The sequence below is a fragment of the Anopheles gambiae genome, chromosome 3 (assembly GCF_943734735.2).
Source record: "Anopheles gambiae chromosome 3, idAnoGambNW_F1_1, whole genome shotgun sequence".
NCBI classification, from domain to species: domain Eukaryota; kingdom Metazoa; phylum Arthropoda; class Insecta; order Diptera; family Culicidae; genus Anopheles; species Anopheles gambiae.
Window position 1 is genome coordinate 52,188,740 of NC_064602.1, and position 72,089 is coordinate 52,260,828.

Consider the following 72,089-nt stretch of genomic DNA (forward strand, 5'->3'; position numbering starts at 1 on the left):
AATTTTCGGACGATAACTCATACACTCTCATAATTTGACAAGCAATATATGATTGTATGTGTGGTTCTTCCATTCGTAACACTTCGCTCTCCAAGCCAAGCGTTGAAGCAGGTTATGTGTATTTCTTTTTGTGTATTACGTTTAGTTTGCATCAGTTGTGTTCTTTCGTATCGTATCATTCATATAAATACCAACAATTTAAAAACTATTTAACCTCAAAATGTGTAACGCTAGACGTGCAATGAAGATAGCAAATATGCCATTGCACGCTGTTGTGGTTATGTGCCGAAAAAAGTCTGAATCTCGTACACTGTTTCGTTTGTCAAATCATGCACGAAATATCAATCGAAAAAACAGCCGAAAAGTGACATTTTCACTCGTTTGGGTATGTGCCGAAAAAAGTCTGAATCTCGTACACTATTTCGTTTGTCAAATCGTGCACGAAATATCAATCGAAAACACAGCCGAAAAGTGACTTTTTCACTCGCTTGGGATGTGGATGACATGCTCGCCAGCGTGGAGTCTGAAGAAGAAGCCATTAGACTAGCACGTGATGTTCGTTTTGTCCATTCACAGGGCGGGTTCGAGATCCGCAACTGGCTATCTAATTCCACACGGGTGAAGACGGTGATGAACGGGAATGATACCGAGAGCTTTGAAAGGCCAATCGAAATGGAAATGGCAACGGAAAAGGTGCTTGGTATGTGGTGGAACACGGAGACGGATACGTTCACCTTTAAAATCTCTGCACGATACGATCCACAATCATTGCTCGACGGAAGAGCACCCACGAAAAGGGAAATATTGCGCATCCTCATGTCAATATACGACTCCATGGGATTAATCGGCCATCTGTTAATGTATTTAAAGATACTACTGCAAGAAGTTTGGCGCGCTAAGGTAACATGGGACGAAGAAGTCACGGGCACTCTACTTGATAAGTGGCTTGTCTGGCTATCGGTATTACAGTATCGGACATTAAGATAGGACCCTTTTTTTTCAATGCACCGTGCACTTGTTTAGCATCGTTACTTGTGTTTGTGTGTGTGTATGTGTGTGTGAGTGTGTGTGTGTGTGTGTGTGTGTGTATGTGTGTGTGTGTAGTAGTAGAAAGAGAGTGTGCTTTTTAATGTGTATTTGCAAGTGCGCGGGTTTGTGTCTGAAAAACATAGCTTGCCATGATGTCATATTGCGTTGAAATTATTCTTATTATGTGTGTTATCATGTGAAACATTGTGCGTTTACACTTGGATAAAAACTAAAGTTTGCATCGACAGCAGCGCTTGTTCCTCGGACAAAAACGCAGGTGTGCTGTTTCATGAATGTGAATGCGACACCGGTGCGAAATGGACACGCGCACAATAGCAATGAACTCGGCATTCCCTCACAGGTGTTTCTCCAGTGCACGCCATTGAAAGGCCTTCGTGCATCTCTGCGTTGCACGTTGTGTGCGAATGGTAAACTTTGTGCGTGCATTGAGCTGGCGCGCAGTTATTCTTTTCAATGGGCGTTTTGTTTCATGAGCGCGGTGTGGTATCCTAGAGTACAGCTAAGAGAGTGTGAGGGAGTCAGTCAGTGTCGGACAACGAATAAAGCTGGATGTGCGTCCCTGTACAGGAGGAGAAAGCTTGTGGTTGGATTAGAAGATATCACATTGGCGATCCTGCCATGATATAATCAGAAGTGTATTGAGAGTGGTGTGATGGTGCAATTTTTCGGTTCATTTTATTTGTTTGTTTGTGAGTCGGGTTTAGCCTATGGCCACATTGAAATACGTTATCAAATTTGTCGGCTGAGTCGAGTTTAGCTCATGACCTGCGCGAGAACTACGGTAAAAAGTCTGTGCCGGGTTCGGCCCATGGCCAGCTAAGAAGCTCGTATTTTATTGAAATTAGTATATGTGTGAGTCGGGTTCGGCCCATGACCAATACAATGTAGTACTGACTGAGTATGCGTGAATACGAGAGTATGTGTGAGTCGGGTTCGGCCCATGACAAACGTGAAAGATCTTGTTTTATAAAATGTGTGAGTCGGATTCGGCCCATGGCAAACGTGAAAGATCTTGTTTTATAATATGTGTGAGTCGGGTTCGGCCCATGACCAATACAGGGTGGTACAAGATCAGCGAGTTGCGGGCAGAAAGGCATATGAGTCGGGTTTTGCCCATGACCAAAGATATTGTACAGTCTAAGTCGGGTCCGGCCCATGATTTGATTTTAAAATAAAATTATAATACAGGTTTGATATATAATGCATCGGACTCTACGAAATCATAGAAGCAAGATAAAGCTCTTAAGCGAGACAGGAAAATTGATCATATTTTTTCCTAGTTAACGGGTCACCCTGTGTTTGTTCGGCCTACAAACAATCACATATGTAAAAGCGAGAAGGCATGTTGGCTCGCATGAGTTGGGTTGTATGGCGCGACTAAGTAAAAGAAAACGCGGGCGCGTGGTGGTACGCTTGTGTGAGTGGAGCGTGCCAGAAGAAGCGTAAGTAAGAAACATCGGGCGAGCGTTGTACTAGTATTGTAATTGGTGTGGGTAACTAAATGACATCGGGACAGGGATCTTGATCCCATAGTGTGCGTGCATTCTCATATTGAGCCGTTATTCTTCGTTTGATCGCTGGCAAGAGTGGAGGTAGAAAGTAATTGTTCATTAGTGTCTTTACTGAAAAAAAGGATATAAAAGAATTCAGTAACGATGAGCAAAGGCTGGAAAATAAGTGATGTTGTGGAAAGTGGCAAATCGGTGGATGAAGTACCGAAAGGATCTAATGAGTGGCTGTCAGGCTCATGGCCATTGCGCCAGTTCGACGAGACAATTTCCACTAATAAGCGTAAGGCCGAGTGGATTCGTTTTCGCGACCAATTCGAGAGAATAGTGGCATGTAAAACACCAGTGGATGCGGAAACTAGAGTTGCGGGCTTTAAAATTTTTGCGGGAAGCTACCTGCTTAGTATAATTGAAATGCAGCAACGAAGCTTAGCTCCTAAAACGCAGGATGTTTACAAGGACACAATTATGGCTCTAAATGAATATTTCAATGATTTATGCGACTCATCAAAGGAACGTCTGAAGTTTCGGGAAATGAAAATGAAATCCAAGGAACCATTTGCGGACTGGGTGCTCCGTTTGGAAAGACAGGCAGCTTTGTGTGAGTTTGTTGGAGTACAGCACGAAGAAGAAATGATGCAGGCAGTGACAAGGCGTTCGATTCCGGATATAGCGGATAAATTATACGAAATAGCCAGTGTGTTTGGGAATAATTTGGAGCGAATTATTAGCCATGGCAAGCATTTGGATTTTATCCGAACAGAGGCTGAGGAGGGGAAGCTGGGCGAAATAGAAGAGTCGTCGAAAAACGCTGATTTGGACCAGCCACCATCTTGGAAACCTGTAAACGCTATACGCAAAGTGAAAGGTTCCATGCGTCGATATAAGCCGTATGAGACAAAATGGAGCAATGGTAGAGGAAATGGATCCCAACGTGACCGAATGGCCGGGAGAGAAGAGCATCAAAGCTGCTCAAAATGTGGTCGTGTTCACGCTTGGGGCCGCTGCAAGGCGTTCCTGGCAAAATGCTATGCTTGTGGAAAAAACGGCCATTTTGCGGAGTTTTGTTTTTCTACAAAATGGAAGACAGGAATAAAGGACATGAAACGCGAGGCTGAACGACTAAACCAGGTAGAAGTCGATGGTTAAGAATGATTTTTTTTTGTGCTTGTTTGGAAAAAAAAAACATAGTAAAAAAAAAAAAAAAATGTTTATATATATATACATATATATATGTGTATATATGTATATATGTATATGTATATATATATATATAATGAAATAAATAAATTCATAAAAAAGGGAATATAATAAAGGAATTCATATAACTGTACTCATGTTATATCATCTGGTTTTTTTTTTGTCCTTTTTGTTCTAATATTTTTTCCCCGTTTTTTTTGTCCCTCTCTAAATTTTAGCTTTTAACTGGTGATAAAACATTTTTGCGTGATCCTCGAGTTGTGGAATGCATTATCGGCTCAATTAATTTCAACTTTCTGGTAGATTCTGGAGCAACGGTAAATACACTTACTAAGGAAGGATGGGACAAAATTAAAAAAGAGTGCAGTTCGGTGATTCAAGAAGTGGTACTCCATCCAAAGGAAAATTTGAAAGGCTATGCTAGTAATCGGCCGTTGGATGTAATTTGTTCGTTCAAGGCATTTATCGGTGTACAGAACAGTAAGCTACGACAATTAGCAAAGTTTTTTGTGGTAAATGGGACAGAAGTGTCTCTACTCGGATTTCATACTGCTGTGCAGTTGAAATTGCTTAGAATAGGCCTTAAAGATAATCTAGGAAGAAATCTAGAGGAAGTATATTGGGCTGGAATTGAGCCTAACGGAGAAAAGTATAGGAAAAGTAATCAAGACTGGAATATGAGTACAGTGGATAAGGGTAACACCAATCGTTCGGATGAGTTTCCGAGAGTTCAAGGAGAGCCGGTCAAGTTCAGAGTAGATAGCTCGGTGATTCCAAAACAAATTATTAGATACAATGTGCCAATAGCATTTGAAAAAGCGGTTAATGAGAGGCTTGCGGAGATGGAGAATAAGAAGATCATTGAAAGGGCTGATGGCGTAAAAGATAAAATAACATTTGTTTCACCAATGGTGTTAGTACCGAAAGGTCCGAAAGATTTTCGGATGGTGATAGATTATCGGGAGGTAAACAAAGCAATTGTTCGAGATCCTTATCCAATGCCATCGCTCGAAAAAGTATGGGCAGAAATTCCTTACAACGGAGGCAAGTTATGTTTTACTAAACTCGACATAAAGGATGCATATTTTCATGTGGAACTTCATGAAGACGTCCGCCATTTGACTACGTTTATGACGGCAAATGGATTGATGAGATTTGCCAGGTTGCCTTTTGGATTGTCCTGTGCTCCTGAGATATTTCAAAGCGTCATGGAAAGATTGTTTTCCAAATGTAAAAATATTATAGTATACATGGATGATATACTTGTTTATGCTAGGACATTGGAGGAATTAAAGGGATATGTAGAGGAAGTGGAAAAAGTTGTTATGATGAATGGTTTAACCATTAATGAAAAGAAATCATTATATAACCAAGAAAGGGTGGATTTTCTAGGGTTTACCATTGATGGGAGGGGTATATTGCCCGCAAAACAGAAAATATCTGAAATATTAAGTTTCGAGAGACCGCGGGATGTATCGGAATTGCGAAGTTTCTTAGGTATGATTACTTTCATCAGCCCGTTCATAAGGGGATTTTCGCATAAAACGAAACCGCTAAGGGACTTACTCTCAAGAAATGTTAAGTTTGAGTGGAACCAAATTCAGCAGGAAGCGTTTGAAGAATTAAAATTGGCAGCGGAAAATGATCTGATTAAAAGAGGTTATTTTTCCGAAGTGGACAATACGATCCTTTATACAGACGCATCGCCTTGGGGATTAGGAGCTGTTTTAACTCAGGAGAAATTTCCAAATGGTGAAAGGAGAATTATAGCTTGCGCGTCCAAAAGCCTCACTGCGGTAGAAAGCAGATACCCACAGCTACACCGTGAGGCATTAGCAATTGTATGGGCGATGGAAAGGTTTGCTTATTACCTAGTTGGTCGAAAATTTACATTACGATCGGATAGCGAAGCATTAATGTTTATGATAAAAGGAAAACAACGAAAAGATATTGGAAAGCGGATAATGTCCAGAGCCGAAGGTTGGTTCTTGCGAATGGACCATTTTGATTATAAATTTGAACACGTATCGGGAAAAGAAAATATTGCTGACGCTGCCTCTAGAATGGGCGAAAAGAGAGATGATCCTCAATTTGGTTATCTAAAAGAACCTCAGGAATTGTGTTTGGTAGAAACGGAGGTTAATAGCATCAGTGAGGAGCTAGTTGCGATGACATCGTACGAAGTATGCGAAGAACAGCAAAAGGATAGGGAATTGCAGTTGGTAATGGAATGGCTGGATAAGAAAGAGAAATGGCCTGAAGAAATTCGTAAATTCCAACCTTTTCAGAGCGAATTGTATGTTATGGGAGGCTCATTGATGAAGCAAGAAAAACTAGTACTGCCTACGACGCTTCGCGAAAGAGCAGTAAGTTTGGCGCATCAAAGCCATCCGGGGATGTCTACGATGAAAAACTACCTGAGGCAAGGCTTATGGTGGCCTAATATGGATCGCGAAGTCGAAGTTTTCGTTAAAAGTTGCCCGGAATGCCAGCTGATTAAAACAGTTTGTAATACACCCCCTATAACGTTGACGGATATGCCTAAGAATGCATGGGATTACGTTTCCATGGACTTAGCATCCTCATCTGAGGCTTTACATTTTAAATTATTAGTGCTTACTGACAATTACTCGAGATTTTTAGTAGCGGTACCAATGGAAAAAACGGATACGGAAGCAATGAAAAAAGTAATTCGTAGAATTTTCAATACCTATTACATACCGAAAACACTAAAGGCGGACAATGGTCCGCCGTTTAACAGCGTGCAGTTCAGAGATTGGTTAAAAGGGGTGTGGGGAGTTAAACTAATTCATAGTACTCCATTAAACCCAACCGAAAATGGACTGGTGGAGAGAAGCATGCAGGGCATAAATAAGATTGCAGCAATAGCTAAATTGGGAAAGTTAAATTGGAAAGAAGCGCTAGCCGACTATGTTGCAGCGTATAATTCATGGCCGCACCATATAACTAAGATACCCCCCGCTGAACTAATGTTTGGCAGGGCAGTTAGAGGCGTGTTGCCCAATTTGAAAGTCGATTCAAGTCAAAAGATGGATGAAGAATTGCGGGATCGAGACAAGATAGCTAAGTTTGAGCGTAACGCAAAAGAGGATATTAAGCGCAATGCTAAGCACACGAGTATCAGAGAAGGAGACAAAGTGTTGGTCATGCAGCAAAAGAAAGATAAAGCGGACACTGTATACAAAAACAAGTTTTTTAGAGTAACGAGTCTTGCTGCTCCGGAGGGCGACAGTGAAAGATTTGGAAAATGGCAAGGAATATGAACGAAGCGTCAAACATTTAAAAAAATATATAGAAAGGAAAGAGAGTCAGAAAGGTAGTGTAGATGTGGAAGAGGAGGCAACGGGAGTTAAATGTCAGGATGACCTAGTGGATGATGTTTCATCAAATGAGCTTGAAACTAAGCAACAGCGGCCAGTTGAAGGATTGTGTGGTACGGCGGTACCGGAATTAGGATTCAGAAGAACGAGAGAGATTCGGCAACCGAATAGATTTAAGGATTATACCATGTAAGAAGAAAAAGCCCAATGTGGTCATTTGCATTCAATATATTAATATCTAATCGTAGTTATGGATAAAATACATTCTTGTAAGGGGAGGATGTGGTATCCTAGAGTACAGCTAAGAGAGTGTGAGGGAGTCAGTCAGTGTCGGACAACGAATAAAGCTGGATGTGCGTCCCTGTACAGGAGGAGAAAGCTTGTGGTTGGATTAGAAGATATCACACGCGGCAGTATTCTTTTCTCGATTTTGAAGGGAAGACGCTTACTCGCGTACTCGTTGATAGTTTTTATCCATGCGATGTTTTCGCTGCTCCAAAACGATGTAATTCATCGCGTATAGAAGTAGAACGCAGGCAGAGCACGGGATCAGCCGTGTCCAAGTTTTTAACCAGCGCGTTCTTGACGGTCCATGCAAGCAATGTTAGTAACAATGGGTCGAGGTAAACGTTGTACCGATCATCAGCGCCATATGTAAAAGCGAATGGCTGCTGCTGGCATTAAGCGCAAAAGGATCGAGTTCGTAATGGAACGATCGCGCACTTTTGTGGCAAACGCGCTTCGGACAACCGAAACGTGCTTAGACAACTGAAACGCGCTTGGACAACCGAAACGCGCAAGTCAACCGGACGTCCTCAGAAGACCACGGCGAAAGAAGACCGTAACATTGTTAATATATCGAAAACACACTGATCGCGAGGGCGGTGGTCCTGCTTATCACACCAAAAACCTAACCCAAAACACAAAAAAACTATTTACAAATCTATCCGAAACGACCTACTTGTGAAACAAACACACACATCAATACACATTCAAACATACATCCACACACGCACACACACATGCACACACACATGCACACACACATGCACACACACACACACACACACACACACACACACACACACACACACACACACACACACACACACACACACACACACACACAAACACACATACACACACATACACACACACACAAACACAAACACATACAAACCACACATAAACTTGGCCCAACGGGTGCACGGTGCGTTAAAAAACCAATGCCCTATCTTTCTGTCCGATACTGTACCTAGCATACATGCAGTTAACATCCCTAGATGTTACCGACAAGTCACAATGGATAAAGGCTCTAGCATAGAACTGCATGTTTTCTGTGATGCCAGCGAAAACGGGATGGCTGCTATAGCCTATTTTAGGTTTGAAGAAAATGGAATGATAGAGTGTGCGTTGGTGGGCTCGAAGACAAAGGTTGCCCCGTTAACATTTACGTCCATACCGCGGTTGGAGCTACAGGCTGCAGTATTAGGCGCACGCCTGGCAAACGCAATAATAGCCTCACATCGTCTACACATTGCGCGAGAAGTATTTTGGACCGACTCCAAGACTGTAATGTGCTGGATAAATGCAGACCATCGACGATATAGTCAATTTGTTGCGGTACGGGTAACCGAACTCGTCGAAACGACCAAAGCTGCTGATTGGAATTGGATATCCACCAAGGCCAATGTAGCTGATGAGGGTACGAAATGGCAGAAATGGCAGAATGGCACATAGTAGATGGTACCGTGGACCCGGCTTTCTGTGGAAACAATCCAGCGAGTGGCCGGATACGACGGTGCAGCTACGCGAAACGGAAGAAGAAGTGCGTCGCCATCTACTACACCACACGTTTAACGAACCGGTAGTAACATTCACTCGTTTTTCTAAGTAGAAGAGACTCCTAAGAGCGGTTGCGTACGTTTACCGCTTTATACACAACTCCCGCTCAGGAACATCCAGAGAAGCCAGGCGAACGGGAGCACTAACGCAAGAAGAATTGCAAGGTGCAGAACATGCAATTTACCGGCAAGTCCAACGTGATGAATATGCGGATGACATTCGATCGTTGAACGACCGCGAGCTGCAAAAACATCCATGGAGCCAGCCACTTAAAAAATCGAGCCCACTGTACAAATTAAGTCCGTTTGTCGATAAATACGGAGTTCTTCGAATAAAGGGAAGGATCGATCAATGCGTGTGGGTTGGCTATGACGCTAAAAGACCCATTATCATCCCAAGTTCACACTATGTGACCGATCTGTTGATCAGTTGGTACCACGAAAGATACCGACACGCGAATCACCAAACTGCAATAAACGAGATAAGGCTGAAGTACCATCTCTCGCGACTAAAAGCAGCTTACAGCCGAGTGAGACGCAACTGCCAGTACTGCAAGGTTCGTCGTGCTAAACCTCAGAATCCTGCGATGGGAAACCTCCCGTATCAACGATTGGCGGCCTATCAACAACCTTTCTCCTACACTGGCATTGACTATTTTGGACCAATGATAGTCGCGGTGGGCAGGAGAACCGAAAAACGGTGGGGAGTGATGTTCACTTGCCTCACCACCAGGGGCATACACATTGAGATTGCGAGCAGTCTATCTACTGACTCGTGCATATTTGCGATTCGCAACTTCGTCGCCAGGAAGGGCACGCCACTGGAGTTTGTGAGTGATCGGGGCACCAATTTCGTAGGCGCATCGCGTGAGCTTAAAGAAGCATCTGCACTAGTCGATTCGGACCGGCTGATGGCAGAATTCGTGCAACCAGGGACGAAATGGGTGTTCAACCCTCCAGCATCACCCCACTTTGGAGGGTCATGGGAAAGACTTATCCAGTCCGTAAAGAAGACGCTTTCGTCCTTTGATCTTCCCCATAACCCCACCGACGAGCTGCTCCGTGCTAGATTGAGACCGTTGACAGACGTACCGGTTGAAGACGAGGCTGATTCCCCATTAACGCCTAATCACTTTATTTTAGGTAGCTCGAATGGAAGCAAGCCACCGCTCCCGTTTGATGATTCCATCCCATCCGTACGTAGATCCTGGAAAGCAGCACAACAATTCGCAGATATATTCTGGAAAAGATGGGTGAACGAATACCTACCGACGCTGACAAGACGGACCAAGTGGTACCAGCCGACGAAACCATTGAAAGAGGGGGATCTGGTGTTGATTGCGGATGGAAACAACCCGAGAAACTGCTGGCCAAAGGGACGAATCGTCAAGGTGTGTCGTACGAGCGACCATCAGGTGCGGCGCGTGACGGTGCAAACGATGAGCGGATTGTTTGAGCGACCAGCTGTAAATATTGCGCTTTTGGATGTCGGCACAACGAAGGTAGGCCACTAAAGTAGCATACCGGTGGGGAGAATGTTACATTTGTAACCGTGCCGACGAACCGCGTGATTATACGAGTTAGGTAAACAAACGGCTGTCATACCAATTAGGTAAACAAACGGCTGTCAGGGTTGTGTTGGGGTTAGGATCTAGAGCGCCAAAGTGACAGTCGACATTCTCGAAGATCGGGGAAAAAGGGCAATGATCGCGATGTAGCGATGGCCCGACGGCCATCGCGGGAAAAAAGTTATAAGAGGAACGCGCGTAGGTCACGTTAGCTCTCTACGTTTTATACCGTGCAAGGAATACCGCGTTTTTTAAAACCCCGCTTAAAGCTTGTGAAGTTTTGTTAATAAACGAATTTTAAAATAGCACAAGTACAATCGCGTCGTTATTGAAACGGTATTTACGGTTGTCGAGGAGCCGACAAGTTGCGTTCGCAACAATAATCGTGTAATCTATCATTATCCCCGCTGCGCAAAGCGACGGAAGAAATCAAGGCGTTCGGAGAATTTTATCATGCCATCTTTTTCCCTCCAACGGCAAATTTGTCAAGCAGCTCGTCGAGCTACCCGTCCCTAGCTTCGCCTCATACCCCTCGCCTGAGCGCGCTGCCGAAGGTTTGGATGTGTTGGTGCGTCAGACGGCCAATCGCTGTCAGCCATCGTCCGTGCTTTTTCCCTCCATAGCGCTATCTCTTTCTCGCGTGTGGTCAATCCTCGCGAGCTGTTGTGGCGCCAAAAATGCCGTTAACAAACATTGCGGCGATGAAGTTGTATTTTCACAAATCAAACCAAAAAAGCGCAATAAGTTCAATTGCTGCAATGTAAAAATGACTACAGAATCGCTAGGTAATGCTGGAGGGTTTGGAACGCGCTGAACCCTAATTCGCATTGACACGTTCAGCCCGGCGCTGATTTTCATCAACTTTCCGTTCCACCAGCATCAAGAACGCAAGCTGATTGTGAAACCGGCATACTGGAAAGTCCACTGGCAGTCCCTGGGGCCTGCCATCGAACTGAACGTGCTAAGCATTAAGCAAAACACTAAGCTGTTGATTTCGTTTGTTGTGGATTACATAGATATGCTAAGCATCCTGCGCATGGTTGTGAGTGTGCGTGTGTATGCAAAACTGTATGCAAAACGCCAAATGTAATTTCTTCCGGAATGTTATGATCCATCGGTCAAAGAAAGGAAGGTGTGCATGATAGTGGCGGATTAGAGGAATCGGGGTCCCTAGGCGGAATGACGAGTTGAGGCGCCTCTAAATGGTAACTGATGACAGGGAGGAGGGGGTTGCATAACACAGCTGTTGGGAAATAGAACAGTATACTTATATTGCCGGCGGGGGGGCTTCGACCATGGGACCCCTACGATCATCGGTCACAGGCCCCACAATTATTGCCGTCATGAGGGGGGAGGGGGGAGGGGCAAATGATTCTCCAGCCATGGTGCCACAACGACCATCTTTCCGCGGGCCCTTGTCGCTAATACTCTTGTAAACATACATCATGTCCACTTGTAAACATACGCCATACTACATACTAGAGATCTTCGGCGACCGCCTAGTCCGCCTACCGGTAGATCCACCGCTGGTTCATGACGGTGTTTTTTTTTACTGTCGATGTGCATCCTTCCCCCTGCCTGCAGCGTATGCATCGGGCAGGAGACAGTGTGGCAATATGCAAGTTGTCCGCTGGATAGGAGCGGTCCCGCGGCAACGCCATCATTCCGCACATCTGCATGCCCGTCGTGGGTTCTAACCGCGTATGAACCGTCCGCCGTAGCAAGAGCTGACTATCCGGCTACGTGGCACTCAAGTCCTGAAAAGGCCGGTATGATCGCGTAGGCCATAATGACAATAATAATAATAAGAAGAAGACGAAGAAGAAGAAGAACTTAGCATAGCAGTCCACACTCGGGGAAGGACTGCCGACAATTGGCGTCATGATAACGGCTACAAACCAACAAGCCACCAGATTCTGGACGGACAGGTGCAGCACCATACGCGCACCGTAATAAACAAATCCAGAATCCTCTTTTGTATGGATTCAATTCAAAATGTTGTTTCCACTTGCGTCCGTTAGCTGAATTGCTGAAATAAATGTGCAACATATCACACGCACGTTTGCTTAGATCGTGTGTCTTTTTAATACCCCCAACAGCAGAGCCGATCGCAAAGATGCCAATGCTAATGGTTGTGTTGTCGCTCAGGTAGCGAGATCGAAAATGCATGGACTTTGTATCCGCAGCGGATGAAAATGTACGCATCAGAATAAAATAGTTTTGGGGTTTCCAAACGCACGCACACACACACACACACACACACACACACACACACACACACACACACACACACACACACACACACACACACACACACACACACACACACACACACACACACACACACACACACACACACACACACACACACACACACACACACACACACACACACACACACACACACAAACACACATACACACACACACACACACACACACACACACACACACACACACACACACACACACACACACACACACACACACACACACACAAACAAACGCGCGCACGCGAGAACGTACCTACGAAAGCGCGCATGCAAGCACGCACCCCCCACCAAACCCCCCCTCCCCTTCCGCTATTATCAGCTATCATATAGCGCATCTTCATCCAAAGCGCCGGGCGGGGTGGGAGATCGCGGCATGATAGAGTGAATGGTCACTTTCCCCGCGCTGTGTGTGTGCGTGTGTGTGTCGAGACCCGAAAACTCGAGACAGATTTCGGCACATTTAAAAAAAATATATTATATAGCCACTATACATTGTGCTACATGATGCTTAGAAGGTCGTTGAAGCATCAAACATGTTCAAATAAAAAAATATTAGATTAGTGTTAGACGTTCTCCTACGCTTGTTTTAAATAGGCTTCTTCACCCTCAACTGGCAGGGGCATCGAATGGTTTCATCAGCAGCGGCACGAAATAAAATAAACCATCAATACACCGATAACACTTTGAATCCCAATCCAGCTTCTCCCACAGCGTCTCAAGGTCACACACAAATTAATAAATGCTAACACCCACCAATAACAATACACAACCGCAATGCACATATGAGTATCAACGCATACACCGCTACAGCCAATCAGCTGGCGGCGGAAGGCACGGGCAGAAGCGCAAGTAAGGCAAGGCAGGGTGAGGGAGGGAGAAGAAGCGGACGAAAAAATGGGCGCCATTTTTTTTTTAATTTTTTTGACCGTTTTTTTTTGCTCCGCCGCCATAAATAGTTCGTCCATTTCGCCAGCAGATGGCGCTAAACTTGCTCGACCCAGCGCAGGAATCTCGCTGCGCAAATTCGAGCAGTTTCCAGCGCAGAAAATGTACCAAATTCTGCGCTGGCCAGTGCAGATTTGGCCTGGTCTCCCGCGCTGGACTTCAGCGATTCCCGCGCTGGGTCGAGCAAGTTTAGCGCCATCTGTTGGCGAAATGGACGAACTATTTATGGCGGCGGAGCAAAAAAAAAACGGTCAAAAAATTTAAAAAAATTGGCGCCCATTTTTTCGTCTGCTTCTTCTCCCACCCTCGCCCTGCCATGCCTTACTTGCGCTTCAGCCCGTGCCTTCGCCTTCCGCCGCCAGCTGATTGGCTGTTGCGGTGTATGCGTTGATACTCATATGTGTACAGGCGGTCCCCGAGATGCACGGTTGATGGGGACCGAAAACGGCTGCAAAATACCGCGTATCTCGAATTTCCGCGTAAGTCGAATCTCGTGATTTCCAGCTAAAATATCACTAATTTTCGTGTAATTTTGCAAGTAGGAGGCAGTTTTATTCACTTTATGAATTATTTGATATGATTCTGACTGAATATAACAGATTTAAACCTTTTGAAATAGTTTTTAACATTCGATCAAAACGGAAATTATTTGGCAATTTGCAATTGATGTGTCAAATCAATACAATTTGCTTAAAGTATTGTCAATTTTAGAAAACCGCGTATCTCCGAATCCGCGTATAAGAGGTACCGTGTATCTCGGGGACCGCCTGTATTGCGGTTGTGTGTTGTTATTGGTGGGTGTTAGCATTTATTAATTTGTGTGTGGCCTTGAGACGCTGTGGGAGAAGCTGGATTGGGATCCAAAGTGTTATCGGTGTATTGATGGTTTATTTTATTTCGTGCCGCTGCTGATGAGACCATTCGATGCCCCTGCCAATTGAGGGTGAAGATGCCTATTTAAAACAAGCGTAGGAGAACGTCTAACACTAATCTAATATTTTTTTATTTGAACATGTTTGATGTTTCAACAACCGTCTAAGGCACTGGTCTAATCTTGTTGCGTGCAACATTATTGCTGGCAAAATGTATGGATTTTGACAGCTAGCGCAACTTTGTTGCCGGCCAAAATCAAACCAATTTGATTTTTGTCTGGCAACATTTTCTATTTACCTTGGCCATGGTAATCGGGTGTATGAAATGACACAGCAGCAGTGTGCGTTTTGTTGACATCCGCTAAATTTGGATTTTAAGCATTTATAATACATTTTTTGGTGTATATTTTGTTTTTTCAACACTTCATTCAATAAGTGAATGATAAAAAATAAACTCTGAGCTGTTAATTGGCAATTTTTTACGCTAAACAATGTCAAAGCGAAATGTTGCCAGCAACATTCATAGACCACCTCAGCGACATGTTGCCGAGCAACAATGTTGCGCGCAACAAGATTAGACCGCTGCCTAAGCATTATGTAGCACAGTGTATAGTGGCAATAATTTTTTTTTTTCATTTGCCGAAATCTGTCTCGTGTTTTCGGGTCTCGATACACACACGCACACACACAGCGCGGGTTAAGTGACCGTTCACTCTATCATGTCGCGAATCCCCACCCCGCCCGGCGCTAGGGATGAGGATGCTACAAGAAAGCTGAACCAACCGTTCTACCGATAAGGTAGCCGTAATCGATCATGCGTGGAGGGGTGGGGGGGGTCTAGTGGGGGGGAGGGGGGGGGGAGTGCGTGCTTGCGCGACTTCGGGGGTGCGTGCTCGCGAGCGCGCTTTCGTGGGTGCGTGCTGGCGTGCGCGCTTTCATGCCAAAAGAATGCATGTGTGCGCGCGCGCGCGCGCGTACGTGTGTGTGTGTGTGTGTGTGTGTGTGTGTGTGTGTGTGTGTGTGTGTGTGTGTGTCTGTGTGTGTGAGTGTGTGTGTGTGTGTGTGTGTGTGTGCGAGTTTGCGCGCGCGTGTTTGTGTGTTTGTGTGTGTGCGTGCGTTTGGAAACTCCAAAACTATTTGATTCTGATGGGTACATTTTCATCCGCTGCGGCTACAAAGTCCATGCATTTTCGATCTCGCTACCTGAGAGACAACACAACCATTGGCATTGGCATCTTTGCGATCGGTTCTGCTGTTGGGGGTATTAAAAAGACACACGATCTAAGCAAACGTGCGTGTGATATATTGCACATTTATTTCTAATTCAGCTAGCGGACGCAAGTGGAAACAACACATTGAATTGAATTCATACATAAGAGGATTCTGGATTTGTTTATTACGGTGCGCGTATGGTGCTGCACCTGTCCGTCCAGACTCTGGTGGCTTGTTGGCTTAGAGTCGGTATCATGACGCCGATTGACCGGCAATGCCTTGGAATGGGTTCGGATCGGTAGGTTCATGTTTTGGTCGATTGCATTCCGTTGATTTGTCGCGCCGTAGCGGGACACCCGGCAGCAACAAAGTCTAGACAAACTCTTCCCCGGGTGTGCACTGTTATGATAAGTTCTTCTTCTTCTTGTTCTTCTTATTGGCGTAATAGCCTACGCGATCATGCCGGCCTTTTCAGGACTTGAGTACCACGTAGCCGGATAGTCACCTCTTGCTACGGCGGACGGTTCATACGCGATTAGAACCCACGACGGGCATGCAGATGTCTGGAATGATGGCGGTGCCGCGGGCCCGCTCCTATCCAGTGTGCAACTTGCATACTGCCACACTGTCTCCTGCCCGGTGCATACGCAGCAGGCAGGGGGAAGGATGCATCTCCGCAGTAAAAAAAAAACACCGTCATGAACCAGCGGTGGATCTAAAGGTAGGCGGACTAGGAGGTCACCGAAGATCTCTAGTCTGCAGTATGCCGTATGTCTACAAGTGGACAGATTATTAGCGACAAGGGAAAGATGGTCTTGAGGGCTCCGTGGCTGGAGAACCATTTGCACCTCCCCTCCCCCCATGGCGACAACAATGTTAGGGCCTGTGACCGATGATCGTAGGGGTCCCATGGCCACCCCCCCCCCCCCATCCGCCGGCAATTTAAGTATACCGTTCAATCTTCCAACAGCTGTGTGTCAGTACCCCCTCCTCAGGGGCCTCAATTCGTCTTTCCGCCTTTCATGAACAAAAGAAAGGAAGGCTTGACCGATGGATCATAACATTCCGGAAGAAATTACATTTGGCGACAGTTTTGCATACACACGCACACTCACAATCATGCGCAGGATGCTCTGCATATCTATGTAATCCACAACAGACGAAAGCAAAAGCTTAGTGTTAGAAACGTGTTGGAGCGAATTAGGGTTCTGCGCGTTGCACAGCAAACCCTCCATAGTGCGCTAGCGATTCCGTAATCATTTTTACATTGCGCTTTTTTGGTTTGATTTGTAAAAATGCAACTTCATCGCCGCAATGTGTATGAACGGTTTTTTAAGCGCCACAGCAACTCATGAGCATTGTCCACACGCGAGAAAGAGATAGCGCTATGGAGGGAAAAAGCACGGACGACGGCTGACAGCGATTGGCCGTCTGACGCACCAACACATCCAAACCTTCGACAGCGCGCTCAGGCGAGGGGTATGAGGCGGAGCCAGGGACGGGTAGCTCGACGAGCTGCTTGACAAATTTGCCGTTGGAGAGAAAAGGAAGGCATGATAAAATTCTCAGAACTCCAAGATTTCTTCCGTCGCTTTGCGCAGCGGGATCGCTGAAGTCCAGCGCGGGGAAAGGGCCAAAATCTGCGCTGGCCAGCGCAGATTTTGGTGCATTTTCTGCGCTGGAAACTGCTCGAATTTGCGCAGCGGGTCTTTATCATGGAAATAGAATGCAAATATAATCAAATTAAAGGAAACGTTATTGATGTGATCTATTCCCACACGACACCTTTTGAACGATAGTCGCTACCGAAATTTTGTATAAAGCGTAACCACATGTTTTTTTTATATGAAGTTTCCCTGAAGAAACGTCGTTCGAGGGGTTCATCCTAGAGATTAATCCTGGGTTAGGCGTTGTTGATTTCAAGCTTAGGGTGTTGAAGCAAAGGATTAACCTGTACGAAGGAAGGTGAAGGATGTAGGTTGTGGAGTAGTACGGTCAATGGGATATTCTCGAGGCGTAGGCTTGCAGTATAAATTGCAGTATACATTTTCATCCGCTGCGGCTACAAAGTCCATGCATTTTCGATCTCGCTACCTGAGAGACAACACAACCATTGGCATTGGCATCTTTGCGATCGGTTGTGCTGTTGGGGGTATTAAAAAGACACACGATCTAAGCAAACGTGCGTGTGATATATTGCACATTTATTTCTAATTCAGCTAGCGGACGCAAGTGAAAACAACACATTGAATTGAATTCATACATAAGAGGATTCTGGATTTGTTTATTACGGTGCGCGTATGGTGCTGCACCTGTCCGTCCAGACTCTGGTGGCTTGTTGGCTTAGAGTCGGTATCATGACGCCGATTGACCGGCAATGCCTTGGAATGGGTTCGGATCGGTAGGTTCATGTTTTGGTCGATTGCATTCCGTTGATTTGTCGCGCCGTAGCGGGACACCCGGCAGCAACAAAGTCTAGACAAACTCTTCCCCGGGTGTGCACTGTTATGATAAGTTCTTCTTCTTCTTGTTCTTCTTATTGGCGTAATAGCCTACGCGATCATGCCGGCCTTTTCAGGACTTGAGTACCACGTAGCCGGATAGTCACCTCTTGCTACGGCGGACGGTTCATACGCGATTAGAACCCACGACGGGCATGCAGATGTCTGGAATGATGGCGGTGCCGCGGGCCCGCTCCTATCCAGTGTGCAACTTGCATACTGCCACACTAACTCCTGCCCGGTGCATACGCAGCAGGCAGGGGGAAGGATGCATCTCCGCAGTAAAAAAAAAACACCGTCATGAACCAGCGGTGGATCTAAAGGTAGGCGGACTAGGAGGTCACCGAAGATCTCTAGTCTGCAGTATGCCGTATGTCTACAAGTGGACAGATTATTAGCGACAAGGGAAAGATGGTCTTGAGGGCTCCGTGGCTGGAGAACCATTTGCACCTCCCCTCCCCCCATGGCGACAACAATGTTAGGGCCTGTGACCGATGATCGTAGGGGTCCCATGGCCACCCCCCCCCCCCCCCATCCGCCGGCAATTTAAGTATACCGTTCAATCTTCCAACAGCTGTGTGTCAGTACCCCCTCCTCAGGGGCCTCAATTCGTCTTTCCGCCTTTCATGAACAAAAGAAAGGAAGGCTTGACCGATGGATCATAACATTCCGGAAGAAATTACATTTGGCGACAGTTTTGCATACACACGCACACTCACAATCATGCGCAGGATGCTCTGCATATCTATGTAATCCACAACAGACGAAAGCAAAAGCTTAGTGTTAGAAACGTGTTGGAGCGAATTAGGGTTCTGCGCGTTGCACAGCAAACCCTCCATAGTGCGCTAGCGATTCCGTAATCATTTTTACATTGCGCTTTTTTGGTTTGATTTGTAAAAATGCAACTTCATCGCCGCAATGTGTATGAACGGTTTTTTAAGCGCCACAGCAACTCATGAGCATTGTCCACACGCGAGAAAGAGATAGCGCTATGGAGGGAAAAAGCACGGACGACGGCTGACAGCGATTGGCCGTCTGACGCACCAACACATCCAAACCTTCGACAGCGCGCTCAGGCGAGGGGTATGAGGCGGAGCCAGGGACGGGTAGCTCGACGAGCTGCTCGACAAATTTGCCGTTGGAGAGAAAAGGAAGGCATGATAAAATTCTCAGAACTCCAAGATTTCTTCCGTCGCTTTGCGCAGCGGGATCGCTGAAGTCCAGCGCGGGGAAAGGGCCAAAATCTGCGCTGGCCAGCGCAGATTTTGGTGCATTTTCTGCGCTGGAAACTGCTCGAATTTGCGCAGCGGGTCTTTATCATGGAAATAGAATGCAAATATAATCAAATTAAAGGAAACGTTATTGATGTGATCTATTCCCACACGACACCTTTTGAACGATAGTCGCTACCGAAATTTTGTATAAAGCGTAACCACATGTTTTTTTTATATGAAGTTTCCCTGAAGAAACGTCGTTCGAGGGGTGCATCCTAGAGATTAATCCTGGGTTAGGTGTTGTTGAATTCAAGCTTAGGGTGTTGAAGCAAAGGATTAACCAGTATGAAGGAAGGTGAAGGATGTAGGTTGTGGAGCAGTACGGTCAATGGGATATTCTCGAGGCGTAGGCTTGCAGTATAAATTGGCTGGGGATTGTTTTTAAAAAGAACTGCTGTCCCACCGAGCAGGTGTTTGTAAGATGACTCTGATTTATCGTTGTTTGGCTGATGTAGGTTGTCCGGCATTGGTCACATAACACAGTGAGCTCGATGGTTCACGGATCAACTGGTCAATCTGTCGGATGATGGACGCAGACGAGTGGTAGGAGGCAGTCATGAACTGATGTTAGGTGCTAATGGAGCAGGACGTGCTCAGCAGTGATAGGAGATAAAACAAAGAGAGGGTGAATTTATAAAACTTTGCCACAATATGTAGTATTGATGGTTTGAGCAACATACAACTTGCATTATGCCTTGATTCTCCTATGCACCTGATTGTGCTCTGCGATGTTCGATGTCGATGGACCTTTCAGAATAGGCCAAAAATTTGGGGATGTTTTTCACCTGGAATCAGCTCACTCACTAGAATCACCTAGAGTCTTTCAGCTGCAGAAAAAAATTCGAGAAATTTATTATGCTTATTACATTTGTTACGTATTTTAAATTCTAATCTTCGTCATTCGTGAACAGCATAAGCTGATCAAAATAAAGCCGGCGTCATTTGACAGACAAATTGTAAACAATAGCCGGCATCGCGAATAAATGAACTGTTTTTAACAGTCGTTTAAAGTTCATTTTGGTTTAACTGAGTTCATTTGTTGTTCATTTCTGTTAAAATAAATGATCGTCAAAACAGTTAACGACTGCTCGATATCCCATATAGGCAAACACAGGGAAAAAATCGAGCAGTATAATTAAACGACGGTTAATTTGTATCGCATACGCTCTTGACAGTCGTTTGTTTAACGACGGCATAGGACCAGTCGTTAAAATTAACAAATGAACTCAATGCGTTCGCGATGCCAAATTCTAGCAATTTTTAGCGACTCGGGTTAAACTTTAACGACTGTTAATTTTAAACCATTTCTTTCGCGATGCCAGCTAATATAACCAACATGGTTCCAGCAAAAACGAAGTGTCTTAACCTCAGTAGAATATATAATAACCTTGATTGGCACCACCATCTTTGCGACTGGCGCTGCTGTTGGGGGTATAAAAAAAGACACACGATCGAGGCAAACGTGCGTGTGATATGTAGCACATTTCTATCCAATTCAGCTAGCGGATGCAAGTGGAAACAAAACTAGAATTGGCACATTTCTATCCAATTCAGCTAGCGGATGCAAGTGGAAACAAAACTAGAATTGAATTCATTTAAAAGAGGATTCTGGTTTTGTTTATTGTGGTGCGCGTATGGTGCTGCACCTGTCCGTCCAGAAACTGGCGGCTTGTTGGCTTGGAGTCGGTATGATGACGCCGAGCGACCGACATTGCCTTGGAATGGGTTCTCGCTAAGCTCATGTCCTTTGCTCAAGTGCATTCCGTGCATTTGTCGCACCACAGCGGTAGATCCAGCAGCAACAAAGTCAAGACAAACTCTTACCCCGGTACGGATGGCAGACGGCTCAGCATAATCTACAACATACGAAAGGAAAAGCATTATGTCACATAAAGTTATGCTTTATGCAATTTGGTTTAAGCTTTCCTGTGCGCTACTGCGAAATAGGGTTCTGCGTTGCACAGCAAACCCTCCAGAGTGAGCTACCGATTCCTTAGTCATTTTTACATTGCAGCGATTGAACTCATTGCGCTTTTTTGGTTTGATTTGTGAAAATTGATCTACATCGCCACAATGTTTGTTGACGGTTTTTGTTAAGCACCACAACAGCTCGCGAGCATTTACCACACGCGAAAAAGAGATAGCGCTATAGAGAGAAAAAGCACGGACGACGGATGAAAGCGATTGGCCGTCTGGCGCAGTAACAAATCCAAACCTTCGACAGCGTGCTCTGGCGAGGGGTAGGAGGCGGAGCAAGGGACGAGTAGCTCGACAAGCTGCTTGACAAATACGCCGTAGAAGGGAAAGGGAAAATGAGGAGGGAAAAAGAAGGAACGAGAAAATGCGCGAAAGGCAATGATTTCTTCCGTCGCTTTGCCCAGCGGGGAACCTTTGCCCGGCGGGGTGACCCGAACATCCAACAACTCTGCAATATACCGAATTCACCCCCAGTCACATTCTGATAGATTTCTGGACACACAGGTATTCAGGGAAACTAAATAGCAGACCGACTAGCTAACGCAGGACGTAATAATCCGGTCTGCTGCCATAACGCTCTTCCACGCCGTGACTTCATTCGCCTTAGAAAAACCATCATTGCCACCCCAAGTGCCACAAATCCACTAAACGACTCAAGCTCCCTACCTAAACGGAATATAGAAAGATTACTATTACTTATCCGGCGCTACAACCGCTTTGCGGTCTTGGCCTGCCTCAGGAGTGTCCGAAACCGCTCACGGTCTCGCGCCTTCGTCTGCCAGTCCGTTATCCCGGCCTTAATGGCGGACGCCTCCACGCCATCTTGCCACCTCAATTTGGGCCTACCACGCCTCCTCTGTCCTTGTGGACGGCCTAAAAAGACTTTACGGGCTGGGTCGTCCGTTTCCATGCGTATAACATGGCCAGCCCACCGGAGCCTGGCGAGCTTTATACGCTGTACGACAGTGAGGTCGTCGTACATCTTGTATAGCTCGTCATTATAGCGGCTCCTCCATTGTCCTTCCGCACATACGGGGCCAAGTATCCTTCTGAGCATCTTCCTCTCGAACGCGGCTAAGAGGGTTTCGTCAAATTTGGACAGTGTCCATGTCTCAGAGGCGTATGTGAGTACTGGTACTATATAGGTACTATATAGTCCCAGCTTCGTCCGTCGCGACAGGTTCTTTGAGGTGAACTGATTTTTCAGGCTGTAGAATGACCGGTTGGCAGCCAGCATCCTTGCGCGCAACTCAGCTTCCATGCTGTTGTCGTTGCTGACCTTTGACCCAAGATAGGTTAATTGTGGGACGACTTCAAAAGTGCGTTCACCTATCTGCACGTCACGCCTACGAAGATTCTGATTATTTGTTGGTGGGCCCGCTGATGTTGCCACCATCAGTTTTGTCTTTGCCTCATTTATCTGCAATTCGAGGCTCTCTGCCGCCTGCTCGATCCCTTGGTAGGCTTCTGCTACATAGGAGAGCCGCAGACCAATGATGTCTATATCATCAGGGTATGCCAGGATCTGGGTTGACTTATAGAAGATGGTTCCCGTAGTCTCCACCCTCGAGTCGCGGATGGCCCTCTCTAGCGCCAAGTTGAATAGGAGACAGGCAAGCCCGTCCCCCTGGCGCAGACCCTCGGTGGTAGCAAAAGGTCCTGAGAGTTTTCCATCCACCCTCACCTGGCATGTGACGTTGGTCATAGTCATTCTAACTAGCCTTATCAGTTAGGCCGAGATTCCAAATGAGCTCATAGCGTCGTACAGTTTTACCCTGGCTATGCTATCGTATGCGGCTTTGAAGTCTATGAAGAGATGGTATGTGTCGTTTCTGTATTCAGCCATCTTCTCCAAGATCTGCCGCATGGTGAAGATCTGATCAGTGGTTGATTTTCCGTTTCGGAATCCTCTTTGATAGTTTCCTACTATCTCTTCGACGTGCGGGACAAGGCGATCCTGGAGGATCAGGGAGAATATTTTATAGGCAGTATTCAACACCGTAATACCCCTGTAGTTGTTGCAGTCCAACCTGTCTCCCTTCTTGTATACGGGGTAGATGATGCCGAGATTCCAATCACAAGGCATCGATTCGCTATCCCACACCTCAGTAACAATTTGATGAATCTCGTTTTCTAGTCGTGCACCTCCATTCTTGACCAGTTCAGCTGCAATTCCGTCGGTTCCGGGTGCCTTGTTATTTTTCAGCCGACGGATAGCCTTTCGTGTTTCTTCTATGCTAGGTGGCAGTAGCATGACACTATCTGCTAGTGGCGCTTCTAGCTGTTCGTTAAACTGGTCGTTGAGTAATTCATCAAAGTACTGAGCCCACCGCGAGAGGACCTCTGGCTGGTTACTAACCAGATCTCCATCCTTGTTGCGACAGCAGGTTACCTTAGGTACAACGTTGTTTCGGTGACCTGCTATCGCTTGGTAAAACTTTCGTGTCGGTCCGTACGCCTCTCTGGTTTGCTCGAGTTTCCGCATGTTTTGCTCTTCCAAAGCATGCTTCTTGGAGCGGTGAACTCGTTTCTCTTCGCGTCTGAGCCGTGAATATTCCTCTGCGCATGCCCGCGTTCTATGCCGTTGCTGCATTGCTCGGTATGCAGTATTCTTACGTTCGGTCACTAGTCTGCATTCATCGTCGAACCAGCCAGATTTGGTGTTGCCACGACGTGGTGGTAGTATATTTCTTGCACAGTTTATTATTTTTGTTTTTAGAGCGTTCCACCTCTCGCTCGTAGTTTCATATCTGTTTTCTGGTAGTAGAGACTCGTCTAAAGCGGCTTTGAATTCCTGTTGGACTGTAATGTCCCTTAGAGAGTCCGTGTTGAGCCGAGGCTGCGTGTTTTCTCCGCCCCCATTGGCGCGGGGGCGGGCGATTCTACAACGTATCACTAAGCCAACCAAGTAGTGATCGGAATCGATATTGGCTCCTCGATAAGTTCTGACGTTTAACAGGCTCGACTGTCGTCGGTGGCTTATTAACACGTGGTCGATCTGGTTGAAGGATTCGCCATCCGGGTGCGCCCACGTCATTTTGTGGATGTCCCTCCGCGCAAATTTGGTACTTCCTACAACCAGATTGTTCGCTGCGGCGAACTGGACCAATCTACTACCATTATCGTTACTGTGCTCATGCAGACTGTGACAGCCAGTGTATTGGCGGTACATTGGCTCCCTACCGACTTTTCCGTTGAAGTCCCCCAGGATGATTTTGAGGTCATGCCTGGGGCACGCATCTATAGTTCTAGCGAGGCGGCCGTAAAAAAGGTCCTTCTCCTCTTCCTCTTTATCTTCGGTAGGGGCGTGAACGTTTATGAGGCTTATATTAAAGAATTTGCCTCGCATGCGCAGGGTGCATAGCCTATCGTTTATAGCCTTGAAATCTATGATTACGGATTTCAGCCGGGGACCTACGGCGAAACCCGTTCCGAGCACGTGGTGGCGGTCGTGGCAGCTGTAGTAAATGTCGTAGCATTGCTTACCACGCCTGTTGTGCACACCGTTCCCTAGCCACCGAATCTCTTGTAGAGCTACGAGGTCCATGCTCAGTGTGGCTAGGGCGTCATCAAGTTGTTTCAAGGCTCCGGCTTTGCTAAGAGTGCGTACGTTCCATGAGCCCATTTTTATCGTTGTCCGGGGGCATTGCGTTGGGTCGGTATCGTTAAGTCCGTTTCGTATCCTTCTGATGCTTTCTGTAGTCAGTTGTTACGTTAGACTGGGTGACTGGCCCTGCGCCCACGTGGCCGTTTTATTTTGCGTCGGGTTGCCCCCCCGACGTTCAGGCACCCAGTTTCCCGGGATACCCACCCCCCTCCTGGTTCGCCATATGCCACCATCCGCCCAAGGGGTTGGATCTAGCCCGTGTACCCAAGCTAGGATATATGGAGGCACATGTTACCACTCTGCACGACGAGGACGTGTCGGAATAGGAGTTGGATGGGAGAGCCTATGTTATCCCTCGGAGGGCTTCGGATCCCATCCCATTACATCCCATTACATTCCAATCATGACCTATATAACCTTCTAACTTTCCGAGCAAAAATCTATATGAATGGTCGTGTGGTCAGTCAGTGTTGTGTTTGATACTTTTACTTTTGTTAAACACTTATAACGTACGTAATAAATAAAACACACAATTAACACAATCACAAGTGCGGTGGCCGCGCACCAGCAGCACCGAACGTCCCTGCCGAGAGCTCCTGCTCGTTCGGCCTTCGTACACACTAGTGATGCGCGTTGCGTTCCGAACCTGCCAGGTGCGATCCGTTCCAGCATGCAAGCACCCGGACCGCGATCCTTACTTTTAACCCAAGTAGGTTCAAACTGAACCTGTTACTCCCACCGTTCTTTGCGATCCGACCTGAACCGACTGTTATCAACGATCTTATCGATCCGATCTGAACCGGCTGCTCTCAGCGTTCTCGGCTATCTGTGCTGGGCCGGTTGCTCTCTGTGCTTATTGCGATCCGGCCTAGAACGCATGACATTCTACTCTCTTTGTATTGATGAGCCGGTTTGCCGGTTCAATTTAAACCTGTTTCTCTCAGCGTTCTTTTCGATCCAGTCTGGAACGCACGATCATCTGCTCTCTTTCATACGATGGGCCGATTTGGTACGTACAAAGGAAGCAGGTAAAATTTGAACCTGTTTCTCTCAGTGTTCTTTTCGTTCCGGTAAAGAACGGCGTTCTCTTCTCTTTTGCTTCTTTCTAGTATGGACACACACACATTCTGTCTATGTGAGTGATAACAGCGCAAACCATACTCTCTCAGTCAAAGAGATAACGGTACAACACCTGAGCCTTGAAGCCAGAGAAGGATAGATATTTGTGATTGGTGGAAAGCTAATCGCCAAAATTTAAAGAGACAATCCTGCACTAGCGGTAAGCACAATGAATGAAATGTTTCTCTTCTGCCTTCTTCTTTCCCTGATACCACTGAACATAGATACAATAGTCTTTTCACAATAACTGAACTCCATTGGGCACTAAGGAAATGTAAAGGTAGATCTGCTGGTCCCGATAACATAGGATATCCCTTACTGCAAAACCTCCCTGAAGAATCTAAATCCACCCTTCTTAACATTTACAATAGTATTTGGTCTTCTGGTAATATTCCTAATGATTGGAAAAGTAGTTTAACTATCCCCATACCCAAACCTAACAAACCTAACCACAACGTTGATAGCTACCGTCCAATCTCCCTCCTTAGCTGCATGGGTAAAGTTTTAGAACGCATGGTTAATCGCCGCCTCTCGCAAGAATTAGAAGACAGAAACCTGCTTAGCTCTGACCAACACGCTTTTCGGAGCGGGTTGGGCACGGAAACATATTTTTCCAAATTAGATGATACTATTCAAAAATCAATAGACCAGGATCATCACATAGACTTTGCCATCATAGATATTTCCAAAGCTTTTGATCGCACTTGGCGCCATTCCATTCTTTCTCAACTAGCTTTTTGGGGCTTTGGTGGCCGGATCACTAATTTCATAGACAATTTTTTTACAGACAGATCAGTTAGAGTCCTAATCGGTAATAGTGTTTCTAATCCATATCCTCTAGAAAACGGTGTCCCTCAGGGCGCCATCCTTTCTCCTACACTTTTCCTTATCAGTATAGAATCTCTGTTTTGCTCCATTCCATATGAAATCAAACCTTTTGTCTATGCCGATGATATCATTCTGGTCTCTTCATCGAGATCTGTTAGCACGTCTCGTCAGCTTCTCCAAAAAGGAGTTGACAAGATAAGGCAATGGTCTCGGTGGACAGGTCATGAAATATCCCATTCCAAATCTCAAATCCTCCATATCTGCAAAATGGGCTTTCATCGCAAACTACCAATCAAACTTCACGACCACATCATACCAAATGTAAACTCAGCGAAAATATTAGGTGTTACATTTGACACAAAACTTACTTTCATTCCCCACTCCAACCGGATAAGAAAAGAAGCAAAAACCAGACTGAACCTCTTTAGGATGTTAGGAGCTGGACAACATCGTGCATCACGTCAAACACTTCTGCAGATCCTCAATAGCTGGCTGCTTCCCAAACTTCTCTACGGTATTGAGATTGTCTCTCGCCAACGAGAAAACTTTGAGAAGCGTATTGCTCCTGTTGGCACGATGTGCACCTCGTGCAGATTAGCTGCCGCAATATTTACAAAACAACGAGCTCGAATAATTCGTAAAAGAAACTCCAGATGGCGTTGTGAGTTAGATAAGGACGAACAGATATCCCCAAAATGAGACAACTGGCTGAGCTGTTAAATAGGGCCAATAAGGGAAAAGTTCGACACAGGTCGCTAAGCGAGGTTACTTAGGGTCAAGTAGATCAGCTGGTCTGAAACAAAGCGCCATTGAAGACGGCGCTTAGTTGCAAAATATATAGGAGAAAAGACACACCAAATTTTGAACTGATCGGCGGAACCCTGAATACGCGAGCGACAGTTACAAAAATTCTGTAGCAGCAACTGAAATAAACATAAAGCTACTCCCGTGGCAACATTCAAAAATTGCTTCGATATTTTCTTCGAAAATAAAATCCCTACCAGTGTTCGTCGCGATGAGTACGAGTTTTAATCGTGGTGGCTGCGAGCGGCATAATACCGTGACTATGGTGAAAAATAGCCAAAAGAGCAGCATATAGCGAGGGCGAAACCTCGGCGAGTAAGAAGCTGTCCACAGAAGAATGGGTACCCACATCGATCCAAGCTGCAAAAATACCCCCTACCACAAACTCGTCGAAAAAAGCGAGAATCCAAGCGGCACTGGCACGACTTATCGAAGTGCAACAATTAGAGAATGAAATAGCTCTGAAAGAATTCGAGCTTAAAATGGCGAACCTGAAGCATAAACAGGAAAGAATTATGCTTCAAATCGAGGAGGCAAAAAGATCGAAGCGATCTTTCGCAAATAGCTCCTCGAATGTGAAGCAGAGTGCACGTTGGCAGCAGCAGTGTAACGTAGCAGCGAACGTTTGTGAAGTGGTTGAAAGAGTGCGCATCGGAACGGTACCAGCAAACCCTGCGGCAGTAGCAATCGTGGAAGCAACAGCTCGTACCGAACAACACGCGTCGGCGCAACCACCTTCCCAGCCACAAAACTGCTCTGCTGCCAACGCACGCACGCAACTAGGCTGCGAAACGCGGGACAACACGCTCCCTCATGAGACGGTCCAATCTGGAGGAGCAGAACCGTTGACGAACATTTATGCGTTGAGATCCATGGTACCGAGGGTACCATTCCGCATAGTGTCCGCCAGAAACCAACAAGGACAACAAGCCATCGAAACAATAAGCACCCTCCAAGAAGAGCCAGCGACAACACCGGTGCAATCTATACTGGCACGAAGCGCCGGTGAAACCGGTAAGCCAGAACCACCGGAGATCAGCTTTACGGCAGGCGCGACGAGAGATGGTTCGAGCGTGAGCAAGGAAGGATCGGCGAATGCGACGGGAGGCGAGAACAGGCAATACGAGTTCGCCAATACTCGTAGTAGCATAAAGCTAAGTTGGCCGCCTCAAGAACTTTTCTTCACCTCATTAATGAACCCTTTTGCTCACTTTCAGGGACTGTCGATACCGCCGTTCCTGAAAGGGGAGCCGAAGTTGATGATCGAAACGATACACACCGATCTGACAGCACAACCCGAGATAGGCAGCACTGGCGTACCGGCTAGCGATAGAAGCCGGTTGAGATGGTCGGGCTACAGTTTCGGCAGCTTTGTCGGGGCCACATTCAGACAGAAGCTAATGCGGTGCTTTAATAACGGTGTACAATTCCTGCGTACAACGACTCTAAAAGAGAAGAATGCACAGATTAGTGAACGCACACATACACTCACCGATACAAACAGAAGTAGGGTTATGTATACACCATGCGCGTTGCAGGACAGATGTACGGACCAAATGAATGTGTGGTTTTGCATTCAACAAGCAATCGGTAGAGAAAATCGGCGAAAAGTAACACCGCTTGTAGATAGGAGAAGGTTGATCGCTGGGTTGATCGTAGGGATGCGAAATCGTATGAATAAGAAATACGAAAGGCACAAAGCACGCGTTGAGAATGAGGAGAGGCTGCCAACAACACAACTTTTATACTGGCAGGATAGGGAGGTGGCTGTCTATAAACGAACGCTAATGCGATATCTAAAATCATATCGAAAGCCGAAAATATGTACATCGTGCAGAATTTGAGTAAATCCTGCTTTACTAAGGATTTACGGGGTGGGGTGTTGGCACGATGTGCACCTCGTGCAGATTAGCTGCCGCAATATTTACAAAACAACGAGCTGTCAAGGACAGCTCGAATAATTCGTAAAAGAAACTCCAGATGGCGTTGTGAGTTAGATAAGGACGAACAGATATCCCCAAAATGAGACAACTGGCTGAGCTGTTAAATAGGGCCAATAAGGGAAAAGTTCGACACAGGTCGCTAAGCGAGGTTACTTAGGGTCAAGTAGATCAGCTGGTCTGAAACAAAGCGCCATTGAAGACGGCGCTTAGTTGCAAAATATATAGGAGAAAAGACAGACCAATTTTTGAACTGATCGGCGGAACCCTGAATACGCGAGCGACAGTTACAAAAATTCTGTAGCAGCAACTGAAATAAACATAAAGCTACACCCGTGGCAACAGCTCCCATATACCATACAGCCATCCGCCTTTCAACTGGAGCCTTCTGCACCAGTCCAATCCACTCTCTACTTTGTGAGAGCGGACTTCTTCCTTTTGATTACATTATCACCAACAGATTAACAGCAGCAGCAGGACGCATCCTAGAGAAGGACATCAAAGCCGAATCATTTATCAACAGAGTCAATGCACAATTTCATACGCTTACCAACAACCAGCTTCCCCATATCAGCAAGCTTACCGGACGCGGAGGACGCCTTTGGTATCGTCAACCGCCTACAATAGACTGGTCTTTAAAAGACAAACTACGTGCAGGAAATTGCAGCCATATCGCCGGTCATCATTTTACCAGTCTCATCCAAAGCAAATACCAGAATCACCATCATATCTTTACCGACGGCTCAGTTCTCAACGAATCCGCCGGTTTCGGTATTTTCTCCTCCAACAACAGTTGTGCCATCTAACTACCAGACCATACCTCTATATTCTCAGCTGAAGCAATAGCCATGATAGTCGCCGCGCAAGAAAGTATTTGCCTTAATAAACCAAATATTATTTTCACCGACAGTGCCAGTGTTCTAGCCGCCATAGAACACGGTAACATCCGAGATCCGCACATCCAACTATTAGATCAACTAGATAACTCTAATAAATTGATCTTCCTTTTAGCTTTAAGATTAGTTTTAAGGAAACCGAGCAAACCCGTATTAAGGTTTACACAGGGAGGAAATGCCCTGGGTAAGAAGATTGTTAGGTTTAAGTAGTTTACGAAGAGGCGAATGAAGCCGAAAGGCTCAAAGTCTCAATAAAAATCAATAAAAAAAAAACAACATCGTGTCTTCATCATTACCAAACTTCCTCTTCATCATTAACAGTATCACAAAGGCACAAACACGAAAGGCAGAAGAATAAACCGAAGGCTGAAGTTGTTGTCAGTACAACGATCCGTAAACGAATGATCTTTATTTTTGACATTCAGATTATCGCACAGTTGTCGCGGTGATAGGTATATTCCGATCCGGCATATTTGGCAAAATGGTCTAATAAGGGGTCAAATCTCCAGGATACTACACTTGTAAGCTTTTTGATTTTGCATCAAAATTGCATATGCGTTGCAACAAATTTCTGATTTACTTCTTTATTTAGAAGTATAAAAAGGGAATAATGATTAATTTTAGTAAAAACAAATACAACAAAATACCTTAACCTTTTAATGAAAAAGGAACTGTATAGCGGACTACTTAAGTTCAGCGTTTATATTTTAGTAGAAGAATAGTTTTACACATTCAGTAAACTATTATGTAGCTTTGTTCTAATTGAAACTGTGTGATTACTGCACAAAAAACATATTACATAAAATATTGAATGAATGCTTTCAAGTTAAACATATACAAAGTGACCAACTGTAAAAAGCGTAGCCATGGCAGATTAGTTTTGAACCTGCGTGCCACGTTCCGATCTTTTTCTCCAGATTGGCAGAGATTCGTTCCGATCCTCAATTTTCGGATCTGTTATCAACACTAGTACACACTCTAAATCGTGCGCGCTCGGGCACACATTAAGCCTTGCGCTGTTGCTTAAGTGTGCGCGTCAGTATGTGCGTGACAACACACTGTGTCTCCGTCCGTCCTCCTGGACACACGTTTGACCGGTGGCAGCGCATGCCACGGCAAGCAAGTCCACGGTCGGGTCGGCAGGGCTACCCACAACAGTCAGATACGTGAGTGTCAATACCGACGACCTTTACTCGATTCTCACATGGTTCAGTGCTGGTGGTGGACATTGGAGTTTAGTATTTAAATTATCGTTTTGCCGTTCTAGTTTTAGCGATGCATAACTTCAATGCGAAACCATACAACAGTACAGAGGGAATGAGGAAGCTCCACTGGTTGGGTATCCCACTAACAGATGGCGTCACCAGCTTTTTGCTATTTTTAGAATGCATGAGTCGTGTGCCGTCTGCTAAACGAAGTCTAGCTATATTCCGTTTAGGTTGATAACTTGATTCGTTTAGAGCCCGTTCAGTGGTCGTTTCGTGGATTTGTGGCACTTGGGTTGTTAGATTTTAAGCTTAGAATTTATTAACCGATTAAAAGAGGTGAATGAGGCCGATCGGCTCAAAGTCTCTTTAAAAATAAACAATAAAAAAGTTGCTGCCATGTGAAGTAACCTTATGGTTTAAGTATTACCAACTATCCAAAAGCCCTCCCATCGTTTGTCTCCTAAAGACTCCTTAGTAAAATATTAAATACTAAAAATACCTTAAGTGTCTGTAATTCGAAGCAATGCGGTACAATACATAAGACGTTATAATGACGAATTAAATATAATACTGAGTTGTTGAAGATTTATGTTCTTTCAGTGCTAAATGGGCTATTAATGTAATACGTTCAAATATTTAAGATAAAGCAAAGTTATTATATATTAGTTTGAAATTCATTTAAGAAATCTATCTATTATTTGTGACTGCAAAGGCTGTAGAGGGTGTAGGCTTTCTGACAGCAAATCAACAGCAGTAACTCATTAATATAATCATTTTATTGACGTTGCTGTTGCTGCTGCTGAATCTGATTTTGTTCATGGTACTGCTGCTTCTGCTGTTGCGGCGGCGGCGTCGGCTGCTGTTGTCGCTGCTAAGGCGGCTACTACTTCCGCTGTAGCTGCTGTTATCGCGGATATTATAACTGCTGTTGCTGTTGTTGCTTTTTAGCTGCTGATGGCTTTGTTGTTTAGAGTTGTTAGTTTCAGCTTGATTTTGCTATTATGTTAAATATTAATCCGCTTGAATTATAATTCATTTTAAAACGCATTCAAAGTAGGTTATGTCAATCCTATACAGGTCTTTTAAGAGATGTATTACGGTCCATGAAATTCAGCAATTATCATTATCCTTGTATGATGCAATACCATTAGTTAGCTCAGCTGGTTCTATTGTGCAATTTTCTTCATTTGAAATTTGACGCTGTTTGTAGGCCGTCAAATTATTCTGCAAATGATTTTCGCCAACTAAAGGCACAAATGTGCCACGAACACTTTCAAAAGCTTTTCTGAAACCTAGCTTCGTATAAAGTCCACGAGAAGCGTCGTTTTCTGGCCTTATGACAACAAACGGTATATATCCGCGACGAATTACCAACTTAGTCAGAGATTGTGCTAGCTGAATACCGTATCTATAATACAATAAAAAATACATCATGAGTAGTCTATTATAAAAATCTTCTCATTTTATCAATACAGGTACAGAATCAAATAATGGAGTGATTCTCTTGGTGGAATGATTTCAATCATTTGTGGGAAATGTGATGTTTCATGCATTTTGAGTGAATAAATACACGATTTTTTATGGTTTAAATAGTAGTTATTTTATACTAAACCATTACAACTAACTTTTAATTAATGGCAAGACAGTCATTTGACGTAACGAAAATTTTCATTTAAATTATTAGTCATTACGCTACGATAATTACAACACATACAACATTGTAATTGTAGGTTCAAAAATGGTAACTATTACAACAAATATTTTGATTTGGGCAGGTGCTCTGGTTCACTATTGGCAATCAGGCGTATTCTATTCTTATAATCGAGTCGTCTTGACGGCGAGTTGATGAATTTTGTATGTTTATTCGTATGGAAAAGTTCACTTTGGAGTTCGTTTTCTCGAGTCGAATCGAATCGAGTTCAGAATAGAATAAGGCTGAATATTAAGAAAACGGCTACAAAAAGCCATCGTATTTTAGTGAAAGTTGTACGGTGACTAGTGTGTGGCAGAAGTATGTTTCACCGTTTAAATGTGGTATTTTGTTTTGGAAGGCAATGAGCACTCCCGGTGGCTCTTAAAACATGATTCATCAAACAATAATATCATGTATTTCCAGAGATACATAAAGTAAATCAGCTAATCATTACCCATCGATTAGAATCAATTGGAATTTCGGACTGTTCCTCCTGAATAAAAAACAAACAATGGAAATGATCCGAATAATGGGGTATTGAGTTCCATCTGTTGTAAAATCCAGCAGTTGCGAGACGACAAACGCCGTTATTTAAGTTGTAATGTAATAAAAAATGTCAAAGAAAATCTTTCATTTTGGCAACAAACAAAAAACGCATAAAGCTTTTCATATTCCAATATGTGTGTTTCGAAACTTGTAAAACATAAAACATCATATAGTTCTTAAAAACAAGTTTACATTTTTGTAACGCTTTCATTTCATAGAACCATTCTACTAAGCGATTAATCGATTCTCATACAGTATATTCTCGGTAATCCGCACTTGATTAAGTGCGGATTATCGAATGACGTATTGATGTGCTTTTTATAAAAACTTCAGATTTTTGTCTCGGTTCATGAGTTGATTATTACATTTCATTCATTTTTATGTTGCCAAAGAAAACTTATAGTTTAAAAATAGGTATTTAGCTTTTTAATCAATAATCACTACTTTGGACCGAACACTGTTCTTCACTTGATTTTGATTATCGTAGTGCGGATTATCGAGTAGGCGGATTAAAAAGGTGCGGATTACCGAGCGTATATCGTATATGCTTGCATACCTCCATAGCAAGTTTGCAATTTTCCCACAAATAATTTGAAATATTTCACCTTAGGCATTGCATTATTTGAATCAAACCCCTGTTATATGTTACACATACCCTTTTCTTCTAAATTTTGGTTTTGTTTGCATGGAGAACATTCCACCATAATATGACTGCAAACTCCATGCAGCTAGTTCATTATCCGATTGATTAAATACACCGAAGCCTGGAAGCTGGATGACTAGCTTTTCAAATAACTCTAAACTTTCGATATCACCTGCCGGATATAAATCGTGTATATCCTTTACGTCGTCGATGCACAGCGGTTTCATGATCACTTCATTCGCTGCTAATGGTTCTAGCACTAAGTTCAACTCATCGGGACATTCGTGTACGTAAATGTCGCCATAAATGTGACCCTCTAGTCTTCCATTTACTTTTTCTCGGAAAATTTCTTCCATCTTAAACATAATACCTACATGTGTAAAGTTCATGTATAGTGGACTATGCCATTCAAACAGAACGTCTTCATCTTTAATCAATTCCATTCGCTCTAGTTTGTCTGGTGGGCAAAAAATACCTACACTTTCATTCGTTCTGTTATCCGGCTTGGAAAAAAATAATATATTGTTAATATAAGATTGTCTTTATAACACATTCACCAACTTATACGCTATAATACTTACCGTATATGTACAACCTGGAAAATGCAAACAAACAGGATCTTGTGGCCATGTCTTTGCTCTGTAAAATTGAAATCGCCACACTCTATCATTCAGGTACGTCTTAATAGTTTGATGGAACTGCAATTTGAAATAAAAATAATTAATGATTTTATTAAATTGACTTCTAGTTGTTTCTAAAAGGTAACACACTTTTAAAGAGTGAGGAAAATATTTTTCCAGCTCTTCCATCATTGCTGGTAGTTCACATTCTTTAACGATCACGAAATTGTTTCCTTCTGGTACGATTTCCATCCTTCATTAGATTTTGTATTACGCTTCCGGTGTTTTTTCTGTAACAAAAATCATTAAAAAACCATACACATATCTGCTTTAATAGTTTAGTCATTTATCTTCTATGTAACAAACAATCAATAAAATAAGTTATTTGTATATAAAAGTAATTTAAGTAGTTTCTTCCAGACTTAAGTTAATGCAATAGAATAAGCAATATATTATTATTATTCTGTAAAATTATTATTCTTTGCGTACTTGATTAGCACTATTACGTTTTTGGTACAATTGAATTTCATATTGAGTGATCTAATAAAAAAACAAAGATTAACATTTTCAGTAATAAAATGACATCATCATTTTTCAAACGGCATAGTTCAACGCGACAAAATACAGCGAATCATGCATAAAATGTCAAATGTCATGAAACAAATTTATTAAAAAAAAACTTCGTCATAAAATTATGTACAGCTTACGGTTTTAATTGATTTTATGAAAAATGCTTTTGTTTTTCTATAACATTAAACATGCCACCCGTAAGCCATTGCCATTTACCTTATTCTAGAATCAGTTTTGAATGCCTCTTGAATGCAAATTTAAAGATTTTTTTTTGTATGTGATACTGTTTTTGTGCTAGCAATCATTCTTATTTACTCCTTAAGATTCGCGTGAAATATAGTGTTACTTACTTATTCACAATCGAGGCTGTTGTTTAGGAGAATAGCTGCGTTGTGGCAAAAATGCAAATTTTGTACATTTATTAAGAAGATTCCAAATATACTAGACTCTTTTTGCGATAAGTTACAATTCTGTGGGTAAAACACGATGAACTGATTTGAGCCAAATAATTATTATGTACTATGAACGTCTTTCATTCACACTTGCTATGTCCAGTAAGTATAACAACATACAAAAACAATTCCCTTCCTTAAGTAAAGAAGGGCAAGAATAAAAATTCACTCGATTTAGACATTTGTTCCGTAGACACCGCCACTAACAAAAGAAAAGAAAATACAATTACTTTAGCTCAAATGATGATAATGCACATCTTTAATTTACAAGGGATTCGGTACAGGTTTTCTTTACTAACAAATTACTTGGAGACATTTATTAGTTAAGTTGAAAGCAATAACGCATTTTGTCCAGACACTGCACCTATGCTTAGTTAAAATAATAGATTTTGAAAATGACTTAGTTGTTAAAAACCTAAACCTAATCAAAAGTACAATATCGATTCACCAGCCACTTCCTATAGCCAAAACTTGAACTTGAAATGCACCAAAGGATATCTGCAATGCCAGGATGATGGCAAAGCAAAAATACGGAATACTTTGAACGACACGCGTTATGCCTCGAACAGTTTCCTTTATTTTATGCGACGGTGATGCTATTCTGTCCTTTCTCTGTCACCATCATGCCGACTGGAAAACGGGATACACGTTGAAATTGCGCAGACGCAGTACAACCGTTACTGCAATTTATCGAGCGGTTCTTGTTGAGTATGCATCGTGCTCCCTCAATCATTGTCAGTGTTCATTGTCAGGCCGAGCTACGTGTTCAAGAAAACTCAATTAAAGCAACGAACTTCTCTGTGAAACAAAATGAATATTCTTTCAGACATTTTATATTAATATTGAGATAGTTTAAGTATATACATTCAAACCATATGAAAACTAAAAACATTTGGTTATATTACTTTTCATTATATTCAAAGGATTGTATTTAAAATACATTTATTCCCCGATATACGCTGTAAATGCGGACCGGAACCAATAGCGTATCTCGAATGTTAGTGTAAGCCGAATTTCGAGGATTTCAGTCAAATTATTGCTAATTTTCGTATAATTTTGCTTCTTGTTGTAGGTTTTAGCCACTAAATTAGTTATGTTATCTGATTTTAACTGAAGATTACAACTTTGTACCTTTTGAAATGGTTTTTAGAAATTCGACCAAAAGGGAATTTATTTTGAATTTGACATTCAATGTGTCAAATCAGTACAATTTTCTCAAATAACAGTCAAATTTAAAACATAGCGTATAGCAAAGTGGCGTATATCGGGGAATACCTGTACAATGCAGCGCCATTTATCCGAGCTTCTCGGGACTTGACCCCTCCCGGATATCCGAATAACACAGATAATGAGTCAAATAATATATTTTATCACCAATTCCTGATTAATTTTTGGAAAATTATCTTATTTTTTGATAAAAAAAAACCCAGAGAAAAATTAATAACTTCATGGTTTTCCCATAAGCATTTTTGAAATTTGCCTTGAATTATCTTTTCTTTTGTTATGACAATGTTGGATCCCAGTTACCACAAGGATAATGGAAAACGTAAATGCAATGGTAACACATAGCAACCATGCGGTATATAAGCAGCTCGATAGCTCATCACTCACTCATTCTTTAGTTGACTTCCAAATATGTACAGGCGGTCCCCGAGATACACGGTACCTCTTATACGCGGATTCGGAGATACGCGGTTTTCCAAATCTGACAGTTATTTGAGCAAATTGTACTGATTTGACACATCCATTGTGAAATACCAAATAATTTCCGTATTGATCGAATGTAAAATACCATTTCAAACGGTTTAAAACTGTACAATTCATTAGAAACCTATGAAATAATTAATTTGGTGGCTAAAACCACCCCCTACTTGCAAAATTGCACGAAAATTAGTGATATTTTGGCTGGAAATCACAAGATTCGACTTACGCGGAAATTCGAGATACGCGGTATTTTGCGGCCGATTTCGGTCCCCATTAACCGTGTATCTCGGGGACCGCCTGTACATATCTTAAAACTAGAACCTGTGTACGATAGTCCGAGTAGTTCGGACATATCAGACAATATGCTCTATTAGGCGATTTTTCAAATACCCTCTTCATAACGCAATGTCACCATTGTATTGAACTGTCATTTCTCAACAGCACGGTTAAACGGACAGCCGGATAAAAGGTTCCTGTATAGACGGCGCTCCACTGTGCTTCATACATGATTGGAACTGTGAAAATCTCTACTTAATGTTTTCAAAATGCAAAATGCACACACTTTACAAATGGATGGATGAGTTGTAAACAGGTTTAGTTGTCAATTCATTGAATGTGTAAAGAGGTCCAACTTATAAACATTTAAAGAAGTGGAATACAGACCTTACCCGTTAGGGCGGTGGCAACGCTTTTTCGCATGGGATTTTATCGGACGGCCTGTCAAATTTTTATATGGGACTTGACAGATAATGTCGGACGACGAAATTGCACGTCCGACGTTATCTGTCAAATCCTATATAAATCTCGTCCGATAAAATCGCATCCGATGAGCGTTGCCACCGCCCTTACGCTATCGCACGGGACCAAGGTGGATTTAAAACTATCAGGTGGTGGAATCTAGAGCATTTTGACAATTCGTCACTTGACGTAAGGTCCCCAGGATTCAAACTTTGTTTACATTTACAGTAGAACGTCGATTATCCGGGGGCGGATTAACCGGTGGGCGGCTTAACCGTGCGCATAAATGTGACAGCTGTTTAAACGTACAGCGAACATTTGCAGCGATAGTCAAGTGGGCAACCAGATTTTTGTGTAGCTCTGAGGTGTCTAAGGGTATTTTCGAAATTCATTTTTGTTCATGAACAGTTGTTAAACCTGTAGTTATTGATTAAAATAATATTTTAATAATGATAAATCGATTTATTCAAGATGGATTAATCATAAAACTAATCAAAAACTAGTAATATAAGAATTTTTATATGATAATGACATTTCTTGGACCATTATCCGTGCAAATCGATTAACCGGCAACCGTCCGGTCCCGAGCTGCCCGGATAATTGACGTTCTACTGTATTTAACTGGTTCATATAATTAAAAAACCCTTTTTTCGAATAAACATTCTTTAAAAATATATTTTGGGCGTTGAGAGTTCGTATTTAACATTAAAACATAGATTTAAGTGTGTTATTTTGTGTTATTACGTCAATTTATTCATAAATCATTGTATTTTTGACATTTTTGATGATAATACCTAAGAAATCAATATTTGTTCAATTTTCACATTAAATACACTATATCTACCAGCCGCACGGACAACTTACGTGAGATTAGAACTCTTACTCACATGATTTTAAATTTCGTGCATAAACAAATCATCAAATATTTTGTTAATAGGGTAAATGTACCGATAGTGGTGCAATTTGTAGTGGTACCGATGTGTTTTAATGGATTTAAAGTGTCAGGAACGACAATTTCTGAATATTTTAACACATAGCAATTGGAATATGTTTTATCTTCGCAATCACAACCATTTTTACCATGAAACACATCAAATTTACGAATAATTACATATTTTTGTGATTGCTTCGTTGTACCTATAATGGTGGTATGGTTCCTATAGTCGTCGTATTGTGTTCCTATAGTGGTGGTAAACAAAGATGCATAAAAAACGGTGCATAATATTAATGAAACTTAGTTTCGAAGCTGTTTTCGTATGAATAGCAACGATTACTGCCATAATGTTGGTTTCTTGCGTAATTTGATCGTAAAAAAATGTATAAATTTGCTTGATGAAACTATTCACTAAAGTACTGCATCACACCTGTCGTCAACCTACACCCGGAAGAGTGTGCTTGATTTGAAGTCAATTTATCATTCAGCCAGATAAGCGAATTTTGGCCTGTTTTTGGTAAATTTCCTACATAAAAATCATTTCTGTTGCTTATTTTAGGGAAAACAGTACCTCATGCCAAAAATTTCCTCGAAAAAATCTAAAACGACCTGTATTTATTTATTTTAGAACTATAACCACTTTAGGAACATGCCTGTTCTGTGTACCTATAATGGCACTATGGTAAAAAACACTTAAAAATGAATAAATATGGTAAAAAGGCAAATAATTTTAGTAAAACAATAACATTACATAACAATTATGTTGAAAAACTAATAATTGCGTGGTTATGTGGTCGTTTAGAACGTTAACAGAAAAATGAGTTTCGTTATGAAATCCTAAGGATTTTGGAAAAATGTTGACCCATTTCACAAAAAAATGGATTTTTCGGTCACTAAGTAACGGAATGGCCTCATTTAAATTTTAAACCCTTTGTAAAAGGCTAAAGAACATTTCACACTAACGTAAATAACTTAATTACTTGTGATTTGCCGTATGAACCGCATTTTAGAGCAATAGCACCACTATTGGTACTACCACCACTATAGGTACATTTACCCTATATATCATTTTTTCGATAAAATCAATAGACACACTAAAATGCATGTAGTAACAAAGAGCTCTTCTCTATTTGCTATGCTTTGTGTGCGGAAACCATTAGTTAACGATTTTAAAATGACGCACAGTCCCTCAACTATGGCGACCCCACAAAGGCCCTTATCCACCATCTGATATTTTTAATCCACCTTGCACGGGACCGAGCGCAATAGCGTGTCTCGAGGTTTCGCGTATACCGAGTTTGGAAAAAGAATTTATACTACTGATTCGAGATCAAAAAATATCGACGCAGAGTTTTGAATCTTTTTTTTTTGTTCTAAAGCAGGTATCTTTTTCACAAATTCGATGGAACATGCTTTTTGATCATAAGTGGAATTCAAAAAGAGCATAACATTCAGTCTTTCCCCGAGTTACGCGAATAAAATGTTCCGGAGAAATTTGCGTAACTAGGATTTTTGCGTAAGTCGAATACCAAATAACCTAGATACCCCAAGAGACATTTGTTTTAAATTTTTTACCACGATCTGCTCGAATGTTGCTCGAGATACCAAAATATGTGGATTTGTGTGAGATAAACCGTGTAAAAAGTGTCAAAATTTCGTTTGTGCGTGCGAATGACCTTATTTCATTGAATGATGATGGCGTCCAATTCGTTTCCCAAATAACCATGATACCGAAAACGACACCAATTTCCTGTACTAAAAATCCAGTTGCATGAAACAAAGCCAAAGCACTGTCAGTTTGGTGGGTTAAACCATATGGCCGCAGAAGCAGCCACTTCAGTGTTGTGAAAGTAAGTTTTTTTACACGGGTAATTCATTTGATAAAACATTTTCCATCCCAAAATATGTTTAATTGTGCAAAGGAAGCAATGAAACGTTGTTTAAGTTTGTTAAACCTGTATTGTGAAATGTATTTGGGACACCTGTATTGTGAAATACAGGTGTCCCCCGAGATACGACTGTATTTGGGACCGAAAAAATGTCCCAAAGCAAGGCGTAAGTCGAAAAAGTCGTATGTCGAATATCTATGAATATGAAGTTTATAACCGAAGTCGAAGAGTTGGAATCTATGATATCGTGTATTTTATTTAAAATAATGTTCGGTAATGTAATAATTTTATTTTAAAAGCCGTACACAATATAGATATTCACGATAGGGTAGTTGAGGAATCTTTGGAAATATGTGTATAACGGTTATCAGCCCAGAAATTCAAAAAAAATACATCAATTTCTGGTCAATGACAACTTTTAAGTGTCAAAATCAAAATCGTCGTATCTGCGAATCGTCGTAACTCGAGGTGGTCGTAACTCGGGGGACGCCTGTACAGTAGTACGTCGCAAGGTGGATTAAAAATACCAGGTGGTGGATAAGGGCCTTTGGGGGGTCGCCATAGTTGAGGGACTTTACGTCATTTTAAAACCGTTAACCAATGGTTTCCGCACACAAAGCATGGCAAATAGAAAAGATTTCTTTGTTACTACGTGCATTTTTGTGTTTTTATTGATTTTATCGAAAAATGGAGATATACATGTGTCCCCCAAGATAGTCTGTATTTGGGACCGAAAAAATGCCCTAAAGCAAGGCGTATGTCAAAATAGTCTTATGTAGAATATCTGTGAATATACAGTTTATAACCAAAATTTAAGAGTCAGAACCATTTTATTTAAATTAACGACGACTCCGACTCCGAAAGACTCGGAACGACTCCGAACGACTCCCCATATAACCAAGATACCGAAAACGCCACCAATTTCTTGTACTAAAAATCCAGTTTCATTAAACAAAGCTAAAAAACTATCAGTTTGGTGGGTTATGCCACACGGCCACAGAAGCAGCCACTTCAATGTTGTTGAAGTTAGTTTTTTATGCACGGGCAATTTATTTGCTCAACATGTTTCACCTGTAATAAAATGTTATTTAATTGTGCAAAGGAAGCAATTAAACGTGTGTGTTTAAGTTGGTTTGTTGAAAAACATTCATGTGTAATATGTGTATATGTGTGTTTGTTTACTTGCGATCGAACTCTTCCATTTCGCTGGTCAGTGCATAGTTTATAGACTAATAATATTGCGGAAGTTTAAGTGCAGTGATGTAAGTGAATGAATTTAATCAATCGAAGAATTAAAATCCTGTTCAGCATATTGACCTTAGCCAACCCTTGACCAAACTTTTCCTCAAAGCATTTTTGGAAAAGGTGGGTTAAGGGTGGGCAAGATAAATACATCGGATCGGAACTGGCAGCTCCGATTGTTCTAAAATTTGGTGGGTTAACGACTGAATCGACCACCACAAACCCACGTGGGTTTGAAGTGGTTTTACAGTGGGTTAAGGACGATTTGGTTATTTGGGTCCGGACGACTCCAGACGACTCCGACTCCTAGCGACATCGAACGACTCCGGGCGATTCCGGACGATTCCGAACGACTTCGGATGATGCAGGGCGGATCTATCTTCCGGAGTCATTTCCGAATTCATCGTAGTCGGATCGGAGTCGACTCCGGATTCTTGCCAACTTTACCCATCACTAGCCGTAACTCGGGGGACGCCTGTATTAACAAAAGTTTTGTTCATTTGTTTAGGCACGAAATATAAAATTATGTGAGTAAGAGATCTAATATGACTTAAATTGCCCATGTGGCTCGCAGATAATGAGGAAAAATATTAGAACAGGAAAAACAAATAGTTTATTATTTGTTTACCTTCTAACATGTGAAAAACACAATGAACTATACAATAAATTAAAGAAATAACAAACTTCAATCTATGTCTTAATGTTAAATATAAACTCGCAGAGCCTAAAATATATTTTAGATTTGGGCTCTACCACATGTATTTAATCGAAAACATGTGGTAGAAAAATTAAATAAACCAATTAAAAAATATAAACAAAGTTTGAATCCTGGCGACTTTAGGGACCGATCAGAGCCTCGCCGCATGCGTTTTTGCAAGCTTTTATATTGGATTTGACGTTAATGACAACACTTGCAAATCTGCCGCATGCGGCGATGCGCAAAATCAAAATAATGTGATATTAACGCATCGACGCATGCAATTTTATTTCAGATGTCAAATTTCTAAAATCATATCAAATAATGATTATCTTTGTAAAGAAACTACAAAATATCATTAAAATACCTTGCAAATTGAGAAAACTCTTTTCTTGCCGCATGCGGCGAGGTTCTGATCGTTCCCTTACGGCGACGAATTGTCGACGACGAAATCCCGTCGACGAAAAAGACGAATTGTCAAAATGCTCTAGAGCAAGGTGTATGGATATTAGGAGGTGAAGTGCTCAAGGATAATGTATTTAGAAGGTTGATTTTTATCGCTTTTGCTGGGCGACATTGTGGGGGACATCTGTCACTCTCTGCATACAAATTTCAATACCTCGCACCAGCCCTCCCCGATTTTTATACCGGAACCCCCGGAAGAGAAATGTCAAGTCGAGAAATGTCATTTTGCTCTGAACCAAGGATAATGTATTTAGAAGGTTGATTTTTATCGCTTTTGCTGGGCGACATTGTGGGGGACATCTGTCACTCTCTGCATACAAATTTCAATACCCCGCACCAGCCCTCCCCGATTTTTATACCGGAGCCCCCGGAAGAGAAATGTCAAGTCGAGAAATGTCATTTTGCTCTGAACAACTTCACCTTGTCATTTATAACACCTTGCTCTGAACAACTTCACCTTGTCATTTATAACACCTTGGAAGTGCTTCAGAGCAAATTGACATTTCACGATTTGAAATAACAATACTTGGGGCCAAGGTTATTAGACTCTATACAGGTTGTGACAAAAGCCTGTTTTGGCCGATTTCCAATAAAAAAATGAATGAAAAAATTTTGACAGACAAATTGGAATGGTTTGTTTACAATTCGACTGGTTGCAACTGGATTGCAATCGTGCAATAGATGTTTTAGGTTGAATTGTTAAATTATTGTAAATCTAATTTTTATTATGTACTTTCTACTGGACTTGTGTCGAAAGTGGAAATTTGATTCATATTTTAGTGAAATGAAAAAGAAATAATTTAATTTTTTTATTTCTCATAGAGTTTCATCACACGAGTTTCCTTTCCGTCCAAGAACAGTCCTGTGATCTAGTAATGGGCGTTTCGGAGCGCACCAACCCGTTAGTCTGGAGCCGGCTCCGACTTTTTCCCGGAGCCGGCTTCACATCAACGGCTCCGGAGCCGGCTCCGCTCCAACAGCTCCGCACCAATGGCTCTGCAGCCGGCTCCGGACTAACAGCTCTGCATTCACGGCTCCGTTCCAACGGCTGCGGAGCCGGCTTCGGGCCCACTGTTCTGGAGCCGGCGACGAATCAACGGCTCTGAAACAACGCCTCCGGACTAACGGTTCAATAGAGACAGCATTGTACGATAGCGTAATAAAAAAAAAAAGAATAAATCTTCTCGTGGAAGCTAACACACGATGTGATTGCAGTATTGACATGACATGACATGACGTTGTGTAGCATTCGTTGGTCTCGCCTTTCGTAACTATATTCAAAACTCATCGATTTTTTTTTTGATAAATTATTTTAAGCATGACCTTCTCCGCTATTTACGGATTTCCTCGATTGAAACTTTATTGAAAAAGTTTGTTTGGTCCCTTGTGTTAAATCCAGCTCCGGAGCCGTTAGTGCAGAGCCGGCTCCGAAACCGGCTTTGGAGCCGTGGGTGCGGAGCCGGCTCCGACTTCGGAGCAAATTACCGTTCCTTCTTAAAAGCAACTGCTATTCGTGATGGTTGAGGAGCCGTTTTTTCTGACTGTTACTCTGTATACTGCTCTGTTACTCTATGGCTGTTACGCCACCACGCGGAAAAGCATACTAGCGTCATATACCACATATACTAGTATCTCTTCCCTCCTAACAGCAAAGCATAAATGTACCCAGAACATAAATAACCAGCAACAGCGACTCCAGGGTCCAACAGGTCTGACACGCAGACTTGATGCAAGTGACCACTTCATATTTCATCTCAGCCCACTACAGTATAAACTGTTACAACGAGTTTTTCGTATAACGAGCATATTCAAATGCTCTACAAGTACCCTTCTTCACGAGGAAAATCTCGCATTACGATCCGAGGTGTGTCGTATGATAATATTTTTCATTTTTGATAGAGGCAGATAAACCCTATCCACATTATTTCATTTTTCCTACAAATTATATGATAAAGAGTAGGAGAAAGAGATGAATATGGGGGTCACCGAGTAAAGCACTTGTGAAGGGAGAGTAGTGGTTGAGCCGGGAAGTAAATGTTGAACGGTCCTGTTGTAACAATTATAATTAGGAAATAAACCATAAGTATCCCAAGCGCCACAGATTAAGCTTCAACGACTGGAAAATTGAATATCCATAGAAAAAAAAAATGAAAGCTCCACAGCTTCATTGGTTTGATCAATAGATGGCGTATTACAACTCATCATTATATTGCTATCCTTTTCTTGCAATGTGATTCGACAAGTTTCATCTTATCATGACCTATATAGCCTTCTAACTTTCTGAGCAAAAATCTATATGAATGGTCGTGTGGTCAGCTACGTGGGTATCAACACCAACGACCATTACTCAAATCTCACTTGCTTTTCAGTGCTGGTGATTTCCGTTGGAGTTTAGTATTTAAACAATTGTATCGCCGTTATAGTTCTAGCGATGCATAACTTCAATGCGAAACCATACAACAGTACAGAGGAAATGAGAAAGCTCTCCTCCAAGCGATGAAGGCTCAACTGGTTGGGGTATCCCACCAACAGAGAGCGCCACCATCTTTTTCGCTATTTTTAGAATGCATGAGTCGTTTGCCGTCTGCTAAACGAAGTCTTTCTATATTCCGTTTAGGTAGAGAACTTGAGTCGTTTAGAAGCCGTTTAGTGGTCGTTAAGTGGATTTGGGGCACTTGGGATATTTGTGCTTATGCATAGTGGTTATTTAAGTTATTGTCCGCGGTTCCATGTCGGTTCGTTGCAGTCGTCATGTTCGAGACGATCGTCTATGCTGCCACTGTTGCCGTTCCAGTTCAAAGAAAACAAATGTTCATTCCGTTCTGGCTGCAGCCTTATTCCTGTGGGGGTCGATGATTCATGTCACCTTGGGTGTAGCTTAAGCAGTGTTTTAGTAAGGACGAGACCATGCCACACAAGCTTCTACTTTATCATCATCTCAGCACCGCAATTTCGAAGGAGGGATTCGCATCATCCCCCTGCCGCAAGTTCGTCAGCGCCGTCGCGGTCCTAGCTCGGGTCAAGTGCAATAGCGGAACGAAAGTGATGCCGGTAGCATTTTTTGCACCACATCATCACAGGTTCCCTGACCAACATCGGCAAAAGGGTGTCATCACATCGATACTCTTTCACTGAATTATTCCGTGTCCGTTCCACTCCAAATAAAGGACGAGCTGTTATGCGCGAAGCAACATGGGATCTGGAATAACCCAGTTTGGACACTGCTGCTGCTGGGCGGCATGAACCCTCGTCCACTGAAGCTGGGACTGCAATACCAAACCTATAGAACTTTTATGTTTAGACACTATTGTACTTTATTTAAACATACAAAATAAATAATAAAACACAATTAACAGAACTGATACAACACACTTTAAATTAACAAGTGCGGTGGCCGCGCACCAGCCGCACCGAGCGCTTCTGCCGAGAGCTCCTGCTCGATCGGCTCGCAAACACACTCTGCTTGTGCGCTCGGCACACACTAAGCCTTGCACTGCTTAGTGTGTGCGAGCAGTGTGCAGCGAAACTGCCACGGCAAGTCCAGGGGTCGGCACGGCTGCCCACAACAAGAACAATTGAAACTGATGAGACAATCCGACGATATCCACGGCATGTAAGCAAAACTGACTCAGCATTAACCAATCCAACATAGAAGTCATATTCTATAAATGATATAACGAGTTAGCATTAAGAAACAATGTAGCAGTTATTTCGTCTTCTGTAAACTTATTTATGTTGTTCATTCCAAGCAACAGCTGGCCGGCATCTATTTTGACAGACAAATTGTAAACAAGGTATCCATAATGGTGACCCTCTAAAACGCTCTGTCGTAACCTGTATAGAGTCTAATAACCTTGCTTGGGGCCAAGGTGGATTTAAAAATATCAGGTCGTGGATTAGGGCCTTTGAGGAGTCGCCATAGTTGAGGGACTTTACGTCATTTTAGAACCGTTAACCATTGGTTTCCGCACACAAAGCTTAGCAAATAGAACAGAATTCTTTGTTATTATGTGCATTTTTGTGTGTCTATTGGTTTTATCGAAAAAATGAGATATATTAACAAATACCGACGATGCAAAATTTTTTGCGCCTATTCACAACACAGGTACATTCCTGCAAGACTGCATCGAAATTTTCTGTTCGTGGTGCAAGCGTAATGGACTGACTATCTGCATCGAGAAATGCTACTGTGTGTCTTTTAGTCGATGCAGGAGCCCAGTCACTGGTACCTACTTCATGGACGGCACTGCAGTTATTCGACAAAATCATGCCAAAGACCTGGGCGTTCCGCTTGACTCTAGCTTGAACTTTAAACAGCATATCGATGACGTTGTAGCTAGAGGAAATCAATTACTTGGCGTGGTTATCCGGACAACTAATGAATTTCGCAACCCCATGTGCATCAAAGCTGTCTACAACTGTATCGTTCGTTCGGTTCTGGAATATTCGTGCGTAGTCTGGAGCCCAACTACCGCTTCTTCAATTGCTCGACTTGAGGCGATTCAACGTAAACTCACGCGATATGCCCTACGCCTACTTCCCTGACAGGATCGCAATAATCTTCCTCCGTATGCTGCGCGATGCCGTCTTCTAGGCCTTGAACCTCTTTCGGTTAGAAGACGCAACGCACTGTGCTATTTCATCGCTGGATTGCTAAATGGCTCTATCGACTCATCACCTTTGTTGCATCGAGTCGATATGTATGCACCATCCCGAACACTAAGGTCTAGAGAAACTCTACGGCTCGCTCAACCCCGTTCCAGCGCTGGTCTGTCTGACCCTATGTTCCGCATGTCGGCTGTCTTCAATACTGTCTCGGATTGCTTCGACTTCGACATCTCGACTCAGTGCTTCAAGGAACGTCTCCGGCTTTTGCCGTGGCCGCAGTGAATTGCACTGCAAATCATGTTTTGTTATGTTTTTTTTTAATGAACTGTTGCATCTTTATTAGTTTTAGATTAATAAATAAAAAATAAATAATAATAATAATAAAAGTGTAATCTCTATTAATTTCGGAAAAATTAACTGAAGGCTGAAGAGTTGCGTGTTTTCAGTTCTAGCCAAGGTGGATTTAAAAATATCAGGTGGTGGACTCTATTGCATTTTGACAATTCGTCATTTGACGTAAGGTCCCCAGAATTCAAACTTTGTTTACATTTATTAAATTTGTTCATATAATTTATCTACCCCATTTTTTCGATTAAATATTCTTTAAAAATAAATTTTGGATTTTGCGAGTTCTTATTTAACATTGAAATATAGATCAAAGTGAGTTATTTTGTGTTACTCCGTGAATTTATTCTATAAATCATTGTGTCTTCGACATTTTTGATGATAAAAACTAAGAAATCATTATTTTTTTCAATTTTCACATTAATTCCTCATTACCTACGAGCCGCATGGAGAATTTACGTGAGGTAAGAACTCTTACTCACATGATTTAAAATTTCGTGCATAAACAAATCATCAATTTTTTTGTTAACAAATCTCATTTTTTCGATAAAATCAATAGACACACAAAAATCAACATAATAACAAAAAAATCTGTTCTATTTGCTAAGCTTTGTATGCGGAAACCAATGGTTCACGGTTTTAAAATGAAGTTAAGTCCCTCAACTATGGCGACCCCCCAAATGCCCTTATCCACCATCTGATATTTTTAATCCACCTTGGTTCTAGCCAAGGATAATGTACAGGCGGTCCCCGAGATACACGGTACCTCTTATACGCGGATTCGGAGATACGCGGTTTTCTAAATTTGACAATTCTTTGAGCAAATTGTACTGATTTGACACATCAATTTCAAATTGCCAAATGATTTCCGTTTTGATCGAATGTTAAAAACTATTTCAAAAGGTTTAAAACAGTTATATTCAGTCAGAATCATATCAAATAATTCATAAAGTGACTAAAACCGCCTCCTACTTGCAAAATTACACGAAAATTAGTGTTATTTTAGCTGGAAATCACGAGATTCGACTTACGCGGAAATTCGAGATACGCGGTATTTTGCGGCCGTTTTCGGTCCCCATTAACCGTGTATCTCGGAGACCGCCTGTATTTAGAAGGTTGATTTTTATCGCTTTTGCTGGGCGACATTGTGGGGGACATCTGTCACTCTCTGCATACAAATTTCAATACCCCGCACCAGCCCTCCCCGATTTTTATACCGGAGCCCCCGGAAGAGAAATGTCAAGTCGAGAAATGTCATTTTGCTCTGAACAACTTCACCTTGTCATTGATAACACCTTGGTTCTAGCCAAGGTGGATTAATTATATCAGGTGGTGGATTAGGGCCTTTGGGGGGTCGCCATAGTTGAGGGACTTTACGTCATTTTAAAACCGTTAACCATTGGTTTCCGCACACAAAGCTTAGCAAATAGAACAGATTTCTTTGTTACTACGTGCAATTTTGTGTTTGTATTGATTTTATCGAAAAAATGAGATATATTAACAAAAGATTTGATGATTTTTTTATGCATGAAATGTAAAATCATGTGAGTGAGAGTTCTAATCTCACGTAAATTGTCCATGCGGCTCGTAAATAATGAGGAATTAATGTGAAAATTGAAAATAAAATAATGCTTTCTTAATTTTTATCATCAAAAATGTCGAAAACACAATGATTTATAGAATAAATTCTCGGAATAACACAAAATAACACACTTTAATCCATGTTTTAATGTTAAATAAGAACTCGCGAAGTCCAAAATAATTATCCAAAATATTTTTATTAATATTTAATCCAAAAAATGGGGTAGATAAATTATATGAACAAATTTAATAAATGTAAACAAAGTTTGAATCCTGGGGATCTTACGTCAAGTGACGAATTGTCAAAATGCACTAGAGTCCACCACCTGATATTTTTAATCCACCTTGGTTCTAGCGTTCAATCACGAATGACATCTTTATTTGACAGTATTGCCTGAGATACTTAAACCTAGGTGTGATCGCACAAACAAGATATACATAAGAAATAGGTGTATGTGTGAGGTATAAACAAATTCGAATTCTAGATTTCTTTAGCTCGGCCATCCTGACGAAAAATTGACCTCAATTTTTCCTGCATATGCATAGCCCTACCCTTAATCTTAAGTGTAGCTTTATGAACATATTCCGATCAAGCTCCCTCAAGAGGCACTATCCATCTGCTCAACTTGTCCGACTACAACACTCCATCATATGGTATTTGCGTCATTTGTATTCCATCGATATCACGTATAACATAATTGTCATTAGGTAAACGTTTGTGGATAACGTATGAACCTTTATATCTGGCAATGAGTTTTTTGTTTGAATTTGGTGTGTTACAGTGGAGCGCCGTTTATCCGGGTACCTTTTATTCGGCTTTCCGTTCATCCGTGCTATTGAGGAATGACAGTTTAATACAAAGGTGACATTGCGTTATGAGGAGGATATTTGAAAAAGCGGTTATAAGAGCACATTGTCATAACATAAAACACTATAATTCATGGCAAATTTTAAATATTCTCATTGGAAAAACATGAAGTTAATAAAAACATGGTTATTTTTATCAGAAAATAAGAAAAATTTCCAAAATCTTATCATGAATTGGAGATAAAATATATCATTTGACTCTGTAATAAGCAAGGTTGCTGGCAACACTCACATATGACAGTTCTGGCTGCTTGGGGAATGATCCAGCAGACGTGCTTGGGGACTAGAGAGCAACAGACGTATACGTAATAAAGCGTACATAATAAAACTTATTACATGGTGTCAGAAGTGTAAGAACTCTCGGAACCTAAAAGAAAACGGGAAAGTATCGTCCAATATCCGGTAAATCGTGGATTTATTTTCGTTTGCCAGCAGAACAAACGCATATTAAAGTCGCATATTGCGTGTACCAAGAGAAGAAAAGAAGCAGCAAGATGGCGGCAAATTCAGCAGACCGCTTACCAAGAGCGCAGGATTTCTCAGATTTGGCAAAAGAATGGCCAAAATGGAAGCAGCAGTTTCACATCTTTATGATTGCGAATAACAAAATCAACGAGGACGAGCGGAACAAGATCGCGATCTTTTTATGGCTAGTTGGTGATCATGGAGTTGAAATATACAACACATTATTTCCCAGCAACGGAGACATGAAGGCAATGTTGGGTGAAATTGTCGAAAACAAAACAAAAAAAGATGATAAGGGAGATGCTGCTAAAAAAGAAGAAATAGGCAGAACATTGGATGACGTCATTACTGCTTTTGATTCTTACTGTCTTCCAAGAAAAAATTTGGCCATCGAAGCGTTCAAATTCAACCTCATAGAGCAGAAAGAAAATCAACCCTTTGCAGAGTTTGAAACGGCACTACGAAAACAAATGGCATTTTGCGAATTTGAGTGTGCAAATTGTCACGCATCCTATGCTGACCGAATGCTTCGTGATCGTATTATAGTCGGCATCCAGAATAAAACGTTGCAGCTAAAATTGTTGGATGCAAAAGACGAGCCGCTTAAAAACGTCGTAGAAATGTGTAAAACGTATGAGGCTCCATCAAAACACAAGCAGCTAATTCAGACCAACGATGTACATCACCTCAATAGTGTAGAAAAAGATGCTGGAAATTGGAAAATAGACACAATTCAGCGTAGTGAACTTCATAAGGCAAGCTGCTATAACTGTGGACAACCTTTTAACGGGAGTCATCGTCGTTATTGTCCTGCAAAGAATGTGACCTGTAACAATTGCGGAAAGCGGGGACATTTCATGAAATTCTGCAAAGCTCCGAAGATCAACAGCAACAGTGACATCTCACGGGAACCGGTACGAACAACGCATGAAGTGAAGCAAAGGAACGACAAAGATGTAAACATGATCGCGTGGGCTGATTCAGGTAACATTGTTAGAGATGTTTATTGTGAGGGTATGGAGAATAGGGATTCTTATGAATTTCAAAATAATTATTATTGTAGAGTAAACTGTAACGTAGCAACAGTGGGTTCCAATTACAAATGGACTAAACGATACCTAATTCAGGACTGGCCAGTGGAATTTAAGCTTGATACCGGTGCAGATGTCAATTGCATTCCTGTTAGCGTGTTTACCCGTATGAACTTACCGTTGTCCAAAGAGCGTACATTTAATGTTGTGGATTATAATAATAATCGTATACAAATACACGGTCAGATTCGTCTTACTTGTGTTGACGAAGAAACCAAAAACGCATTATCAGCTAATTTCTTTGTTGTAGATGACAATCTTCAATCAATATTGGGATTACAAACATGTATAGCATTTGGATTGCTGAAACGCTTGAATAGTATAGAATCATCTCAGTCTTTTCCATCAGACAGGAAAACGTTCATTGATTCAAATGCAGATCTTTTTGAAGGCCTGGGAAACCTTCCAGGGGAATGCACTATAGCGCTTAAAGAAAACTCCACTCCCTCCTTGCACTACAAAAAGCGCATACCAATTAGCCTGCACTCTCGTTTAAAAGATGAGCTTAAACATATGGAATCTTTAGGGATTGTAAGTTCGGTTGCATACCCTACAGATTGGGTAAACAATATGCAAATTGTCGAAAAACCTAATGGTGCTTTACGTATTTGTCTAGATCCGAAACCATTGAATGAATGTATCAAAAGGGAACATTTTCTTATCCCAAAGTCAGAAGATCTTCTAAGTCGTATGACAGGAAAAAAAATATTTACCGTATTAGATCTTAAAAATGGGATTTGGCAGTTGAAGCTAGATAGAAAAAGTTCGGATCTAACCACGTTTATGACACCGTATGGTAGATTCCGTTGAAATCGTGTGCCGTTTGGAATAAGTAATGCACCAGAAATGTTCCAACAAAGTATGGTAAAAATATTTGGGGATATTCCTGGAGTTGAAGTATATTTTGATGATCTGGCCATTACTGGAAAGGATTTTGAGGAACATGACAAAACTCTATCAATTGTTCTTGAAAGAGCTAGACAAAATATCATAAAATTTAACTCTAGCAAAACCCAATACAGAACTGATGAGATCAAGTTCATGGGTCACATATTATCTGATGGTAAAATAAGACCAGATCAATCTTACATAAATGCAATTGTTGATATGCCCAGACCAAAAAATAAGTCAGAGGTGCTTCGTCTTCTGGGATTGCTAAAATATCTAGGTAAATTTATCCCAAATCTATCCAAACGAACCGCCTTACTGCGACAACTGTCTCGCAATGATGTTGAATGGTGCACAAAACAAACACAAAACACAAAATTGCACGTAGTAACAAAGAAATCTGTTCTATTTGCTAAGCTTTGTGTGCGGAAACCAATGGTAAACGGTTTTAAAATGACGTAAAGTCCCTCAACTATGGCGACCCCCCAAAGGCCCTAATCCACCACCTGATATAATTAATCCACCTTGGGTTCTAGCGTTCAATCACGAATGACATCTTTATTTGACAGTATTGGCTGAGATACTTAAACCTAGGTATGATCGCACAAACAAGATATACATAAGAAATAGGTGTATGTGTGAGGTATAAACAAATTCGAATTCTAGATTTCTTTAGCTCGGCCATCCTGACGAAAAATTGACCTAAATTTTTCCTGCATATGCATAGCCCTACCCTTAATCTTAAGTGTAGCTTTATGAACATATTCCGATCAAGCTCCCTCAAGAGGCACTATCCATCTGCTCAACTTGTCCGACTACAACACTCCATCATATGGTATTTGCGTCATTTGTATTCCATCGATATCACGTATAACATAATTGTCATTAGGTAAACGTTTGTGGATAACGTATGAACCTTTATATCTGGCAATGAGTTTTTTGTTTGAATTTGGTGTGTTACAGTGGAGCGCCGTTTATCCGGGTACCTTTTATTCGGCTTTCCGTTCATCCGTGCTATTGAGGAATGACAGTTTAATACAAAGGTGACATTGCGTTATGAGGAGGATATTTGAAAAAGCGGTTATAAGAGCACATTGTCATAACATAAAACACTATAATTCATGGCAAATTTTAAATATTCTCATTGGAAAAACATGAAGTTAATAAAAACATGGTTATTTTTATCAGAAAATAAGAAAAATTTCCAAAATCTTATCATGAATTGGAGATAAAATATATCATTTGACTCTGTAATAAGCAAGGTTGCTGGCAACACTCACATATGACAGTTCTGGCTGCTTGGGGAATGATCCAGCAGACGTGCTTGGGGACTAGAGAGCAACAGACGTATACGTAATAAAGCGTACATAATAAAACTTATTACATGGTGTCAGAAGTGTAAGAACTCTCGGAACCTAAAAGCAAACGGGAAAGTATCGTCCAATATCCGGTAAATCGTGGATTTATTTTCGTTTGCCAGCAGAACAAATGCATATTAAAGTCGCATATTGCGTGTACCAAGAGAAGAAAAGAAGCAGCAAGATGGCGGCAAATTCAGCAGACCGCTTACCAAGAGCGCAGGATTTCTCAGATTTGGCAAAAGAATGGCCAAAATGGAAGCAGCAGTTTCACATCTTTATGATTGCGAATAACAAAATCAACGAGGACGAGCGGAACAAGATCGCGATCTTTTTATGGCTAGTTGGTGATCATGGAGTTGAAATATACAACACATTATTTCCCAGCAACGGAGACATGAAGGCAATGTTGGGTGAAATTGTCGAAAACAAAACAAAAAAAGATGATAAGGGAGATGCTGCTAAAAAAGAAGAAATAGGCAGAACATTGGATGACGTCATTACTGCTTTTGATTCTTACTGTCTTCCAAGAAAAAATTTGGCCATCGAAGCGTTCAAATTCAACCTCATAGAGCAGAAAGAAAATCAACCCTTTGCAGAGTTTGAAACGGCACTACGAAAACAAATGGCATTTTGCGAATTTGAGTGTGCAAATTGTCACGCATCCTATGCTGACCGAATGCTTCGTGATCGTATTATAGTCGGCATCCAGAATAAAACGTTGCAGCTAAAATTGTTGGATGCAAAAGACGAGCCGCTTAAAAACGTCGTAGAAATGTGTAAAACGTATGAGGCTGCATCAAAACACAAGCAGCTAATTCAGACCAACGATGTACATCACCTCAATAGTGTAGAAAAAGATGCTGGAAATTGGAAAATAGACACAATTCAGCGTAGTGAACTTCATAAGGCAAGCTGCTATAACTGTGGACAACCTTTTAACGGGAGTCATCGTCGTTATTGTCCTGCAAAGAATGTGACCTGTAACAATTGCGGAAAGCGGGGACATTTCATGAAATTCTGCAAAGCTCCGAAGATCAACAGCAACAGTGACATCTCACGGGAACCGGTACGAACAACGCATGAAGTGAAGCAAAGGAACGACAAAGATGTAAACATGATCGCGTGGGCTGATTCAGGTAACATTGTTAGAGATGTTTATTGTGAGGGTATGGAAAATAGGGATTCTTATGAATTTCAAAATAATTATTATTGTAGAGTAAACTGTAACGTAGCAACAGTGGGTTCCAATTACAAATGGACTAAACGATACCTAATTCAGGACTGGCCAGTGGAATTTAAGCTTGATACCGGTGCAGATGTCAATTGCATTCCTGTTAGCGTGTTTACCCGTATGAACTTACCGTTGTCCAAAGAGCGTACATTTAATGTTGTGGATTATAATAATAATCGTATACAAATACACGGTCAGATTCGTCTTACTTGTGTTGACGAAGAAACCAAAAACGCATTATCAGCTAATTTCTTTGTTGTAGATGACAATCTTCAATCAATATTGGGATTACAAACATGTATAGCATTTGGATTGCTGAAACGCTTGAATAGTATAGAATCATCTCAGTCTTTTCCATCAGACAGGAAAACGTTCATTGATTCAAATGCAGATCTTTTTGAAGGCCTGGGAAACCTTCCAGGGGAATGCACTATAGCGCTTAAAGAAAACTCCACTCCCTCCTTGCACTACAAAAAGCGCATACCAATTAGCCTGCACTCTCGTTTAAAAGATGAGCTTAAACATATGGAATCTTTAGGGATTGTAAGTTCGGTTGCATACCCTACAGATTGGGTAAACAATATGCAAATTGTCGAAAAACCTAATGGTGCTTTACGTATTTGTCTAGATCCGAAACCATTGAATGAATGTATCAAAAGGGAACATTTTCTTATCCCAAAGTCAGAAGATCTTCTAAGTCGTATGACAGGAAAAAAAATATTTACCGTATTAGATCTTAAAAATGGGATTTGGCAGTTGAAGCTAGATAGAAAAAGTTCGGATCTAACCACGTTTATGACACCGTATGGTAGATTCCGTTGAAATCGTGTGCCGTTTGGAATAAGTAATGCACCAGAAATGTTCCAACAAAGTATGGTAAAAATATTTGGGGATATTCCTGGAGTTGAAGTATATTTTGATGATCTGGCCATTACTGGAAAGGATTTTGAGGAACATGACAAAACTCTATCAATTGTTCTTGAAAGAGCTAGACAAAATATCATAAAATTTAACTCTAGCAAAACCCAATACAGAACTGATGAGATCAAGTTCATGGGTCACATATTATCTGATGGTAAAATAAGACCAGATCAATCTTACATAAATGCAATTGTTGATATGCCCAGACCAAAAAATAAGTCAGAGGTGCTTCGTCTTCTGGGATTGCTAAAATATCTAGGTAAATTTATCCCAAATCTATCCAAACGAACCGCCTTACTGCGACAACTGTCTCGCAATGATGTTGAATCATTGTGTCTCTTAGATCGGCTATCAAGAGCGATTTGCTTCCTGAGATCCTCGCTCTCGTTGATAAGCGAGCGCTAACACCCATATTAGCTAAGCCGTCTGTTAGCAACGCATCGCGATCGCACACATCCACTAATGTATCGTCGCTCAATGCCACAAATACATCCAGAACGACTAAAACAGCTTCCGCTCGCCGTACATTTACTAACTCAACGGAGCTCACTGATGATATCCAAGCTGCGAACGATACCAACACTGTGGATGATTCTGACAACTGTAACCACTACAATCATCGTACTAAGCCGACTAGTGATGTTAGTGCTGGAAACTATCGAACAAATACACAAGCATCTTCTGATCCTGTTTTGAACCAAAACACCACCAACACGGGCATAGCCGAGAAAGTATGGTTATACTTCACGAACATCAAATCGCATGTCTCGGCTGATGATATGCGTGTGTGGCTTAAAGCTGTGCTACCAACGGACGATATTAATGTTTACCGTCTCACGAAAAAGGGTGTGAACCTGGACTCGATGTCCTTCATATCGTTCAAAGTGAGTGTTCCTAAATCTCTTAAGGAGCTTGCGCTGCAGTCTACTATTTGGCCAGTTTCACTTACTGTTCGGGAGTTTGTTGCTCGTGGCCTACCAAAGCAACGTGTACATGAAAGGGCTCGATTTGACCCTTCTGAGATTATTTCGCATCGTACAAATAGTGAAAATTGCTCTTCTGCTGTGCCAAAAACTACCGCTCATCCGGATCATTTTTTGGAACATCGATCGCCACCCCCACAGCGCGTGATTCTATCACCATCCCAGATGACCGAGATCCTAGAGGCTATTCAACTGGAGTTTCCTCCCACACCGCCTCAGTTATCACCGGGGGTGGGGCTTCAATCACAATCCAATCTCAGCAACACGAACCGCTCACCACAGATCAGCCCGTTTGCCAAACGGATAGCTCACAATTAATAGACCCATTTGTGATATATTACCAAAATGTTCGAGGCCTTCGCACCAAATACAATGAATTGCGCCTTTCTGCGAATGAATCAGGGTTTGAAATGCTTGCCCTTACTGAAACCTGGTTAAATGAATCGATTCCATCCAACATGGTCCTTGATAGTGATGCCTACAACATATACCGCTGTGATCGAAGCAGGTTAAACAACGAACGTTCGCGTGGGGGTGGTGTGCTACTTGCATGTTCCGTTCGATATCCTTCTGTGGCACTTAACATTAATCAACCCACGCTTGAAGCTTTATGTATACGTGTTTCTTTTTCTAAGTTTCGTCTTTATGTGGGGATTGTTTATGTGCCACCGTATTTGAGCAGCGACCGCAACTATTTGGAATCCTTTTCTGCTTTCATCAGTGATGCATACATGCAAATGAAACCGAATGATCATCTTATCCTTTTGGGTGACTTCAATCAACCTGCTTTAGAGTGGTCGCTTTCTACCGCAGTAAGGCCAGATTCATCTTCAGCTATAAGACATTATGTGCCACATATTTCTTCGAATACATCCAGTTCCTGCTTTTTGGATATGTTAAACCTGCATGAACTCTATCAGCTGAACGGGGTGCATAACCATTCAAATCATTATCTGGACCTGGTGCTCTCTAACTCTGCTGTTGCTGCTTGTTCTTCTGTGTATCCTGCTTCGTCACTGCTCCTGCCCCAGGATGTCCATCATCCTGCTCTAGAAATTGCGTTACCGTCTTCTTTATTTAGGGATAGTAGGGTTATGAATGTATTACCTTCTGCTCCTAATTCATTGAGAGTTCGTTATAATTTTCGGCTCACAGACTATCGTAAACTTAATTCAATTCTATCTCGTTCCGACTGGTCTTTTTTTTATCAATGTACATCGGTCGACGAGGCTGTCCAATCGTTTAATGCTTTGTTAACCTCTGCACTCCTTTCATGTACACCTATTTTTCGTTCCCCTCCTAATCCTCCCTGGTCCAATCGTACTCTTCGCAACCTGAAAAAGGATAGAATGAAATATCTTAGGAGGTATCGTCTGAACCGATCTGCTTTCAACTTTCGTTTATTTAAGTACGCTGCCTCTGCGCATCGACTATACAACAGGGCTTGTTTTGAGGCCTATTCGAGTAGACTGCAATCGCGTTTCCGTTCTGATCCAGCATCCTTCTGGCAATTTGTTAGGATTCGAAGAGGGTGCAATACGTTACCTAATGAAATGGTACTTGATTCTCGAACTGCCTCTACGCCTGTTGAGATCTGTGAGCTATTCTCTGCACATTTTTCCCAAATGTTTGAGCCACCGGTTAGTGACCCTAACCTTATTGAGGGTGGGCTACTCTACACGCCAGAGAACTTAATTAATCTCTCCGATATTTCGGTTAGCTCTGAAACAGTTGTACAGGTGTTATTTGGGTTGAAACGTTCTTTTACTCCTGGTCCAGATGGCATTACTGCCTCTGTTTTAATAAACTGTAACGACGTGCTTGCTCCACACCTTGCTAAAATTTTCAACCTTTCACTTTCTCTTGGGGTTTTTCCTGCTCTTTGGAAATCCTGTTGGCTTTTTCCGGTACACAAAAAGGGATGCCGTAGCATTGTCTCTAATTATCGTGGGATAACCCAAACTTGCGCCACAGCCAAAACTTTTGAGCTATGTATCCTTCCAACCATACTTCATAGTTGTAGTTCCGCTATTAGCCCTAAACAGCATGGGTTTATGCCTGGTAGGTCTACTTCAACTAATCTCATGTCTTTTATTTCCAATATTTTTAGATCTTTTGAAGCCGGTACCCAACTTGATGCAATATACACCGACTTTCATGCTGCTTTTGATAGTTTACCTCACTCTTTATTATTAGCTAAATTGTCTAAACTTGGTTTTGGTGATGGCATTATTAGCTGGCTGTCCTCATATTTAAGTAATCGATCATGCAGGGTTAAAACCGGGTCGTACTTATCTGAGGAGTTTTTTTGTACGTCAGGTGTCCCTCAGCGTTGTGTGCTAAGTCCACTTCTGTTTTCTTTGTTCATCAATGATGTTTGTAATGTTTTACCTCCTGATGGTCATCTCCTTTATGCGGATGATATCAAAATCTTTTTACCTGTGTCTTCTTCTTCTGATTGTCTGAGACTTCAGCATTACCTCAATGCATTTGCTCATTGGTGTTCATCCAATTTACTTCGCCTGTGTCCCGAAAAATGTTCTGTTATTTCTTTCTCTCACTCTCTTTCTCCTATTTTATTTAACTATACTCTCTCTAGCGCTTCCCTCTCTCGTGTTATGTCCATCCGTGACCTTGGTATTATACTTGACTGTCGTCTTAACTTTAAACTGCAGCTTGATGAGGTGCTACTAAAAGCAAATCGAACCCTTGGGTTTATCTTATGTTTTACCTCTATTTTTAGAGATCAAAGCATCCTAAGAATCCTTTATTGTGCTTTGGTAAGGCCTATTCTTGAATATGCAAGTATCATCTGGAATCCTCCCACTATTGATGGCTGTTCGAGAATTGAAAGCATTCAGCGCCTCTTTACCAGGATTGCCTTTCGTCGTTTGTTCGGTGCTGCCTCACTACCTCCCTATGAAACGCGATTGCAGTTATTCAATCTTCACTCCTTAAGCTTCCGCCGCCAAGTGTTTCAGGCTTGTTTTATTGGTGGCTTATTACTTTCTGCTACTGATGCTCCTGATTTACTCTCGTCCATCTCGCTGTATGTTCCCTCTCGTTCTCTTCGTCCACGTGATCCTCTGTCAATTGAAACACGTCATACTCTTTATACTTTCAATGACCCTCTTCTGTCCTGTTTCAGGTTGTTTAACCACTTTTACTATCTCTTTGATTTCGACTCCTCTCTTAACTCTTTCCGTAACCGTATTTTTTCTTCTAATTCCCTTTAATTATTCTCCTTCGTTTTCTATTACTCTCTTTTTTTTGTTTTTGTTAAGTTTATGATAGTCTCTACGCTCTACTCTTGTTTTTTTTTTCTTTTCTTTTTTGCTAGGTCAAGACTAGGTTAGTTAGGCTTAGTTTTTCATGAATTATTTTGTTTATTTGTTAGTATTAAATTAGTTTTAAGTCTATTATATTTAGCCTTGATGGCGGATATTGTATGAAATAAATGAAATGAAATGAAATGAAATGAAATGAATGGTCTTGGACCGAGCAACACGAACGTGAGGTTGACGATATATTAGAGACGATTACCAATCAACCTGTGCTAGCAATGTTTGATATTGACAAGCCTGTAATAGTTCAAACAGACAGTTCTAAAGATGGCTTAGGGAGTGTTTTAATGCAGAATGGAAAGGCCATAGCATATGCATCTCGCACACTATCCAAAAGTGAACAAAAGTGGGCACAAATAGAAAAAGAACTCTTGGCTATTGTTTTTGCTTGTGAACGATTTCATCACTTTTTATATGGTCACGAATTCACTGTTCAATCGGACCACAAGCCACTAGAAGCTCTGGTTAAACGTGATATTGATGATGTTACTCCTCGTTTGCAACGAATGTTCCTCCATCTATTGAAGTATCCAGGAATGATCATAAAATACACACCTGGTAAGGAATTACTTATAGCTGACTGTCTCTCACGAGCAGCACTGCCAGACAATAAAGACTTTAGCAACGAGCTATCGGGGATAATTCATGCAATATCCAATAAAGCATGCTTATCGACTGATAATTATAATTACTATGTAGGTAAACTCAATGATGATGAAAGATACAAACAAATTGTCAATTATGTCAAACAGGGCTGGCCGTCATATCATCAACTAGATTCATTAGGACAATTGTTTTATAAGCATCGACACTTGCTTCATTTTGAAAATGGATTGTTGTTCAAAGAGCATCGATTGGTTGTTCCTACTCTCATGCAACCAACTATTTCCAAATGGTTGCATGCTCCTCATCTAGGCATAGAAAAAACTCTCGCAAGAGCCAGGTCCCAGTTTTTTTGGCCCGGTATGTCGAATGACATCACTGAACTTGTTAAAGCATGCCAGGTTTGCGAAAAGTTTACACGTAACCAACTAAAAGAACCCCTTTTACAAGACACACCTCCTATTCATCCATTTGAGAGAGTGGGTATAGATTTATATGAATACGCAGGGAATGACCATATCGTAATTATAGATGCATATTCAGGGTATCTTATTTCTAGGCAGTTAAATGAAAAATCAATAAGATGTGTCCTGGAAGTCTTAGATCGCGTGTTTTGTGAATATGGGTATCCCACGCAAATCAGGTGTGACAATATTCCATTCAATTCTACTGTATTTGTAACGTATAGCAATGATACAAATATTAACATATCATTTTCTAGCCCAAGAAACCCTCAAAGTAACGGATTAGCAGAAAAAGGTGTAGCTATTGCTAAAATATAATCAAACGATGCTATGAAGCTGACGATATCAAATATTTTCAATATCGGCTATCTCTATAACACCACAACAGTAGCGACAATGGGTCTTTCTCCAGCACAATTATTCTTTGGTCGCCAGCTTAAGTCTCGCTTACCCACAAATAGTGCGTTGTTCCATCGCAATTGCATTGATGAAAAACTCATCGAAAGGAAAATATTTTCCAAGCGACAACATCAAAAGAAATTCTATGATCGAGCTTCAAAACCATTGCCAGTCCTGAACATAGGAGATAGAGTGAATTTCAAAAAGACAGGAAAAGAATGGAATAATGGTAAAATCGTTCGTCAGGTAAACAGTAGATCGTACATAGTTCAAGACAATTTTGGAAATCATTTTCGACGGAATAGAAGATTTCTGGTGAAAACTGCAAATATGATCCCAAATAGCAATGACATATTCTATCAAAAAGATGAGATTCATGTAGGTTTACCCATAAGTATGGCCGCATCTCACGATGAAAATAGATATCAGCCAACTGAAAGCATAGAAACACAAGATACCGAGGCATTGGAAAATCAATCAAACGAAACAGTTACAGGGACAGAATCTGATTATGACACGTGTTGTACAGCGAGTGATTCAGAATCAACATTAAATGAAGACCTTGAAAATAACGAATCTCAATCAGATGGGTCAGATACAGATAACCTATACAAAACTCGAAGTGGACGCGTCGTTCGTGCTCCAAGAATATTTGATGTTTAGTTAGTATAGATTCATATTGATAGGATTAGACTAAGTGCATTAGGATAATTAGCTTTAATAATAAGTTTGTAAACATTTGTAAAAACAAAGAAAAAGAAAGCGTGTAATAAGCAAGGTTGCTGGCAACACTGGCATATGACAGTTCTGGCTGCTTGGGGAATGATCCAGCAGACGTGCTTGGGGACTAGAGAGCAACAGACGTATACGTAATAAAGCGTACATAATAAAACTTATTACAGACTCATTATCTGTGTTATTCGCTTATCCGGGCTAGGTCAAGTCCCGAGAAGCCCGGATAAACGGCGCTCCACTGTATCTACATTTTTAATTACGACAAACTCTCCTTCATTGAATACGGGAGCAGGGCGATGGTGTTAAGCAAGTTGTTTCTCATTATTTTGTTGTGATTTTAAAATATTGAATGATGCTTCTGCACGTATAGTTTCTAGATCAGACAATGCTTTGTTTTTGTCTTCTAAATATTCAGTCAATATATCTACTGAAGGGCCTCGTTGGTTAACACCAAACAATAGCATAGAAGGGGAAAAACGAGTGGACGAATGAATGGTATTATTAATAGCGTATTCTGTAGATAGCAATTGGGTCACCCAATCTACATGGTCAGTCTGATTTGATAATTTGCTCAATATGGGACGAATAATGCGATTGACCCTTTCCACTTGACCATTAATCACTTGGTGATTTTAATCAAACTTCTCTGCAGTGGATAAATTCTGTTAATTTAACGACACCTTTCCAGCACTATACACCTCATAATGCGTTGCTATGTCATGCACCTTTTGTCGATTTATTCAACGTTATGGAATTTTGTCAACTAAACAATATTCGAAACCATAATGGTCGTGTGCTTGACCTTATACTATTGTTTTCTCTTAACTTCACGCCGTGTTCCGTTTATGAGGCAGATCTTCCTCTTGTAAAAATTGATGACCACCATCCTCCGTTTGTTTTTGAAATTGAATATCTATCCACTGCCAACTTACCTGTTTATGTGCAAAGTGTTAATCTTAGTCCTATTTATAATTATAAGAAGGCTGACTATGCTAGGCTGCGTGTAATTTTGTCCTCTATTGATTGGTCATTTTTATTTGAATGTACGTCCATCAATGAGGCAATTCAATGCTATCCTTATCACTTCCTTAAACTCCTGTTCTCCTCTCTTCAGACCACCTCCTTCCCCTCCATGGTCCGACCGCCATCTGCGCTCTCTGCTTAGGGATCGAAATCGGGCTACACGTGCTTACCGGACTTAGCGTTCACCGTACACGCGTAGGTTATTTAAATATGCAGCATCCGCTTACAGATCATATAACAGATATCGCCATAAATTATATGTTTTGCGTCTTCAATCTCGCTTCCGTTCAAACCCTCGAGCGTTTTGGAATTACATAAACTCTATGAGAAACAATAATGGCCTCCCTACTAGTGTGTCACTTGGTGATGTGCTTGCTACGTGCCCGAATGACATTCGTTCGCTTTTTGCTGATCATTTCTCGACTGTCTATGAAAATGGTTTAAATAACTCTGCAAGCTTTGAGGCCAGTCTTTCATTCACCCCTCTCAATGACCTTGTTCAGGCACAGCCCTGTCACTTCATATCGTGCTTAACGAAACACGAACATTCTTCGTTCAATTTCGAGTGATCGGCTCGATCGAGTAGTTTATAAATAACAGTGTATGTCGCGAATAAACTCTTTCTTCCAATTTTGCTGCACAACGAATAACTGCTGGTAAATATTAAAGGTTTGAAAGTTACACCAAAACGCGGAAAATAAATTATCCGAAATAGTGAGATTAAACAGTCCTGAATGTTGAATTTGTTTCTGTAAGCACTGCTTCTGTTTTACGTGCGTTAGGTAACCTTAAACCATCCTCAGTGCCGGGTCCCGATGGTATTCCTACTGCTTTACTCTTTCATTGTCGTGAAGCACTAGCTCTTCCTGTTTCTTTCCTTTTTAATCTTTCTTTGTCTACGTCTACTTTTCCGAAGATTTGGAAACAAGCATGGATAAGGCCAGTTTTTAAAAAGGGTGATCGTGGTTGCGTCTCTAATTATCGTGGCATATCTATTTTATCGGCGTTTAGCAAAGTCTTTGAATCTGTTATTCGTTTACCTCTAATGGAAATGGTGAAATCGTGGATCATTCCAAATCAACATGGCTTTATGGCTGGCCGCTCCACCACTACTAATCTTATGGAATTTGTTTCCTCAGCACTCTTAAATCTGGACTCTGGCATGCAGGTTGATGCTGTGTATACCGATTTCAAAGCTGCGTTTGATAAAATCCCCCATTCTCTGCTCATTGCTAAATTCAAGAAACTTGGCTTCTCTCCTTTCTTTCTTGAATGGCTTCAATCATTTGTATCGAATCGTTTTTGCTGTGTTAAATTGAATGACGGTTTTTCTTATGAGTTTCATTGTTCGTCGGGTGTACCCCAGGGTAGTGTCTTGAGTCCTTTACTTTTTATTTTATTTGTCAATGATGTGTGCTCTGTTCTTCCATCCGATTCCTTCCTTATGTTTGCAGATGATTTAAAAATATTTTGTCCTATCACTGACTCTAATTCATGTGTCTCTCTTCAATGTCTGTTAGACTCCTTCTCCTTTTGGTGTTCTGCTAACTTTCTCTCCCTGTGTATCGATAAATGTGCTTGTATATCTTTCTCTCGGAGCTTAAATGTGTTGTCTCATAATTATTCACTAAACTCTGTTGTATTAAATCGTGTTAATGTCATTCGTGATCTTGGGGTTCACCTTGATGCAAAGCTGTCATTCAATCATCATATTGAGCGTACCATTAACCATGCCAATAGTGATTGGCTAGGAATGATTTGTGCTATGGCAAATGATGTGCGTGACCCTATATGCCCTCAAAGCCCTTTTCTGTAGCTTAGTTCGCCCTATTTTAGAATATGCTAGCATTGTGTGGTGCCCAGTTAGCTCGGTTTGGATTGAAAGGGTTGAAAGTGTTCAACGTAGATTCACCCGTATTGCCATTAGGCGTCTTTTAGGGCAATCGGGTGCTTCTCTTCCCCCTTATGAAGTCCGATGCCGTATGCTTGGATTGATGACACTGCATGATCGTCGCTCTGCTTCTCAAGCTTTGCTTATCAGTGGTTTGCTTCGGAACGAGATTGATTGTCCTTCACTTCTTAACAGAATACCGCTGTACGCGCCTGCTCGCTTTCTTCGACGCGGCGATTTCCTTCAAATCCCGTCGAGAAGAACGCTGTATGGCACCAATGATCCGTTTTTACGATCCCTCCATCGCTTCAACAGTGCCTCTGGTGTGTTTGATTTTCATATTCCCCCTCAATCCCTTCGCCCCCTCTTCCTTCAGTTCTTTGACTCCCTTTTTGTTTCCCCATCCTAATTCTTTCATTTTACGGGTGTTAGCTGTGTTAAAAATTGCTTGCTGTCTAGTATATGTTTGTCTAGTTAGATTTAAGTATTTGTTTGTTATCATTAATTTAAAGTTTTAGTCAGTAAGTTTCCCTATATTTAGCCCTCTGAGGCAGATATTTGTATCGTAATCTATATATATAAAAATCTCGTGTCACGGTGTTTGTTGCGAGCAACCTCCGAAACGGCTGGATCATTTTCAACGAAACTTATGGTGGTATGACAATAGGTTTTAAGACATAAAAATCGTTCAGATGTTATACTAAACTTAATTTAATAATGATTTTCTAACTCCCATACAAAGAGCAGGATTGTTGTTGTGTTGTATACAGCACTTTGACACTTGATGTGAGGTGCCTGGTGGTTAACACTCGATGATCGGATCCTGAGGGGATACGGGCACGATACAACTATCCCAAGTAACAAAGCAATAATGGAATATTTAATTTTTTTTTAAATAACTAAGTTTGTCGGGCCAGCTAGTAAATAAATAAATAAATAAATAAATTAGCTTGTGATGATCAGTGCTGCAAAATGTCATGAGTATCACGAGATTTTCACCAACGAAAACAATGAACATATCCGTGGTAGCTTGATGCTCATTGCTGATAGTCAATAAAAGTGCGCCATGACATGCTGAACACGACATGTGAATTCTTGAGTCCAACGCGGTACTCTGACTGACAAGCTTAGCTTAATGCCGGCGCAAGCATTATCATGATTTTTTCTGGCTGTGAACAGTGCTGCCAAATGCAACTGTTTCAATCATCAACACTCATGACTGAAACGAAACTCAAATCAGATCACGTACACAACTGAGATGGTCAGTGACTATACCCAAACAGTTGGAAAATCAATCACATGCTTGGTGTCATTTAGTTTTGCACCCAACTTTTGATCACTCACTTGGTCACGACATTGTTGTAGGCGATAATCGCGACATTCTTGGAATATACTTGGCGCGTAGGCTCTAGCAACAAAATGAGCATGCTTTCTCCCTCTATCTGCTTTGATGGTCTGTTGGGTCAAACAAAGCGAGAAAACATGCTCATTTTGTTTCTTGGAACCACTCGCACGCACCGCATATCTCCCGTGACCATCGCGATAATCACCGACTGAAAATGTCGCGACCAAGTGATTGAACACGAGTTGGTTGCACACAATGTCACCAAGCATGCGATGGTCGCACCAACTGTTTGAAGCTCGCCTCTGATCTTCGCAGTAGAGCTCGTGACGCTGAGATGATTTTGTTTCAGCCAGAATTTGTCATGACTATGTAAGTGACATTTTGCAAAAATTGATCACAGCAAAAAAAAAGTCGTGATATAGTGACTGACCAAGCGATGGTCGCAAACATGTCATGAGCATGTATTGGTCACACCAATCGTTATGAGCATCACCTCTGATTGTCACAATTGAGTACGTGACGCTGAAATGGATTTTGTTTCGGTCAGATTTTTTTATGACATTGATAGTGACATTTTGCAGCACTGGTGGTGATCCTGTGGCATTCAACACATGGCTAATTCCGCGAGAAGAAAGGAAATTGGAAAATGCTGCTTTTTATGTTCTTTCGATCGCAGAGGTGGTCGAATAAAACTCACGCGTTACTAATAAATTTACTAACGTATATATTCAACTTCACTTGGTTACAATTGGTGTTGGCTTCGAGCACGCTTCCTTGCTGACCGCTAGTTCTTCAGTGCGCGCTGGTGTTTGGCGGTCAACGTCCGTGACCGCGCAACCGATGACCCCCGGATCGATCACACGCATACATTGATGGATGACGCTTTTCTGTCATCCGTGAGTTTCCGCCGTGAATGAGTCCGGGCCAGGTTAGCTCACAACATCTCCCCCTTTTAATTACAGACGATACCCCTCGAGCCTACGCGGAAGGCTTCTAAGCCTAGAAGACCGGCGTGGCGACCGTATCGGCTGCTGGCGTCTTGTAGTAGCGAACGGGATTGGGCGTAGAGATGGTTGTGTGGGTGACGCGCTAGTTTGATGGTCCGTCAAGGGAACAGAACTCGATTCCGCTACCGCGCTGTCCGTCAGCAGATCAAACGGCAAATGATCTATGTCCACGTCCTCGCTGGAAGCCCCCACGGCCGAATACGCTTTTGCAGCTGGTTCACATGGCGCCTGTGAACCCGTTGATTGTTCGTCTCCACCTCGAACATAACGCTGCCCAACTCTCGTATGATTTGCGCCGGAACCCAATTCCACGAATTCCGCGCATAGAACTTGGCGTAGACGAGGTCACCGCGCTGAAATCGTCTATCCAAGTTGGCCGGTTCTGCTTGCGCTGCAGGTGGAGGTTTCAGCAGTTCCAACGCTGTTCGCATTTTTCTGCCTAGCATGGCTTCAGCTGGCGACTGCATGTCCGGCAAAATAGCGCTGGGAGTTGACCGGTAGCTCGCCAGAAAAACGTTGAAACGACTAACTACTTTCTTTTTAAAAATAAATAAATTATTTTTATTTGATATTACGCCAAACCAACTAAATCTTTATTGCACGAGCCAAAACCACCACCAAACCACCTGATAACCGTTACCAAAGTGCCGCATCTTTTTTTCGCCATCGCGCCGCAAAACCGCTCGATCATCGTACCGCTTCGTCCGATCGCTCGCTCTCTTGGTTTTCGGTTCGCCTCTCGCAACTACCCAAGTAGCAACCGAAGCTTTTTTCTCCCAGTTTCAACCCCCTCATGTCCACAAATTGCCTTCGCTTACTATTCCTATTCCGTTTCTACATTTCACAACGTTTGTTGCGTTCTCGCTCATCAGGGTGTTAGTCAATTCTCTCTTGCCACACGAAGAGAATTCTCCTGCACACTTTGTGTGTTTAATTCTACCCATCCCTGTTAAACACAAGTCATTTTCTTCCATCGCACTCATCTGGGTGTTTGCTCTTTTCCATCCAAGCAAAAGAGCGACTTCAGTGTGCTTTGAACCGTGGACGTGAGAGTGTGTGTTTATGTGCTGCGTGAACTATTTTTCCTGCGTAAAACACTTACGCGGTGTTCTTTCTGCTTTATCAGAGGACGAATTGTTATCATCTAATTGTTTCGGTAAGTGTCCTTTTCTAAGTGTCTAGTGTTATGTGACATTTATTCTAATTAAAACATTGCACATTACAAGTTTCAGATGTGTGCTGCTACCGCTAGCTGTTCCTCAAACTACTTAAAAAGTGTGACACTGTGTGCACAGGCGTTCAAGTTTCAATTGATCCTCAAGCACAAAGGTAAGTTTGTCACATCTTTCAATCAAGTGTAATTTTTTTAACAAAGTATGTCTATTAATTGTGTACTTTCATCAACAGCCTTCATACAACACCGCGGTTGAGGCGCGCCAAATCTGATGACATCTTTCCTGAACCAAGCAGGTTGAACACGCGCACCACCACGGGCTCCAGCGCGGTGTGAAGAGGGAAGAAGAAAAGACAGAATTGGAAACAGCCGCACCAGGCTTCCAACCACCGTGTGTGTGTGTATGTAAGTATGTGAGAACACATGTCCCTACTAGCAATGAGAATGTAAAAGTGTGCGTCTTTCAGGCGAGGGGCATGTAGAAACAGGGGGAGACGGTTAGAAATACGCGGAATTACGCGGCGGCGAGAGCGTGTTTTGCTTTCTACACAGTTTTTGCACTCACACAATCACACATGTGTGAATGTGTGCGTTCACTTTCAGCCTGCGCGCTCAGTTTGGTTTTCTCGCAGCGGCTTGCTGGTGTCGGTGTCTCGCTCGCACTAGTGCAGCGAGTGTTCCTCGTGCGTTCCCTTTCTTGCTACCACACAAAATAGTCAGTACAGTTCAAGCCTTCGCAGTGTGAGGCCGCGCGCGTTTTAGCCTAAGTCCCGGGCGCTCGATGTAATTTGAAGTGAAGTGTTGAAGTGTTATTTATTTCAATTCACATTATTACGGCCTCGGTCGCATTTTCAAGTGTTGAAGTGTTGTGCGCATTGAAATAAAGCAGCGTTAATCTTTCATAATTTAACATGAATATGTAAATTATGCTGCTTTATTTCAATGCTTTTTTTACAGTATTCAACATACACAACATATAGGCAGTAAAGCGGGTGCTTGAAGTGACGATTTTTTTATTATTTATAATAAAAAATATGTGTGGTTTTGTGGCAAGATTGTGGTTAGCGATGTGTGGAACTGTGCCTTAAGTTTCAATAAAGTGTAAAAATATCAAACGAGTTTGATGTAATTAAATTTATTTCGATGCATGCGATTTTATTACGCAGCAAATCAAAGTGAACGAAAGCGCACAGCGCACAACGCGCAACGAAAGAAACGAGGGGGAGGGGTGTTCAGCGCAGCGCGCAAGTGCGGCAACAGCGCAGCGCAAACCGAAAGAAACGCGAGAGAGCAAGAACAGCTGATCCGCGCATCCAGCGCAGCGCGAGAGGAAAAAAACGGGAGGGAGGGGGTATCAGCTGATCAGCTGTTTTGTATCGCGAGAGCGCCCCATGTAAATTGAAGGCAAACGAGAGAGCGCTGCGCGCGCTTACTCTCAATTCGGAAAAAAATCGCTTCCGCTCGACTATGGCGGCCAATACAAAATCGACCGAACCCCTTCCCCCTGTTTCTACATGCCCCCCGACAGACAAAGAGAGCGAAATTTACAGGCGAGGGGCATGTAGAAACAGGGGGAAGGGGTTCGGTCGATTTTGTATTGGCCG

General features: G+C 42.0%; 3 protein-coding genes across 12 annotated transcripts; 2 read left to right on the plus strand and 1 right to left on the minus strand.

Annotated features, from left to right (window-relative positions):
• Positions 1-32,601: 32,601 nt before the first annotated feature.
• On the minus strand, positions 32,602-37,144 carry LOC1268875 (uncharacterized). Of its 10 annotated transcripts, none has more exons than XM_061655568.1 (6): positions 37,030-37,144; positions 36,389-36,692; positions 35,619-35,758; positions 35,430-35,546; positions 34,861-35,351; positions 32,602-33,374 (listed from the first exon to the last, which is right to left on the minus strand). In XM_061655568.1, exons 3-6 carry the CDS (start codon positions 35,718-35,720, stop codon positions 33,077-33,079), a joined length of 1,008 nt encoding a protein of 335 aa, XP_061511552.1. In that variant the 5' UTR covers positions 35,721-35,758; positions 36,389-36,692; positions 37,030-37,144; the 3' UTR covers positions 32,602-33,076. The 10 variants fall into 10 exon arrangements, with proteins under 10 accessions (XP_061511552.1, XP_061511553.1, XP_061511550.1 ...); XM_061655569.1 differs by having other exon boundaries at positions 36,389-36,423; positions 36,939-37,126; XM_061655566.1 differs by having other exon boundaries at positions 36,939-37,126.
• A 14,656-nt stretch (positions 37,145-51,800) lies between these two features.
• On the plus strand, positions 51,801-54,532 carry LOC133393321 (uncharacterized). Its single transcript, XM_061657809.1, has 2 exons — positions 51,801-53,009; positions 53,089-54,532. The coding sequence occupies exons 1-2, from the start codon at positions 52,055-52,057 to the stop codon at positions 53,091-53,093; spliced, it is 960 nt and encodes a 319-aa protein (XP_061513793.1). The 5' UTR covers positions 51,801-52,054; the 3' UTR covers positions 53,094-54,532.
• Positions 54,533-55,280: 748 nt separating this feature from the next.
• On the plus strand, positions 55,281-56,829 carry LOC133392937 (uncharacterized). Its single transcript, XM_061655571.1, has 2 exons — positions 55,281-56,501; positions 56,581-56,829. The coding sequence occupies exons 1-2, from the start codon at positions 55,493-55,495 to the stop codon at positions 56,583-56,585; spliced, it is 1,014 nt and encodes a 337-aa protein (XP_061511555.1). The 5' UTR covers positions 55,281-55,492; the 3' UTR covers positions 56,586-56,829.
• Positions 56,830-72,089: the final 15,260 nt, after the last annotated feature.

Bases quoted from the DNA above. Each gene is read 5' to 3' on its own strand.
- LOC133393321 (XM_061657809.1), top strand. From the start codon at position 52,055: ATGGCGGCAAATTCAGCAGACCGCTTACCAAGAGCGCAGGATTTCTCA.
- LOC133392937 (XM_061655571.1), top strand. From the start codon at position 55,493: ATGCATATTAAAGTCGCATATTGCGTGTACCAAGAGAAGAAAAGAAGC.
- LOC1268875 (XM_061655568.1), bottom strand. From the start codon at position 35,720: ATGGAAATCGTACCAGAAGGAAACAATTTCGTGATCGTTAAAGAATGT. The intron at 35,547-35,618 runs GTGTGTTACCTT...TTCAAATTGCAG, and splicing joins ATTTTCCTCACTCTTTAAAA to TTCCATCAAACTATTAAGAC. The intron at 33,375-34,860 runs GTATGTGTAACA...ATTGTATTATAG, and splicing joins CCAAAATTTAGAAGAAAAGG to ATACGGTATTCAGCTAGCAC.